The sequence below is a fragment of the Spermophilus citellus genome (genome assembly GCF_964194105.1).
Source record: "Spermophilus citellus genome assembly, chromosome: 16".
Classification (NCBI taxonomy): domain Eukaryota; kingdom Metazoa; phylum Chordata; class Mammalia; order Rodentia; family Sciuridae; genus Spermophilus; species Spermophilus citellus.
Genome location: NC_138196.1, coordinates 70,514,137 through 70,586,225, shown reverse-complemented (window position 1 = coordinate 70,586,225; position 72,089 = coordinate 70,514,137). Strand labels below are relative to the sequence as shown.

General features: G+C 34.7%; 1 protein-coding gene across 1 annotated transcript; it reads right to left on the bottom strand.

Moving 5' to 3' along the window:
• Positions 1 to 36,337: 36,337 nt before the first annotated feature.
• NAF1 (nuclear assembly factor 1 ribonucleoprotein) lies at positions 36,338 to 70,670 on the bottom strand. The gene is made up of 8 exons (XM_081269300.1): positions 70,117 to 70,670; positions 66,764 to 66,938; positions 56,393 to 56,486; positions 53,491 to 53,573; positions 47,245 to 47,405; positions 44,271 to 44,322; positions 41,258 to 41,360; positions 36,338 to 37,182 (listed from the first exon to the last, which is right to left on the bottom strand). The coding sequence occupies exons 1-8, from the start codon at positions 70,479 to 70,481 to the stop codon at positions 36,740 to 36,742; spliced, it is 1,476 nt and encodes a 491-aa protein (XP_081125426.1). The 5' UTR covers positions 70,482 to 70,670; the 3' UTR covers positions 36,338 to 36,739.
• Between the last annotated feature and the right edge of the window lie 1,419 nt (positions 70,671 to 72,089).

The window sequence follows — 72,089 nt, the reverse complement described above, 5'->3', positions numbered from 1 at the left end:
AAGAAACTCACTTAACTAGCAAAGATACACATACACTGAAAATGAAGGGCTGGAAAAAATATTCCATGAAAATAGAAAGCTGCAAATGCCATGATTTTATTCTCTTTTATTGCTGAGTAAAATGTATATATGTTGCATTTTTTTTTATCCATTCATCCACTGAAGGGCATCTAGTTTGGCTCCACAGTTTACCTATTTTGAATTGTGCTGCTACAAACATTGATGTGGCTGAGGGCATTTGCAGGTAAATGGATGGCATTGGAGAAGATAATGCTAAGTGAAGTTAGCCAATCCCAAAAAACCAAATGCCAAATGTTGTCTCTGATATAAGAAGGCTGACTCATAGTGGGGTGGGGCCGTGAGAGGGGGGGAGCATGGGGGTACAGCATGGGAGGAATAGATGAATTCTAGATAGGGAAGAGGGATGGGAGGGGAAGGGAGGGGCGGGAGATTAGCAAGGGTGGTGGAATGTGATGGTTGGACATCATTATCCAAAGTACACGTATGAAGACTTGAATTGGTTGTCAACATACTTTATATATAAACAGAGACATGAAAAATCGTGGTATATATGTGTAAAAAGAATTGTAATGCAAAAAAAAAAGTACATGGTTGAAGGCATGAATTGGTGTGAACATACTTTATATACAAAGATATGAAAAAGTATGCTCTATATGTGTAATAAGAATTGTAATGCATTCCACTGTCATGTATTTAAAGAAATAAAATCAATTTTAAAAAAAAAGAAAATAGAAAGCTGTTTTAGTCAGCTTTTTCGTGACTGTGACTAAAGGGCCCAACCAGAACAACTGTAAAGGAAGAACGGGGCTCACTGTTACAGAGGTTTTACTCCATAGAAAGCTGGCTCCATTCCTCGGGGATCACTAAAGATGAGGCAGAACATCATGGTGGAAGAGTGTAGCAGAGGGAAGCAGCTCACATGATGATCAGAGAGCAGAAAGAGTGAGACTCCACTGTCCAGATACAAAACATATACCCCACAGCCACGCCCCAGTGAACCACTTTCTCCAGCCACACCCCACCTGCCTCTAGCTACCACCCAGTTAATCCCATCAGGAAGTAATTCACTGATTAGGTTAAGGCTACAACACAATCATTTCTCCTCCAAACCTTCTTGCATTGTCTCACATGTGAGCTTCTGGGGGACACCTCACATCCAAACCATAACAAAAGCAAAAGTGAGTAGGAATGACAGTACTCACATCAGACAACACAGACTTTAAATTTCAAAAATTTGTAAAAATAGATAAAGTCAATAAACATTTATTTAAAGACCAACTCATCAAGAAGATATAACAATTTCAAACATATATGTAGCCCACATTAAAATACTCAAAAATATAAAGCAAATATTATTATTTTTAAAGGGACAGATAGACTTTAATACAGTAATAGTTTGGAACTTTAAAATCTCACTTTCCTCAATGGACCAATTATCCATAGAAAAAATCAACAAAGATACTTAAGGGTTAAACAAATGGCCCCAACACTTAATCCAACAGCTGCAGTATACATATTCTTCTCATTGGCACATAGATACAACACATATTAGGGCACAAAGAAAGTCTCAATAAGTGTAAAAAAATTAAAACCATATTATACATCTTCTTTGAACACAGTGGAATAAAACTAGAAATCAACAATAAGAACAACAAAAATATAAATATATGGAATTTGACCAACATGCTCCTCAATAAACAATGAATTATTGAACAAATTAAAAGGGAAATTAAAAGATTTTTTGAAACAAATGAAAATAAAAACACAACACACTAAAACCTATATATACAGTTAGTACTGTAAGCTTCTCCCTAATGCAAAAGCAGCACTAAGTGAGAAGCTTACAGTAATAACTGTATACATAAAAATAGAAACATTTCAAATAAACACATAATCATGCTCCTCAAGGACTTAAATAAGCAAGAACAATCCCAGAATTAGTAGAAAGAAATAAACAAACAACATCAGGAAATTGAATCTAAAAGAAAATATTTAAAAAATCAAAAAAGAAGAGAGTTGGGTTTAATTAAAAAAAAAAAAAGATAAACAAAATAGACAAAATTTTAGCCATGCTAACAAAGACAAAAAGAGTGTAAATTCATTGTTGGGCAGTGCTGGGGATTGAACCCAGGGCTTTGTACTTGCTGAGCAAGCACTGTTCTACTGAGCTACAAAAGAAAAAAAAATTAAATAAATAAAATTAAAGGTAGAAAAAGAAGGCATTACAACTGATACCACAGAAATTCAAAACATCATAAGAAACTTCTATAAACAATCATACTAACAAACTAGAAAACATAGAACAAAAGAATAAATTTCTGGATACATAGTACCTGTTGAGATTGAATTTAAAAGAAACAAAAAATATAAACAGACCAATAATAAGTAGCAAGATTTTAAACAGTAACCTAAAGTTTTCATTAAAGAAAAATCCTGGCCCTGATAGTTTTATAGCTAAATTTTATAAAACTATTTAAAGAAAAGTGAATTCCAATTTTTGAAAACTATTCCAAAACACTGAAAAGAAAGGAACTCTGCCAAATTCTTTTTACAAGACCAGCATTACCTTAATATCAAAAATAGACAAAGATCAAGAAAGAAAAGACAGGAAGAAAGAAAGGGAGGGAAGGGGGGAGGGGAAAACTATAGACCAATAATCTTAATGAACTTAGATGCAAATATTTTCAGCAAAATACTAGCAAACCAAATCCAACAGCAAACCACAAAGATTATACATGATGACCAAGTGGAATTCATCCCAGGATGCAAGGATGATTCAACACTTGCAAATCAATAAGCAAAGTACATCACATAAATGAAATAAATAACAGAAACCATATAATCAGTAGATTCAGATGATTATTATTAGCCAAAGTACATGTATGAGGATACGAATGGGTGTGAGTATTCTATGTATACAACCAGAGATATGAAAATCTGAGATCTATATATGTAATAAGAGTTGTAAAGCATTCTGGTGTTATATATAAATAAAAAATAAAAATAATAGTAAAAAAAAATCATTGTTCTTCCATGGTAAAAACTCTCAAGGAATTAGGCATAGAGTGAACATACCTCTCTATGACAAATATCACACTAAGAGGACAAACTGAATATGTTTCCTCTAAGACCTGGAATAAAACAAGATGACTATCTTCACCACTCTCATTCAACATAGTATTGGATGTCTTCAGAGCAATGAAGCAAGGGAAATAAATAAAGGATATCCAAATCAGAAAAGAGGAAGACAAATTATCCATGTTTGCAGATGACGTGATTTTGTAAATAGAAGAACCTAAAGAAGCCCATCAGAAAGCTATTAGAACTGATAAAGTAATTTGGTAAAGTCAGAGGATACAAAATAAACATTCAAAAAATAGTCACATTTCTAAGTGCCAATAATGAACCTGCTTAAAAAGAAAATCAATAAAGTAACCCCACTTGTAATAACTCTGAATAATAAAATACCTGTGAATAAATACAATCAAAGAAATGAATGATATTTGCAATGGAAATCATAAAATACTGATGAAAAAAAGTCAAGAGGGCACAAAAAAATGGAAAGGCACACATGCTCATGGACTGGAAAAATTAATATTATTAAAACATCCATACTACTCAGAGTGATCTACAGAGTCGAGGCATCCCCATCAAAATACTAATTAATTACTTTCTTTACAGAAATAGAAAAAACATCTTAAAATTAAAATAAAATCACAAAAAATACAGAATAGCCAAAATAATGCTGCGGAAAAAAGGAGAAAGCGGGAAGCCCCATAATACCTACCTTCAAAATATACTACAGAGTTATACAGTAAAATACCAGCATGGTCCTCGCATAAACACTGACATATAGACCAATGGAACACAATAGAAACCTCAGAAATTAACCCAAGTGTATCCGCCAACTGATTTCTACAAATGTGTCAAGAAGATACACTGGAGAAAGGACAGTTTCTTCAATAAATGTTGCCTAGAAAGCATGATATCTATAAGCAGAAGAAAAGAAACTAGAACCTTACCTCTCACCACACACACAAACACACACACACACAATCACTCAAATCATATTAAAGACCTAACTATCAAGCTGGGTGCCCTGGTACATGCCTGTAATCCCAGAGGCTGAGGAGGCTGAGGCAGGAGGATGGTGAGTCCAAAGCCAGCCTCAGCAAAAGCAAGGCATTAAGCAACTCAGTGAGACCCTGTCTCAAAATAAAACATAAAATAGGGCTGGGGATGTGGCTCAGTGCTCTAGTGACTCTGAGTTCAATACCCAGTACAAAAAAAAAAAAAAAAGACCTAAATGTCAGACCTGGATCTATGAAATTACTAGAAGAAAACACAGTAGAAACACTTTAAGATATTAGTATTAGACAAAGATTTTTTTGGATAAGATCCCAAAAGCACAAAAGTAAAAATAGACAAATGGGATTATAACAAACTTGATCTTCTGAACAGCAAAGAAAACAATCAGCAGAACAAAGAGACAACCATAGGAGAAAATATTTGCAAACTATTAATTTGTCAAAAGATAAATACAAAGAACAAAGGTAGGATGATCTTAAAATGTGCAAATGATTTAAGTAGATAAGTCTCAAAAGAAGATATACAAATGAAAAAAAATGATGCACATTCCAAATTATCAGGGAAGTGCAAATCAAAACTACAATGAGATATCATCTCACCCCAGTTAGAATAGCTATTATCAAAAGATAAAAAATAACATTCTGGCAAGAATGCAGAGAAAGGGGAACTCTAATACACTGTTGAAAGGAATACACACACACACACACACACACACACACACACGCACACTATAAAAAGTAGTTTGGAAATTCCTTTAAAGTCAAAAGACTAAAATTAGAACTGTCATATAACCCAGCAATCCCACAACTGGGTATATAACCAAAGGAAATGAAAGCATTCTATAAAGAGATACCTGAACTGTCCAGCTTATTACAGCAGTATACACATAATCCAGTGAAATTAACGAAGGTGCCCATTAATTGATAAATAGGTAGTATATATACAAAATGGAATATTACTCATCCATAAAAAGAAATGAATTGCTATCATTTGTGTCAAAGTAGATGGAGATGAAAGTCATCATGTTAAGTGAAATAACCCCAGCACAGAAAGACAAGTACCACATGGACTCACACACATGTGATAAATAAAAGCATTGATCTAAAAAAAAAAAAAAAAGACTAGATTAGTGGTCACTAGAGACTGGGAAGTGAAGGGGTAGAGGAGATACAAAGATGTTAGATAAGGATCATCAAAACAGATTAGATAAGAAGAATTAGTTCAGGTGTTCTGCTGAGAGCCATTGCCAAGTAGGAATGATGCATGGCATGACCCAGGTCATTTGCAGTGACATTGCATGTAAGGTGACCTTGCTCAAGGACCAGGGCGGATGCGGGTTTAGGGCGGATCAGGGTTTAGGGCGCTCCTTGGGTTTAGGGCGGTTCCAGGTTTAAGGTGTATCCTGCTGGGAATAGGGCATATCCTGCTGCCTCCAGGCACCCGCTCCTTGAGTTCCCATTGAGTTCTCGCGGGATTCAGAGAGTATTTGGGATTCAGAGCCCAGTGGAGAGCATGGATTTTGGCCAGAACATGGGTTTCCCCAGAACGTGTGTAAAGTGCCGGTGACAGTTCGAGAATAAAGAGTTGCTGTTTGAATCTACTAGGTGTGTGGTGGCTTGTGATTTTGTGCCCAGCCAGACTGCAGCATTTGGTGGCCTGTACTCAGAACGTCTGAAACTTGGAGGTAAGTGAAATTGCTTGCCCCTGAGGGAAGGCGAGAGAATGGGTGACCATTTCAAAAAACAATGTGTTCTTGTTTTGATTTATTTTGTTTTTGTTTCAAGCTGCCTATCCCTAGAAATTTCTCAGGCAAACTGGGAAAAATGGTTGGCTCAAGGTTTGAAGTTTGTCGGCCCTGAGGATGAGAAAATTGATACAACTATTTTTTATTCCGTTTTTGTTTCATTCAGTTTCGGTTTTGTTTTGTGTTATCTTATTGGGTTGAGTTATCTTTATAGTAGATTAGAAATTAGTAAAAAACAAACCGAAAAAGTGTTAAGTAAATTGTTAGAGGTTCAGACCATGGAGAAAGACATTTTAGATCAAGCAAAAGAGAAGGTCTCTCGAGCTAGTCAGACAGAGGAAGAAAATTTAAAGGAAAAGGGGTTATTAGGAAAAAGGCTACAACAGGAGGCTGTTACTAACTCTGTTTTATCACCAGAGGGCGTAATTCAACCAACAGCCCCACCTATGGAGACAGCTGAGTGGCCCTCAAACCCCGTAGTTGATAAATGGGATCCTGAGACAGGACCTCAAAGATTAGCATGCCCTGTATTTGAACAGGTAGGAGGGCAGCGAATTCACTGTGCTTCAGATTTTAAAACAGTGAAGCAGTTAAAGGAGGCTGTAACAACCTATGGTCCACAAGCACCCTTCACGGTAAGCATGGTTGAGTCCATTACTAACTTGGACATGACGCCAGAAGACTGGCCTAGCATGTGTAAATCTGTGCTAAATGGAGGACAATATTTGTTATGGAAGGTTGCCAATGAGGAATTTTGCACAGAGGCAGCTAGGCGAAATGCAGCAGCCGGTTACCCTCAAAGAAATCTAGATATGTTATTAGGAAAAGGACCTTATGAGGGTCAACGGCAACAAATTGAATATGATCCTGCTATATATGCACAAATTGCTGCAGACGCAGTTAGGGCATGGAAGACTTTACAAGGACATGGAGATTTACAAGGTCAATTATCTAAGGTAATACAGAGAACTAATGAACCTTACGCTGAATTTGTAGATAGGCTTATTCAAACAGCTTCCAGAATTTTGGGGCATACAGAACAGGCAATGCCATTAATAAAACAACTGGCTTATGACCAAGCAAATCCTTGCTGCAGAGAGGTCATTAGACCATGGAGACATGAAGATTTAAACACATATATTAAATTATGTAGAGACATTAATGAACAAGGGCAAGTCTTGGCAGCTGCAGTACAACAGGCTTTAGATGCCAGGCCAAAAACATGCTATAATTGTGAACAAACAGGACATTTTAAAAGGAATTGCCCCATAGGAGGAGGGTTTAACAAAACTAGGTATCAAAGGAGTAGAATACTGGGTATTTGCCCACGATGCCGTAGAGGGAGACATTGGGCTAATGAATGCCGTTCTCAAACCACCATAGAGGGTACTCCCTTATCAAAAAACGGACAAGGACCAGGTATTTACCCACGATATCATGGAGAAAGGCATCAGGCTCCATTGCCAAAAAACGGACTGGGGGCCCAATGCTCCGGGGCCCACAACCACAAATTTACGGGGCAGTGGAGGAACCCAGCAACACCATCAGGGTAGTGCCCAGGACACATTGTCCATTAAATCCCTCATCAGACAAACTAGAGGGAGTGCAGGGTTGGACATCTGCGCCTCTGCCAGAGCAGTACTAACTCCAGAGATGGGAGTTCAAATCATTCCCACAGGAGTAAAAGGACCTCTTCCCCAAGGAACAGTAGGTTTATTATTGGGACGTAGTTCATCTACACTAAAAGGACTTATGATAAGTCCTGGGGTAATTGATCCCGATTATGTAGGTGAAATAAAAATTATAGCTAGTTCTCCAAGAGGTAAATCAGTAATTTCACCAGGAGATAGAATAGCACAGTTGTTAATAATACCCAGCCTACATGATAAATTCTCCAGCCGTAGTGTAGAAAGAGGTTCCAGGGGATTAGGCTCCACAGGTGTAGATTGGGCTATGCTGTCTTTAAATTTAGATTCTCGTCCAATGCTAAAACTAAATATTCAAGGACATGAGTTTAATGGGCTACTGGACACAGGTGCTGACCTTAGCATCATATCTCGTCAAGAATGGCCAAAACTTTGGCCATTACAACAAGCTACTCAAACACTTAGAGGCCTAGGAGTGGCGGCTAATCCCCATAGAAGTGCAATGATATTAGATTGGAAGGATCCTGAAGGATGTGAAGGAACTATACAGCCATATGTATTGGATCATCTTCCCATAAATTTATGGGGATGAGATGTCCTAGATCAATTAGGTTTGACGTTAACAAATAACATCAATCCTAATGCGCCCACTACCAGGGCTAGACAAGGTTTTAGGAAAGAAAAAAGATTAGGAGAACAAGAACAAGGTATAGCAGCACCAATTCACATAGATCAAGGAACAGACAGACATGGGTCAGATTTTCAGAAAGGGCCACTGAGACAATCAAAATTACTTGGAAATCAGAAAGACCAGTGTGGGTTCCTCAGTGGCCCCTGACTAAAGAAAAGATACAAGCAGCCCATGATCTGGTCAAACAACAATTAGCGGAGGGACATATACAACCTTCTGTATCTCCCCATAATACTCCCATTTTTGTCATTAAAAAGAAATCTGGTAAATGGAGATTATTGCAAGATTTAAGAGCCATTAATAATGAGATGGTTATTGTGGGACCTGCTCAATCAGGGATTCCTCAATTGTCTGCTTTGCCAAAAACCTGGCATGTTTTAGCTATAGATATTAAAGATTGTTTTTTTTTCGATTCCAATTCATCCCAAGGATAGTCCACGTTTTGCATTTACTAACCCTGCATTAAATCATGAAGGTCCTGATCAGAGATATGAATGGAAAGTACTCCCTCAAGGGATGGCTAACAGTCCAACTATGTGTCAAATCTATGTTAACAAAGCAATCCAGCCACTTAGAAATCAAAATCCTGAACTACAAATATTTCACTGTATGGATGATGCACATAAAGATAGCACATAAAGATAAAAACATATTGCTGGAATGTTATGCCACACTTACAAACTTATTAAAAATTATAATCTAGAGATAGGAATAGATAAAGTACAATTAAATTTTCCAATTAATTATTTAGGAGTTCTATTATCCTCAACCATGGTCCATCCACCAAAAATTCAAATACGAGTAGATCAACTCAAATCACTTAACGACTTTCAAAAGTTATTAGGAGACATAAATTGGATAAGGCCTTATCTAGGCATACCAACAGGAGATTTGGGACCTTTATTTGATATTCTAAAAGGTCCATCAGATCCAAATTCACCCCGTATGTTAACTCCTAAAGCAAGAAAGGCATTAAAAATTATTGAAACATATATGGAAAATATGCATTTGGATAGAATTGATATAAGTTTGCCTTTACTATTTATTGTACTTCCAACAAAAAATATTCCTACAGGAGTATTTTGGCAAGAAGGTCCATTATTGTGGATACATTTATCTTATTCTCCTAACACTATTCTTACTAGGTATCCTGAGGCTGTAGGACAATTAATACTCAAAGGAATAAAAGCAGCAAAGGGAGTGTTTGGAATTTCTCCCAATAAAATTATTACTCCATATACTATGGATCAAATTGATGAGTTAGCTAATGAGTTAAATACTTGGGCAATAATCATGTGCAAATCTAATGTTTCATTTGATAACCACTTACCATCTAATCCTTTATTGTCTTTTTGGTCATTGCATCCTGTAATTTTTCCAAAAATGACAAGAAAAACACCTATCATGAATGCTCCATATATATTCACTAATGGGTCAAATAATGGTACAGCAGCAATAGTTACACCTGATCAAACTTTTACAGTTTTAGTACCCAAACAATCAGCTCAAAAGGTAGAGCTTAATGCAGTATTGCAAGCTTTTGTGTTTAAAGATTCTGTATTTAATTTATTTTTCAATAGTCAGTATATAGTTAATGCTATAGTATCCCTTGAAGATGCTGGTAGGATTTCCCCTTCCTCTACTGTTTTCTCTTTGCTTTCCACTATACAAAGTCTAATCTGGGACAGAAAAGATCCATTTGTCCATATGTACAAATATTATTTGTCAACAAAAATAAACAACAAATAAAAACAAACTGTGGTTCACACAAAGAATGGAATATTATTCAGTGTTAAAAATAAATGAGCTATCCAGTTATTAAGAGATACAGAGCAACCTTATCTGAATATTTCTAAGCAGAACAAACCTATCTCAAAAGTCTGTGTACTGTGTGATTATAACCATCTGACGTTCTGAAAAGGAAAAACTATGGAGGCTAGAAAGACAAGTGGTTCTCAGGAGTTAGTAGGCAGGCAGGGACAAACAGGAGGATCTTAGAGAGTTTTTAGGGTGATAGAAATACTCTTTAATATACTATATTGGTGGGTACATGTCATTATCTCTTTGTCCAAATTCATTTCTTGGTCTTTTGGGTCTAATATAACAAAAATACCTTAAATTACTTAAATTACTGTATCACTCACAGTTCTGCAGCCTGGTTTGTCCAAGTTCAAGGTGCAGCTGATTCCATGTCTGAAGAGGGCCCTTCTGCTTCATGGGTGGTGCAGGGACAGACTCTCTGACCCCTTTTAGAAAGACACAAATTCCATTCATGAGGCCTCTGCCCTTGTGACCTGGGTTTGTTGTCAAATTCTCTAAACCAGCCACATAAAATACAGAAAAGAGAGAGGAGAATATTTCTGGACTAATGTGAATTTCTGACTTAAAACCACCTCACTCTTGCTGAAACGAAGTGCATTCAACGTCTTGAAGTCTGATGCATCAATGCAGCATCTCAGGTGCACGTTCAGAGGCAGGTGAAACCAAGAGTAGAAATGCCCTTCTACAGGTGTTAAATCATGACCTAAAGGAACAGCCAGCTTATGCCAGACTAAATACCTTCCCTTGAAACTGTCTGTTAGAATAAAGTAGTCACATAAAGATTACTTATAAATACTCCTCCTTTTGGCCCATTTCAATCATTTAACTGTTGCTTATCTTTAACAGAAATAAAGGAAAACAGATTGCACATTATTTGGATGAAACTTTGTCAACTTTGTTCTGAATTTAAGGATGAATTTCACCCTTCATGTTTCATACTAATATATGAAAATGCTAAATATGTCCTCCATTCCACATTTTTAAAGAATAATTATCAAATAAATAGATTGCATTTTTTTTTTCCCTAGAGTCAAGCAGAATGTAACCAAGGAAGGACATTATTTCATAGTCCTGCATTGGCCCTGCTCTGTCATGGCATAGGTTTTAGCCTGTTTTGAGGGATATTCCCTCATTTTGTCCCTCAGAAACTCCTGCTCATCCTTCAAGACACAGCCTAAGTGTCACCTCCCATGTGGCCTTGTTTCTCGGTTCTCTCCTGGATCATCTTGCTGTGCTCCACAATTATCTCTATGAAGGGTCCTGTACCCCTGAATGGAAACCATTTATCCCTTTCTCCTTTCATTTTTTGCTAGACTGTGGGATCCTTAAGGATAGAGAGTTCATGGCTAAGCTATTTGTGTGTCTCCAGAACTTGAAACAATGCCTGGAAAATGCATAGTCAATAAAGAAAAATGTTAAGTATCCTTCTTATGCTTCTGGCTCATTAAGTTTGAACCAGAATAGAAAAGTAGTTAAAGTATGCGTCAGGGATATCTTCTCTGTTAAGGAGCCACTTGGGGAAAAAAAATTCCAATATCAAGAAGGTCATATTGTGTAAAAAGATAATGAAATGTGAAAATTGATGCTACAATACAAATTTAAGGAATAAGTGGCTTCTCAACCCGTGGAGTGAACTTAGGAGGGAAACAATGAGCCTTCTTTCTGGATTCATCTGAGCACTGTATCAGCTTCAACAACTTGCCAACAAGGCACAGAAGTATACTGAGGATACTTGCCTCTTTCTTTTCTCTTAAGCATCTCTAAACCTTACTGGCAATCAGACGATTATATACAAAGAAAATCAGCACTTAAAAGAGTTTTTCTGTGGCTCATTCAACTTGATCTTTTCAGTTTAACTTCTCCATGTATGCTGATAAGTACCTGCATTTACTTAACAACATCAACAAAAAAAGGCCAAGAACCTAAGTGAAGAACATTTCTCTTCTTGATTCAGTAAAATAGAACTTGTTACTTCACAAACATAGAGTGTTTTAGTTCTTGTTAAGACTGTTTCTCTTTTTTCCCCCAGTTATACATATAAAGTGAATTCCACAAATGTTTTATTTTTATTCACCTAACAAAACTTAAAAAGTATTATCTCCAAATAGGATTATGTAGGAAGATAAGGCCAGTCTTAAGAGAATACTTTAAAAATAATTTTTCTTCCCCCTAGTATGTCAACATCAATTGTAAATAACTTTAGTTCATAGAAATTTTTATATTGTTACTGCATATCATTAAAGTTTAGCTAGAATCAGAAGAAAGAAAGAAAGAAGAAAAGCTATAGAGTCAATGTTTTCCTGCGGATTGGGAGAGGGAAGAGAACAGTAAAGTGGTCAGCTCTGGGTACAAATTTCAAGTTCTCTAGCCTGCATGTGTTTGTGTGTGCACATAGTTGTGTATAAGACAGAAACTTTGTTAAGACCAAGGGGTGTTGGGTGGGGGTAGGCTATTCTAGGAAAAAATTACTTCCTTTTCTCCTTATGTACCTGGGTGCGGCCACTTGAAAATAAACTTGGCAACTTGAAATAGAACTTTTTGAGTCCATTGGTACCAGCTTTTCAGAGGTCTTTTGCTTAAGGAAAAAAAAAAGTGATCTGAAGAAACTTGGTTTATATAAGGAATGCTAACCATCAGCTAGCAGAGGTATATTGGCTCTAGCCCCCAGAAATAGGACAAAATCTATTTATGTTACTGTCCTGAGTGAAAAATAGCAGGCTCTCTGCATTTTTTTAAATTGTAAATTCACAGTGTATAATTTAAATGCATGGGGTTAAAAATGATGCTGCAATCTACTAATACAATGTGGAATAATGCAATCAAATTAAGTAACGTGCCCTTCAGCTCAAATATGAACAACATTTTTGTGATAAGAACATTTGAAACCTACTCTTAGTAATTCTGAAATGTACAATATCATTAGCTATGTTCACCAGGCTGTGTAATAGAACTAAAAGAAAAGAGTGTTCCTGCTGACAGATTTTCAACTCTTGAAAATCTCCCCATTCCCTGCCCACTGTCCTCTTCTGTGACCATCAGTCTATTCTCTGCTCCTGGTAGTTTGGTTTGGGATTTGAAAATTTCACATTTCAAGACCTGTGTACTGAAACTATAAAATATTGATGAAAGAAACAAAAAACACATGGAAGTGAGAATATACAATGTTTGTCTTTCTGTACCTCGCTTATTTCACTTAGGATAACATTCTTCAATCCCATCCATGTTGTTACAAGTGACAGGAAGTCCTTCTTTCATAAGGCTGAATATGATTCCACGAGGCATATATGCCACATTTTCTTTATCCATTCAGATATTTATGAACACTTCAGTAGATTCTATAAATTGGTTAACATGAATGGTTCTGAAATGAAGATGGGCATTCAAACATTTCAACAAATTGATTTTAAGTCTTTGGGGTAAACATCCAGAAGTCGGATTGTTGGATTATATAATTCCACTTTAATTTTTTAAGGAGGCCATCTGCTTACCTATAATAACTGTACTAATTCACCTCCCCACCCACAGTGTACAAAGCTTTCCTTTTCTCCACATTAATGCCTACTATCTTTTATATTCTCAATAATGGCCATTCTGAAAGGCATGAGACAATGACTAACTACATCCATAATTTTAATTTGCTGTTCCCAAATAATGAGTGAAATAGAGAAATTCTCATATGCCTACTGGTCATTTGTATGTCTTCTTTTGAATAATGTCCATTCAGGTTACTATTTTTTTCTTTTGTATTGAGTAGTTGGGGCTCCTTATATATTTTGGATATGAATACTAACTCCTTACTGGGCATATAGCTTGCAAGTATATTCTCCCAATACATAGGGTGTCTCTACACATTATTCATTGTCATGTAGAAGCTTTTTTTGGTTTGACGTAATCACATTTATCTATTTGTGTTGCTGTTGCCTCCACGTTTGTAGTCAAATCCAAAAACCATTTCCGAGAGCAATGCCAATGTAGTATTTTCACAATGTTTTCTTCTATTAGTTTTGCAGTGTCTTGTCACATGTTTAAGTCTTTAATTCATTTGGGGTTGATTTTTTTTATATGGTACAATATAGAAGTCTAGATTCATTTTTCGGCATGTGGGCATTGGGTTTTCCCAATATCTTTTATTGAAGGAACTATCCATTGCATATTGTTGGCACCTTAGTCGATACATATAGGAGTCCATTTCTGGGCTCTTGATTTTATTCCATGGGTTGATATATCTGTTGTTACTGTTTTTGTTTTGTTTTGTTTTGTTTTTGACAGTACTCTGCTACTTTAATTACTATGGTTTTTCAGTACAGTTGGAAATCAGGTGGTGTGATTTCCAACTTTGTTCTTTTTGCTCATGAAGGCTTTGACTCTTTAAAGTTTTTATGTGGTTTCATATAAATTTTAGGATTGCTTTCTATTTCTATAAAAATTGCATTGGAATTTAGACAGAGATGGCATTAAATCTGTAGATCATTTTGAGTAGTATGGACACTTTTCATGAACATGGGATGTCTTTCCATTTGCCTTTTGTTTCTTTCATTAATATTTTATAGTTTCAGTGCACAGATTTTTTGTGTATTTGGTCAAATTTATTCCTAAGCATTTTATATTTTCTTTACCTATTCTCTTGATTTCTTTTCTGGATAGTGTCTTGCTATTGTATTGAAATGATAGTAATTTGAGGTTTATTTTGTGTACTGCAAATTTACTGTATTCATTTATTAGTTACAACAGATTTCTGGTGGACTCTTGTAATGATTTTTTATATATAAGAAAAAATGGAGACAATTTTGCTTTTTTGTTTTTCTATTGGGATAACTTTCATTTCTTTCTCTTGCCTGGTTGCTCAAATAAAGACTTCCAATACACTTGAGCACTGCCTAGCAATGTTTCTGTCAGTAACAGACTGTATATAGGGATGCTAGCTCCCTAAGATTATATTTTCTAGTGACATTGTATCTATCCTATCTTGTATAAGTACAAGCTATATTATTAACATAATGATGAAATCACCTAATAATGCATTTCTCATAATGTATCCCCATTATTGACACATGACTGTACTATTTTGAATAAAAGTGGTAAGAAGGGCATCCTTATTTTATTCCGAATCTGAAAGAATCACCATTGATTATGAAATCAGCTATGGGATTTTCATACATACTCTGTATTATGTTGAGTATGATAAGAATTTCTATCATGAAAGGATGTTGAAATTTGCCAAATGATTTTTAGGTATGTAATGAGATATTCATATTTTTAATTTCCATTTTACTAAAGTGATAATCACATTTATTGATTTGCCTGTGTTGAACCATCCTTGCATTTCAGGGATGACTCCTACTTGGTCATATTGAATGATCATTTTAATGTGCTGTTGAATTCAGTTTTTCAGTATTTTGTTGAGGATTTTGTATTTATGTTCATCAGGAATAATGCCCTGTAATTTCCTTTTCTTGCAAAGTCCTTGTATGGCTTTATCAGATTAATGTTGGTCTCACAGAGTTTGGAAGTGTTTCCTCCTTGCTTTTATTTTTCCCCAGAAGTCGAAGAAGGACTATTAGTTCTTTAAAATGTTTGATAGAATTCAGCAGTGAAGCTATCAGGATTTAGGCTTTCCTTTGATGAAAGATTTTCTATTACTGATTCCTTCTGTTCAGATTTTCTACTTCTTCATGCCTTATTTTTGGTAGGTTGTAAATGTCTAAGAATTCACCCATTTTTTTTCTAGGTTATCCAATTTGATGATGTACAGTTGTTTCTAGTAGTCTCATAATCTTTTGTATTTCCATAATATTAATTGTAATGTTTTCCTTTTCATTTCTTAATTTTATTTAAATCATCACTCTTTTTTTTTTCTGTCTAGCTAAAAGTTCATAAATTGTTTCTTTTCAAAAACGTAGCCCTTCATAGTGTTGATCTACCCTATTGCTTTTCATATTGCTTGCTTTTGTTGTTATTATTTACTTCCTTCTGCTACCTTTGGGCTTGGCCTTTTCTTCTTTGCCTAGTTCCTTCTAGTGTAACACTAGGCTGCTTACTTGAGATCCTTCTTCTTTATTATTATTATTTTTATTTTTATATGACAGTGGAATGCATTACAATTCTTATTACACATATAGAGCACAATTTTTCATATCTCTGGTTATATACATAGTATATTCACACCAATTCATGTCTTTATACCTGTACTTTGGATAATAATGTCATCACATTCCACCATCATTTATAACCCTCTGTCCCCTCCCTTCCCTTCCCACCCCTCTGCCCTATCTAGAATTTATCTATTCCTCCCATGCTCCCCCTCCCTACCCCACTATGAATCAGCTTCCTTATATCAGAGAAAACATTTGGCATTTGGCTTTTTGGGATTGGCTAACTTCACTTAGCATTATCGTCTCTTAACTCCATCCATTTACCTGCACATGCCATGATTTTATTCTCTTTTATTGCTGAGTAATATCCCATTGTGTATATATGCCATTTTTTTTTATCCACTCATCTACTGAAGACCATCTAGGTTGGTTCCACAGTTTAGCTATTGTGAATTGTGCTGCTATAAACATTAATGTGGCTGTGTCCCTGTAGTATGCTGTTTTTAAGTCCTTTGGGTATAGAGGAGAGGGATAGCTAGGTCAAATGGTGGTTCCATTCTCAGTTTTCCAAGGAATCTCCATACTGCACCAATCTGCAGTCCCACCAGCAGTGTATGAGTGTAACTTTTCCCCCACATCTTCCAACACTTCTTTTTGATGCAGCTGTTTATTGCTGTGAACTTTCCTCTTAGAACTGCTTTTGTGTATACCCTTAGTTATTATGTTTCTATTTTCAAATCCTTTCCATCTGGGGTTTTGCCAACACAGGGCAGAGAGAGAACAGCAACACAAGCAGGGTGAGAGTCTTTCTCTTACCCTTTTAATTTAAATTTCATTCAGTTCTGCAGCCCACAAGGGGGTCTGAGGCTTTTCTTGGGAGTACTTTGGTTTTGAAGAGGATGGTCTCCTCAGTGGGTAGCTGAAAACTGAACTTTCTGTTGCGAGGGAACAGGAGCTGGAGAATTCCTACTCCACCACCTTGTTGAGGTTAGCTTAAACATTCAGCAGTTAAGTATATTATCTTACAGAAAAACACCTCTAAGTTGAACAACAACAACAACAAAAAAAAACTAAATTAAAAAATCGGTGCCATTCTGATTTAACTTTTCTTCTTATTTGCCACTTTTCTTTCAAGCTTCAAAGAAACACTTCTTTTCAAATGCTTCAGTTCTGATATATCAAGAGCTGACGAGCACTGATCTCTGCAATTTCTTTCCGAATAAACTCCTCAAGGTTTTATTTCATGCTGTAGGCTGTGATTTCAAACTCGGTTTATTCCTCTTTCATCTATCATAGCGTGAACTGCCAAAGAAAATAACTTCTCTCTTTTCTGATTGTAACTTCCTTTGACTTGACTTCCAATTTACGATTCAAAAAGAAGGACAGAAGGAAAAGAGAAAATAAGCTACAGCAATGTTTCAGCAGTAAAATGTCAAAAACCACTTAGGCCTAATCGCCTACAATTTAAAATGAGGCAATCATTCACAGGGAATTTATGTTTTTTTTCTTGTCAGTATTTCAGCTCACTTGAGTCCTTGTCAACCATTACATAAAAAGTGACAGCAGTTCTGCTTCATTTTGATTGAACTACATAAGTTGTGATTGCTAGAGTAGTTATGTATTTATTTGAAATGTTTGTTTCTTAACTATTTGTTTACAACTAAATTGTCGCTTGATGCAGATAAAGAATATACTTTCTGGGCTGGGGATGTGGCTCAAGCGGTAGCATGCTCGCCTGGCATGCGTGCGGCCAGGGTTCGATCCTCAGCACCACATACCAACAAAGATGTTGTGTCCGCCGAGAACTAAAAAATAAATATTAAAAATTCTCTCTCTCTCTCTCACTCTCCTCTCTCACTCTCTCTTTAAAAAAAATATATACTTTCTGTCAAACTACTTTACATGCAACAATAGGGGTACACATTGGGTGATTTCGAGTGATCCTTGGACAACATATAAATAAACATGTAGTTTAGGCTGCAGTTTCTACTAATGCAAACTCTGGTGCACTTAGCATCTCGAAAAAGTGAGTTTTCAAAAAAAACTGAATATACTTACTCAATGAAAAAAGGTCCTACTGTAAAAGTGTCCATGAGCATAGCTAATATTTTACTGTTTGCTGTTATATTTCATACATGTGATCTGATTTTTGTTCCTCTTACTGATTTTATAACACAAACAAAACAGACATAAGATGCTGATTTTCTTTCCTCCTCCTCCTCCTCTACCCCCCCTTTCTTCCTGTGTGTGTGTGTGTGTGTGTGTGTGTGTGTGAGATTGGAACCCTGGGATACTCTACCACTGAACTATATCCCCAGCTCTTTTAATTTACAGGGTCTTGCTAAGTTGCCAAGGCTGGCCTCAAATATGAGATCCTCCTGCTTCAGCCTCCAGAGTGGCTGGGATTACAGAAATTTGCCACTGCACCCAGAAGGATGTGGATATTTTTATTTCTAAATTTACTCAGCTGTGTTCCATTAACAAGGAGAGACACTTATATTTAAGGAGACTTACTCACCTCAGACTCTGAGCTCATGAATTTATTTGCCAGAGTTGTAATAAATGATAACTAAGAAATAATTTACAACATGATGGAAATGCAATATTTCATTTTCTAAATAACCTCAGAGTAAGTGCTTCCCCTAAGAAGGCTGGCCGAGTCAAGCTTCAGCTTCAGGCCTTGTTGGTGGTGGTGGCAGGGTCCTTCAGGCTACATTTCCAAGATTCCCTTGCTAGCTGGTGTTTTATCCACGGGAGAATGAAAACAGGAGGGAGAGGCTGCTTCTTCTTCCGTTTCCCACTCCAGTCCTTTGTATTCAGAAACAATCTGTATGCAATTCCCTACACTGAATCCCTTTCTGCTTGAAATATCTAGAGCTGTTTCTGTTTCCAAGAGAGACACATTGAGTCATCATTAAAGACAGGGAATGACAAGTCATATTTAAAACAGTATCGATAATTTCCATTTCAGAACAGCCAATCTCTGGTTGGATCTGATGCCTTTATCCTTCTTGCTACCTCATAGAGTGACTGACAAAGAGATCATTTTTGAAGCAAGAAAAGTATCAGTTCTTCCACCTGTTATTCATATATATATCTGATTTATTGGTATTATCTATGGTTTCTTTGTGAAACTCTTTTAAAGACATTTGCTCATTTTTGAGACTGAGTCTAGTTAATAAAAGGTATTATAACCTGTATATCTCAGAATTTAGTACCAAACACAAAAAGCTGACAACAAATAAAAATGTATGGGCAACACAGTTGAAAAAAAAAAAAAAGAAGAATACTGGCAGAATGGATTTTCCAGTTTGAACAGTGAGCACTTATGTTTTGTGAAATTCTGGATGTCTTAGTATAAATGACCAGGAAAGCTATTTAAGTCCAACTTAATTATATCCTCAGCTTAACAATTTGTTCTGTGCTTAGTCATGTGCTGGGAAATTACACATCTCAAAAAACAAAACACCCCCCCCCCAAAAAAAAAAAAACAGTAGCTGAGATTTTCATCTTTCTCCATCCCTGATATTAAAAGTTACTCTTGCAATATTATACCAAGACATTAGCATCCCGTCCTTTCTAATTGCTAGCTTTCAGGGTCCCTATTGTCCCTGACATGTGCTGTTATATGTCGGAAAATCCTTCAGAGGTAGTTGGTACAAAAGTCTCATGGGCTTGGGAATGAGTACAGCCTGATGCAGATGGTAACTCTTGCAATTTGCTGACTGTGTGAGCTTTGGTAAGCTTTGGTCAGTTGATCACTGTGAGCTATCATGTATCATGTATGCTATCATGTAGAAAATAATAGCTCATATAACAGTCTTCTAACAAGCAATAAGTGATATAAAATCTATCAAATTAGCACTTAATACTGTCTGATGTGTAGTTTTAAATGCTTAACTAGATGTGACCTACAACTAGATCACAAAGTAAAAATCGGAAGAAAACATGGAATTGATCATTTTCATCTACTATATATAATCTATATATCTCACATATAATCATATCATCTATGATTCTTAACAATGTACTAGCTATTTAATATTAAACCAATTAATATTCTCATGTTGTCTCTAAAATTGAGAAGATATGCTGTTAGATTCTTTTGAAAATGATAATTTATTTATATATATATATTTTTAATTTGTTCTAATTAGTTATATCTGACAGTAAAATGCATTTTGACACATCATACATAAATGGAGTATAACTTCTCATTCATCTGGTAGTATATGATGAAGAGTTACACAGGTCTTTTAATCATATATACACATAGGGTCATAATGTCCAATTCATTTTACTATCATTCCTGCCCCCATTCCCCCTCCCCTCCCTTCACTCCCCTCTGTCTAATCCAAAGTACCTCTATTCTTCCCCCACACCCTTATTGTGAATTAGCATATGCATATCTGAGAAAACATTCGGCCTTTGGTTTTTTGGTATTGGCTTATTTCGCTTAGCGTAATATTCTCCAGCTCCATCCATTTACTGGCAAATGCCATAATTTCATTCTTCTTTATGGCTGAGTAATATTCCATTGTATGTATATGTGTGTGTGTATATATATGAAAACAGGAGGGAGGGCGATGTATTTATACACACACACACACACACACACACACACAAACACACACCACATTTTCTTTATCCATTCATCTACTGAAGGACACCTAGGTTGGTTCCATAGTTTAACTATTATGAATTGAGATGCTATAAACATTGATGTGGCTGAGTCACTATACTATACTGATTTTAACTCCTTTGGGCATAAACAAGGAGTGGGATGACTGGGTAAAATGGTGGTTCCATTCCAAGTTTTCTTAGGAATCTCCATACTGCTTGGAAATGATAATTTCTTAAGATAACAAATAAACTGGATTACATTTCACTTTTGTTATCAGCAAAATTTTATCCCACAAATAAAACACCTACTTCGCATTTCCCAAAAGTGAAGTAACATAAAGTCTCTTTCCTTTGCAAGAGCTGGAGACGGCTAGGCCCCTGCTCACTCGTCGAGGCCGTCTCAGCCCATGCCTGCCCCTTTCCTTTGTGGGTGCAGGAACGCTGTGTTCTCCGTGTGCAATTTTCTCCCTGGGACAGAGCTTTCCCTGTTTCTGTTTCAGGTTCAGATGGTCTTGCAGGAACGACTGGACTTCAATTCCAATGAGAGTGACCTCACTTCAGCCTCAGATCTCAGCACATTCCATAAACAAGCTTTTACCTGAGAGTCCTGCTTTGGTTCAACCCTTTAAAAACTGGTCCCCACAGAGCTATTAGTTCTCTACAATTTGTTCCACTAGTCAGAACCTGGGAGAGGATGAAAATCTTCTATAAACTAAAAGCCAAATGTACAACAGTGTTTCCTAGCCCCCTTTGACATTGCTACTGCCCCTCCCAAGAGTCTTTATAGACTTTTTAAAAAATTCCCTCACCATAAAATTTAAATATTCTATGTATGCCGTATATCTCCGCTTAAAAAGAGTAAGAATTTTTCAGGAAGAATTAAAAATTATAAAACTTTATAACCCTGGGAGTAGTACTGCCTCCTTTGATAATGATTACCATATAGTAATTGAAAGATTAGATACTATTTTCAAGACCCTTTGCTAGATGTCTAGAAGATATCTAGATAAATAGTACATGGTACGTTTTTAGTTTTCCAGTAGCCATTTTTAAAAACATATTAGTCAATTGTTTATACATATCTCTTTTGAAATCGCCTTTTTTGATAGTTGGCACCTGCAAAGTATCTTTATTCCCTCAACCTCAATTATTAAAATCTCCCATCATTTCCTAAAAAGAAATTATTATTCAAATATTGAAGCACTGAATTCAATATGAGACAGTCAGTCATACTTTCAAGTAATAATTGTTAAAAGATTTATACTAACCTGTGTTTTTTTCATTTAGTTGAACTTTTCTTCCTTCATATTAGTTGATCAAGAAATCCTTATCCTATGCAGGGGTAGGCACATGCTTGTAATCTTAGTGACTCAGGAGGCTGAGACAGGAAGATCTCTCAAGTTGGAGGCCAGTCTCAGCAATTTAGCAAGACCCTCACTCAGTAACTTAGAGAAACCTGTCTCCAAAAAAAAAAAAAAAAAAAGAAAAGAAAAAAAAAAGGGACTAGAGATGTATAACTCAGTGGTGAAACACCCTTGGATTCAATCTCTAATACTAGAACAAAAAAAGGAAAAGAAAAAAGTAATCTTTTAATTAAAGCAACTTATTTCATTATGCTCCATACAAGTAGTAAAAAAAAAAGGGGGGGGGGACTTAAAAGTGTCAAATAAAATATTACTAAGATAAATTCAATTAAATTAGCACAGGCAACAATACACCCTTGCCGCAGCCCGGCTAGCTGGGCAAAATAACCGTGGGGTGACGAACAACTTGTGTACATTGATACAGCAGGAGTGGAAGCCGTTTATTGTAGGACAACAGAGGTATTTATACATTCCACACAGCTTATCTAATTAACATAAACTAAATACATCAGTCAACCAATAAGGAATCTCCACACTTAATGGCTCGCTGGCTTACTTTACAAACCACTCCTTCTGGCATTTTGCCAGGCGCCATCCAGACTTGTTTACACACCCTCTAATTTATTCTATCATTCATTCATTCATTCATTCATTCATTCATTCATTCATTCAACAAATGCTCAATACTTAGACTCCCACATGCCAGACATTATGAGCCAGAGAAGTTGGTGCTAAGTGATCATTTCTGCCCATCTTTGTGTCCCCTCCTTTTCAGGTTAGCTCCTTACAAGAAAAGCCTTGGTATTTTTTTTCTTTGATAAACTCCTTACTGAAAGACAGAAGACACGGCATTCCCTCCTTCCTCTCCCCAAATCTTTGCTATTATTGACAACAAACTATTAAAAACTCTCCATCTGTACCTTTTGCATTCCAAAGCATTTCTGTTTGGAGCACAAAGCTTCTCCTTGAAACAACTCTAGCCACATAAGATTTTGGGGGCTTTCCTTCCCACATTTTTTCTTTTTTAAGTAGAGGCTTGATCTTGCCAGGGATGAGAGAATACAGCTAGATTCAATTAGTTTGCTTCATATACCACTCAAGAATGTTTCTTTCTTCTCTCTCCTCAATACCTTCTACTTGACACTGGTTATCATAACATAAAATTCATGAAGAATTTATAATATGAATTTCCTCACGATGAGGTGCCTAAAAGCTAATGTACTTGAGCTAGAAGAAATCTAAAATCTTGGCCTACAATTGTTATTTGGGAAAGCAAGGAAAAATGTCTAACTTCCTAGCTTTCTAGTGTCTACACCATTGTGTCTAGAAAGAAAAAAAAATCCTCTTATTATTATGAGGTTAATAATTGCTTAAAGTATTTCTCTATGAATTAGTGAATAAAATACAGAAAGAGCCCAGGTGGGAACAAGAGACGGTGATGTCACCCTAGGTCAGAGTCCAGAAGAAAGCCTAACACAACTGGCCCCCAGGAGCTCTCCTGCTGGACGGGGGGAATTCCACTGGGTGGGCAGCCAAACCTGACATCCTTGTGCATAGAAAAGTGTTTCTCAGAATCAGCTCACACTCTGCAAGCTCTTGCCATCAAGAGGGGCCCCAAATAGCATCAGGGGAGGTCTGAAATAGCAACTAAATGTATCTGATCTTCTGATCCCAGAGGAAATGGAAACAAAATTCCTTACCACACCTGCACGCTCTTAGACTGCAGAGAGCAATCCTTACATTATTTTTGCCTGTACTGCAAATGGCATGTGAGATGGCATCCTGCCTAGGTAGCAGGAACACAAGAAGATTACTAATTTCATAGGTAAGAATTCTTGTTTGCAAATACCAATATGTCAGCTTTAAAAGTAATTCGAATGTAAATGGATTTTGTCTACAATCCTCACTGCTCTGGAAACCTAAGGTTGAGCAAAAGTGGAACCTACATATTTTCAGCGCATTTCTATGGGGGCGGGAGGGGGTGGGGAGGGTGGAAAGAATGTCAAGACAGATCTGCAGCTGCCTTGTATTTTGCCACCACCATGTTAAGACCTAGTATAGACTTTTGAAACCCAGAGTTGCTGCTCTTTAGCCACTTTATAACATAGATGTCTATATTTTTAGTCCCAGGAATCAAGAACCACAATCTAAAGGGATTTATTCACAGTTAGAAGAACAGATTAAAGGCCTACATAAAAACTGATAGGGCTGCTTGAATTTGCTTTTCTCTCTACGATTAATAGGAGTTGAATTCCTTTAATATTAATTAAAAGAATTCCACATATTAAACCCAAGAAAAAAATTTTAAAGACATAAACCTCATTAATTATTTTTTGACAGTTCCTCAATAAACTCCTTACCTAAATGTATCTATCTGGCAAAAATTCCTTTTTTAAAAAATAGATTTCTGGACATGACTCGCCGGTTGTATACCTACTCCTTGTTTTTTCAAAGTGTCTTGTTGAGTATATTCTACTTATAAAGTTAAGAAATTGATTTGATATTTAACAAAGAGACAAGTATTGGTCAAGTGAGGAAGAAAGGAATATCAGGGGAGAGAAGGTAGATAAGTTTGCAGGAACTTGGTAGATTTCTGAGTTTGAAGTCTGGAAGAGATCTGTGCACAGAAATTACAGTTAGAGAAACACAAAGCCCTACAGCAACTCTTGCATTAAAAGACAGGGAAAGGAGACTGAGAAGTCGAGCCGCCTCACTGCATAATTCCGGGGACATCATCTGTACTTTGGTGTAGGAAAGTGGTATCTCTTGGAATTGTGCCATTGGTGGCCCATCTGAGAAAGAGCAATCAGTGAAAATGAAAAAAAAAAAAAAAAAAAAGACAGTTTGATATAATAGAAACCAAGTGGGGAAAAAAATTCAGAAATTAGAAAATTTTATCAACCATGCAAAATACTGAGTGTGATGAAGACTGAGTTCAGATCACCACAGTTGATTTGCAAGTCACTGATGACATTGAAGAGAGCAGTATCCATGAATCAGAGGGGGAAAAGGATGGGTTAGAATAAGCTAAAGAGAAAATGGTAGAGGAGAAAGTGGAGACACAGTACAAATATTGTGAAAGTAAGCGTTTTTTGTGTGTTTTTGTTTGTTTTCAAAAGAAAGCTGAGGAACAAGGCAGTAGTAGCTGGTGAAGTGGTCCCAAAAAATGATTAAAAAATTATTAGAGAAATTTTCCAATAAGGGGAAATGATGATGTAGAAAGGAAGAAGGGGGAATTGCTAGAGTGACTCATTAAACCAACCTTGAATTCCTGAAATAAACCCTACTTTTGGCAATATTGTTGCACCTTTTCTTAAATATTTCCTGGATTTGTGTTGTTAATTCACTTCCTTTTCTTTTTTTTTTTTAAGAGGGAGGGAGGGAGGGAGGGAGGGAGGGAGGGAGGGAGAGAGAGAGAGAGAATTTATAATATTTATTTTTTTAGTTATTGGCGGACACAACATCTTTGTATGTGGCGCTGAGGATCGAACCCGGGCCGCACTTCCTGAGGAGTATTTTTGTATCTATATTTGCAAGTGAGATCTTCCTGTAGTTTTTCTGTTTTATAATTTCCTCGTCAGATTCAGGTATCACGTTTATTCATGTCAGTCTGAGAAATAAGTGACCTTGTTTTTTCTTTGCCATTTTATGGAAAAGTTTGTAAGAAACTGCATATTTCTTCCTAAAATATTTAATAGAATTCACTGGTAAAGCTACCTAAACCTGGGGTATTCTCTGTTGATTTTTTTCCCCCATTTGATTTCTATTTAATAGTTAAGGGTCTTCTCTGTTATTTGTTTTTTCTTATGTCAATTTTCATGTTTATTTTTCTAGAAGACTTTTAAGTTGGCATGAAATCATTTGTAATATCCTCTTATTTCCATATACATAGCATTATGCTCATTTGAACTACAAGAAAATATTTATCAAGTAGTTTTCCTTCATAATATCATCATAATATATAGCAAAAAGTAGAATTTCTAGGACCAAAGGTATGAAAAACTATACATTTTGCTGTTACTCTCCATAAAAGTTAATACTAATAGTAGTGGAGAACAATGATAATTTTTGTAATTTCTGCCATACAAATGATATTTGTCTTTTTTTTTTTTTGGCCAATTTAACATATTGAAAACTACTTAATTTTAATAGCATTTAAACATTTATTTGGAAGGCTAAACATTTTTTTTTTAATTTTTAGTTTGCCTACATTTTGGTGAATTGACAGACACATCCTATGGGTTGCATTTGATTTACATGCTTAAACACATAAAATTGTTTTTTCATTTGTTTTTTTTAAAGATATACATGACTGGTATATTTTGACATATTATACATACATGGCGTATAACTTACTCTAATTAGGATCCCATTTTTGTGGACTGATTGTAAATGATGTGGTTTCACAGGTTGTGTATTCATATATGAACATATGAAAGCTATGTCTGATATGTTCTTTTTCCTATTCCCATCCTCCACCCTTCCCTTCATTCTCTTTTGTCTAATTTGATGAACTTCTATTCTCTGCACCCTTATTGTGTGTTATCATCCACATATTAGAGAGAACATTCAGCTTTTGTTTTTTGGGGGATTGGCTTACTTCACTTAGCAGGATAAATCTCCAGTTCCATCCATTTACTGGAAAATACATTGTCCATATATGCTACATTTTCTTTATCCATTCATCTACTGAAAGGCACCTAGATTGATTCCAAAGCTTAGTTATGGTGAATTAACTTCCCAAAACATTGCTGTGGGTGAGTCACTGTAGTATGCTGATTTTAACTCCTTTGGATATGTATGGAGCAGTGGGATAACTGAGTCAAATGGTGGCTCCATTCCAAGTGTTCTGAGGAATCTCCATACTGCTTTCCAGAGTTTTTGTACCAATTTGCAGTCACAACAGCAATGTATGAGTGAATATTTCCCCTGCATCCTCGCCAACGTTTATTGTTACTTATATTCTTGGTAACTGCCATTCTGACTGCAGTGAGATGAAATCTCAGTATGGTTTTAATTTGCATTTCTCTAATTGCTAGAGATTTTGAACATTTTTTCATATATTTGTTGATCATTTATATCTCCTCTTCTGTGAATTGCCTTGAAGAGGTAAAAATCTGAAAAAAGGAAAAATGTCAAGTTCTTCAAATATGGCCACTGACCAAATAATGTTATTAATAGTGTGTGATATTCATTCTTATTTAAAACACTAAGTTGTACATTTTTAAATATGCATGAGTACAACAAAATTTTGCCATTGACTATTTTACATAACTCTTCCCTATCAACTTATTTGTAGAGATCTAATTGTATGAATATTTTTTAAAACAAAACAAAACACTACATGTAAATGTTTACCAAATCAAAAGTAAAAATTGCCTCTTAAAGCAAAAATATCAAAATGCCTCTTAAAGCAAAATAGACAAAATGAAGATGCAATAGAAGCATATTACTAAGTTTTTGCTGAAAAAAATCAAATAAATTCCTTAGAAGTCTAAGTTTTTGCTGAAAATTTTCAAAATACATTCCTACAAAAATTCAACACACCAACAACAACATCGTTAACAGTATGTGACTAATATTGGCATTTGATCATTAACAACCTGTACATGAATTTGAAAAATAATTTATAATTTTTTATTAATTACATCTATTTTTGAAACCAGTAATTTACAAATTATTTTAAAAACCATTCTTCCCAACTAATTAATGGGTACCAGAATATGGAATTTTAACTCAATGGAGCATAGAAGAATGAAACACTTAATGATGAAATTAAACACTCAATGATGAAACTGCTATCATAGGGATCTTTATTATGGAATTTTGAGAGCAACACGTAAGTGGATGAATAGAAAATTGTATACTGAACTGGCCTTGAACTATTTAGTGTCTAATCTACACTAAGGCATGTAGGTATTGAATATGTCTCATAGAATTTCTTAGCACTAGTGACTCTTTTTAATATATATACTTAATAATTTTTATTTTCCTGATCTTTTTGGTAACACTTCTTTTTCTATTACACAATTCAAACTTTTCAAAATTTTGTAACTGATCATTGTCTTGTGAGGCAAATGGTGGTTTAGGAGCTCAGATCCCAGAGTCAGACAACTCTGTGTTCAATATCATTTCATCAATTACTAGCTGTAAAAAAAAAAAAAAAAAAAAAAAAAAACAAGGAGCAAAATTTCTTTTTCCTTCATTGTAAAATGGTAATAATTATTTCCTATCTGACAAATTGTGGTTTAGGCTAAAATATTTAAAAGTGCAAAATAACATCCCCTTTTCCTAAACTGACACCTACCATAAACCTACTCAAACCTGAGCCATTTCACATCTTTCTTTCTTTTCTTCCCCATACTTACCATTGCAAATCCTTTCAACTCCTGTTCCTTAACTCCCATCATCCACACTCAGTTCCCCATCTTAACCACTCATACATCCTCATCATCACCCCCTGTCCTACTTTTATCAATAATTTCCAAATCTGCCTTCCTCCACCTTTTCCCCTCTAATTCATTTTCCAGGAAAGTAACATTTTCAAAATATAAAATAAAACATGTCAGTTAAAAAAAAATCTTTAACAAAATTAAAAAAAAAAACATTTAAAATAAGAAAAAGTACATAAGTGGTGCTATGCTTGTGGCTCAGTGGTAGAGCACTTGCATAGCACATGTGAGGCACTGGGTTTGATTCTCAGCACCACATATAAATTAATAAAATACAGATCCCTTGACAATTAAAAAGTATTTTTTTAAAAAAAGAAGTACATAAGTAATGAGATTCTCAAACCTGTATCTCTACCAATTGTGACAATTACAATGTAGTCGGATATAATTATGTTGATTCAAGTATCAAGGATGACGTTCTCAATTGCATAATTTTCCAAAATGATGATCAGCACCTGGTAAATTTCCAGACATTAACAGCGCAATTATTAATTAATTGGGTTATTACATTGTTAGAAAAAAATTAATGTATATTTAAATTGAAAAATCATCTGTTTACATATAAAATTAAATCTAAATTCAGATAATTGTAAATAAATTTTTATCTACATGAGTATATAGCATGATAGTTTATGTGCAAGGATAATTCCTTATTGTACAGAAATGTCCCTTCATTGTAGGATATGAAATGCCAACATCATTTTCATCATTTTAATTAAAAAAAAAAAAACAAAAAAAAAAAACGCCCTCCTTTGAAGCAAAAAAAAAAAAAGAAAATGTCAGTAAACAGTGTGGGACCTTGTGGGTAGGGTCCTCCACTACTTCTAGAACAAAATACACTCTTTAGTAAAGTCCCTAAAGAGGTCATCTGGCTTTCAGTACCTTTCAAGTTTCAGGGACTATTTTCTTCCATTCCATCTCCAAACTCCCTTCAGTCATACTTAACTATCTGCTGGTTTCAAAACTTACTGAGCCGTTTCACAGTTCTAAACCTGTCCTCAAGTTTAATCTCAAAATTTTCTGTAATTCAGCCCAAGACATGTTCTTTGTGAATTATTTCCCTATCTTCTTTGTCTTCTCCTCCCTACCCAAGGCAGGATTGACTTCTCTCACTTCTGTTCCCACAGTAGCCTAGACAAATGTATGTCTGTATGGTAGCACCTGGCATCTTTGTGTGTGTATTCCCTGCTGTTGAACTCTAAGGACTGTATCATCTTTAACAAAGAGTCTGGTAGCCATATCTTGGAATCATCTAAAATCTGACTTCTTAAGAAATTTTATTATCCTGGGAAAAGCCATTAATACTACTGTTCTAAAATGCTATGACTTCAAAATCAGAGTCGAAAAGGTCCTCCTACAACCTCTCCAGGAGGTCATCATATTAAATGGAATAAGCCAGGCACAGAAAGACAAATAGTGCATGATATTACTCAAGTGTGCAATATAAAAAATGTTCATCTCATAGAAGTTGAGAGTGCAATGGTGGTCATCAGGGCCTGAGGAGAATAGAAGATGAAGTGGGGAAAGGCTGATCAGTGGGTGCTAAGCTACAGTGAAATAGTGTCAAGAAGCTCTGGTGTGCATTGCAGAGTCGGGTGACTATAGATAATAATCATGTACTACGTATTTCAAAAAGCTAGAAGAAAGAATTCTGATATTTTTACTATAAAAATGATGTTTCAGGAGATATATTTAATCTGATTTAAATATTACACAAAGCATACATATATTGAAACATCACATGGTACCCCATAAGCATGAACAATTTTTTATATTTTTGTGTCAGTCAAAAAATGAATTTTTAAAAATAAAGTTAAAAAAATTCTGCCAAAATACATTCTACTGTCATACATGTATAACTAAAAATATTGTTTTTAAAAAAGTACATCTATTTTCTACTGATCATTCTAAGTCATTTTTGAGAAACAAATGACCTGGATTTCTGTTGTAAAATAAGATTATGATACCCTAGAAATACTTTCAAGTCATTAACTGGAAAGACTTGTCTGTCACCAATGCTTGCAGCAACCAAATGATATCAGTAGACATAAACCATTCTACATAGGCTCAAGAGGCTGAGGCATGAAGATCTGAAGTTCAAAGCCAGCCTCAGCAACGACCAGATGCTAAGCAACTTGGTGAGACCCAGTCTCTAAATAAAATACAAAATAGGGGTGGGGAGGTGGCTCAGTGATTGAGTGTCCCTGAGTTCAATCCCCACGCAAGAAAAAAAAGAAACCCCCCAGTTTGGCAAATTAGTATCTAGAAACAAGGTTTCAATGACTGTGTTTCTGATCTGATAGTGCTAGCCCATGACAGAATATTCTTAATAAGGAAGACCAACATAAAGCAACCAATTATTATCAAGTGTTAGGACAATGATTGGAAGGAGAACACTTTATGAGAACTATCTTCTGTTCTTATATCACATGCTGCATTCAGATAGAAATTAAGACTTTTTAAATGAGCTTTTGCAACAGGCACAGGTGCTTATCCACACTGGGAATAACCATGAAAGTCTTGGTGTTATTGACGGAGCTACATGTAAAAGTATCTGAAGATGTTGTCTAGAACTTTAGATAAATTAATAAAAGTATTAACTGGCATGATTGAATCCACTTTTTTTGTAAGGGCTATCTATTACTTTTGCTTTTCTATATAACTAACAAACATAATTTATGCAACTGTGGGAGTTGTATCTGCCAGGGCCTCTACCCAAGGACAGGAAAGGGAGAGCAGTGATAGCCAGTTAGGCTGAAGGGCCTGATGGCATTCTGGTCTTGCCTACATTTCTCTTCTAAACCTTTTCTGAATTATTTTCTGCATTTCCCTACCTTTTTTCTTTTTTGTATTTGTAGAATGTCCTTAGATTTTGTGAACTTGTTGAAATTTCATTTTTTTTTTTTTTGTCACAATGTGGCTAGAATAAGTTCTGGAAAATGGAGACAATTCAATTTATTAAGATGAAGTTAGTGCCTCTTTCTATTAGTATAAGAATTTATCTTCTACAGTCTGAACCTTAAATTTCCTTTTGGGCAGAAAAGGTATGCTAGAGATTGTCTAGATGTCTAAGACCACTAATTATTTATCCTACTTATGGCTACCATCATTTGGAAGGTTTTCCTACAAAGCTATTGGAAACCTAACATTGTTTAGGCCAAGTTCTTTGAAGGTGTTCACACATAGGTTCTTACAGTTATGAAAATTCTACAAGAAATTGAAAAGACGAATTTATAGAATGAAATTTTGGTTTATTAACTTGATGTTTCCCAAACTGTGGTTTGTAGACATATTCTTGTGTGTCCATAATAATCATTAAGAAAAAAGATCTGTGTATCATCAAATTGGGAATATTTATATATGCTACCCCTGCTCCAAAAGGGGGAAACCTTGAGAGGGATCCTCTGTGCATTTCAGCCCCTTTCTTTCTCTCCCTTCTGATATTACTGGAGACAAAATGAAAGCCAGACCCTTTCTGCCAGAAAAAAATGTGTATCTCAGAGATTCGGGAACCAAAAACTTCAGGTATGGAACCACAGACGTCACACTAAAGGACACAGGTTTCCCAATCTAAAACAAAAGACTGAGTATTTCTTCTGGGCCCCTGAGCCAATAATCGTCTTCTCAGCAAGATGAGGTATGTTTGAGATATGTATGCTACCATGAATTTCAGCCTGCTCCCCTCTATGAAAGCATTTCCCCAAGTGTGAGCTGTGGAATTATGGTACAGGAAGATGTTCCATTTGGAAAGTAATATATCATAGTCTATACATTAGATTAAGCCATAAAAAATAGTCCTTAATTCAAAAAAACAATATTCAAAAGCATTAATTAAAGTAATGCCTAAAACTATTTTCTTCTCCCCTTAAATACTTTTCTGCCCATAATCTGATGAATGGATTTGAACTTACATTGTTGCCAACAAATATAGCAGCAATTACAGTCAAAAAACCAAACTGTTGAAGAAAATTAATCCTTTACTTTGAATGAATCAGACACTACGACAGCTTCCATAATTGTGTCTGACAGTACCAAATCATGTCTGAGATAAAACACTGCATGACACATAATCAAACAAATAATTTGCAAGAGTTGTGGGAGGGGAGAGAACAAATGCTCCCCAGCACTCTTGTACGTCATGGGAGCACATGACAAAGGGTGTTAAAGAGGTACAATAGGCTACTGGTACTGAGATCATTTTAGACCATCTTATCACTGGAATACTACAGAACACCATCGTCTATTTATCACATAGTAAAAAGGATTCTATGCTGATAGGATTTGTTTGTATTTGTTCTATTTTATTATTATTTGACTAACATCCTCTGTTAGAAACAATATTTAGCCCATCTAGCCTCAATATAGAAAGCTTTTACCACATGAACAAAATCAATTTGTTCTGTTTGAAGGACAGAGTAATTTGATTAACTACAAAGTACTATAATGCAAAGTTTATTCCCATTTCATCAATCTAATATATGCAGAAATGAAATGTAGTCAACAAGTAAAATATGCACAACAACAAGGCTTTTTTATACTAGCCTTCAAATGTATGTACATACAGATAGATATCATACATATAATGGTATACATATAATTTTGCAGAATATCCATTCAACATTTTTCTTCATTGTTGATTTTTTTTATTAAGTGTTTTACCATTTGATAAACAAATTTATACCTCATTTCCAGGATACTAAGTAATTGTACATGTCTAACCCAGCAATAACAATTTAGGTACCTAGTGCACAAGATCAAAAATAAGATGTCGTTGCTGGTAGTAGCTCAAAACAAGTACTTTGGTCCAATAGATAACATTATGAAAATGTTTTCAACTTTAATTTCAACTACAGTACAGAAAATGTTTTGTTTTTTTCTAGAACATAATTCATATAATCCATATCCATAAGATATTTTTAACATTCATGATGTATTTTTCATATCCTAATTTGCATCCATATACATTCCAGATCAGACTAGGTGAAGAGTGAAAACAGACAGTAGAATATTTGCAATTTATCTGAAGAACACAAATGTGTAGGGTTTTTTTTACACTGAATGTATTAAATTATGAATAATGCAGCATTATCTGACAAGAATTCTCACAAATAACTACTTTTAAATTTCCCAGCTTGCATTCTACCAAAATTATTTTTCATATTTAGACCTCACAGCTTATCAATGCTGACAAATATGCAATGTCAAAATAAATCTTTTATAAACACATTGTATGAACACATAAATAATTCTATAAAATATTAATTTATCTTTTTGCCTCTTATTTAAAGACTGTAATACTATATGAACTTACTTTCCCTATACTTATGGAAGCATATGACTACAGATTTTTGAAAAATTCTAAAAACCCTGAGTAAATAAGGATAGTGTCCTAAGTAAACAATCTTCTCAAGCCTTCCTTAGGTGCATTAGATTAACAGATTAAGAAAGAATGAAAAGTAGACATGTTTTTAAGGATTTTTTCTCTTTTGCTCATATTCCCTGACTTGAGGCATCCAGTTGAGAGGGACTGCCATTTCTGTAACAGAAGCCAATAAAGGGAAATTGTGTAAAAGAACTAAAGACATTAAAATTAGTTTGTCTTAAATTTATAAAATCAAATAGAAATTCCAGCCATTATTATTGAAAGGAAATAAATAAAAATGACATTATGTCTGAGATGTTCCCTCAACAGTATCATTGCCATTTTAAGAAACCCTCCTTAAACATGCTAACATTTTTAGTGCCTGAAGATTTTAATATCACCTCTTTATAATTATTACATACCTTAAAGTTCCAGTGAATTGGAACTCAGAATTCTACTCATTTCTTACTCACCAAAATGACATTAGTTTTTAAAAATATATGTCATCACCAGCTCTAACTAAGCTACATAAAGTAGTAGCACAGGAAGAAGTAGGTGTGTGTGTAGAGGGTAAAAATCACAACGTGGATGGGAAAAGTGAAAGAGAATGAGAAAGCGAGCTATACTTCTCATTGCCCCAAACAAGACTTCCATACAGACAACCTGCTGGGGCTTATGATTCACATTACTCCCATGTCCCTTTAGTACTGATAACTTAACAGTTATCACTACACAGACACATGGCAATTTGACATAACCATACAAAATATTGCTTTTATAAAATGTACATGTTAGTCCCCTCCAAAGCTCACATTGAAATTGCCATTGTGGGAATGTTAAGAGGTGGGACTTAGCCTAAGAGTTCTTAGCCTAAGAGGGTGTGCTCCACTTTCTGAATAAGATTGAAGATGTTATAGATCAGCTTGTTTTTGCCACATGCTTATGTAGCAGTTAGCAGTAAGACCCTGGCTAGTTGTGAGCACCTTGATATGTTTCCCAGGCTCTGTAAATGTGAGCCAATACACTTCAACTCATTGTAAATTACTCAGTCTGGGGTATTCGGTTACAGCAGCACAGAATGAAGTAAGATATGTCCTGTGGCTAAGTTCTAAAACTGCCTTATTATTTCTAGTAAGTTACTATGGGCCCATCTTTTCTAGAAAAAGGAAGGGAAGAAACAGTTATTCTTCTTAATTTAAAAAAGAGGACCAAGGATACAAATCCCCCCACCTACTGTGGTTTAACTTCTTCTTCTTTTTTTTTTTTTTTTTTTTTTTTTTGCTGCCACAAACCCCACATCTCTACTACTAGCCAAACAGAACTCAATGAAGTTCCAGAATGAATGGGCACGAAGTTGAAGAAATTTATTTATCCTAAAATATTTGCAGACTAAGAACAAATTCAGGAGATAAAGTATAAGAATGTTATCTTTAACAAACTATTCAGGTATTTCTAGGCACCTCAAAGTTGCAAAAGCCCTGAATCAACTACAGGAAGAGAGGCATATTGGGCCTAAGTGGCTAAAGGTACCAAACTAAATGAAAACATGGGTTAATCTCATTTATTTCTATAACCAGACACATCTACCAACCAGAAAAAGGCAATGTCATAAATTAAAAAGCAAACTTCTAAAGAGAAGCTACAAAAACATTTTAAGAAGGAAAAATGAAGAAAATACAAATAGGATCAAGTCCAAGTATACCAAGGTGGCACTTCTCAACTTGTGTACTAAAAAATCCTGCAGAGTTCCCTAGTTTACAGGGAAAGGTGGGATCTCAATGCAAGGTAAGTCCATGGGTTTGGGATAAGTGGCTTTCAGATCATGTGCCACACAAATATAGACAAATATTTTCTAAGTATGTTAAGGAATGAAAATATTGTGAAGTATCAATGTAATGAAAGTGCTAGCCTGAGGGAAAAAACCTAGGTTCAACTTCTTGCTATCTCAGTAGCTAAATGACCTTAAATTACTGAGCCTTTTGAAACCCTTAGTAAGGCTCATTTATTAAATGAGAAATAGTTTAGACTAATTTAGCTCTAAAATTCCATCATTTCCCATACATATACACTTGATGTAAAGTAACAGCCACACTTATTTAATTAAAAACTCTCAACTCCTTCAGTCATTCAATAAATATTTATCAAGCACCTAATCTGTGCCAGGTGTGTGAAAATCTGGGAAAACATGGAAGACATAATTCCTCAATACATCTTAATGTGAAAGTGGTTAAATAGTAAATGCTTCTAAATAGAAATCTGCATATATAATGAAAGCTTACCTATGCATAATTAATAAATATTAACTTTAGTTATAGTCAGAGCTTCTGCCAGGATGATTTTCCTCCTCTACATACTCAATTGCTTTTAAAAAATTATTTATGTAAACAATTACTGCTAAACTGCATTTAAAATCAAAATCAATTCCAAAAGTATAAGTTTATAAAAATAGTTTATTTTTAAAGACTCAATAGGACTTCAACATCTTATTTTCAGATTATACCAAAAAAGGCAATTGAGTGTTCAGTATATTTTAATTCATGATGGAATCTGTTCCATATCGAAGACTGTATATATATATATGGTGGGGGAAAGCATGATTCAAAGTTTTAATTAAATATTACATAATTGGATTTCACCCCAAATATTTAAGCTGAAATTTTCAAATGAATACAATTTTAAAAGTTACAAATATATATATCAACTTACAACTGAAACATTTAGTATTTTTACAGTGTTTTTAAAAATCTAGTTCCATAATCACTTTCTTTTCCTTAAAAAAAAAAAATCCTCAGCATATGAGAAGTTTACATTTTGCTGGAAATGCATACATGCACCTAATAGTAAGATCCAAAATGAGAAGAATTACTATCTCCAGGAGTGGGTGGGGGAGGCAGTGGTGGAGGAGGGGGAGGTGGGGGCAAGGAGTATGGTAAGTTAAGCATTGGATGAGGTGCCATGTTAGGTGCAGCCCAACCCATGTTTACAGATGGAGGTGGTGGAGGGAGTGGAAAGTTATGCATGTCAAACACAGGCGGAGGAAAGGGGTATTGTGGCATAACAGGATTATCTTGTCTCTGAGGTGGAAATCCCAAAGTCTCTTGAGATACCATATGTTCTGAATTATAAAACTGCTGAGCTGGAGGCCTGATGTGGCAAGATCGAGGGTATCTACCCCTAGAATATCCTCGTGTGAATTCCCTGTTGCGATATCCTTTTGAATGTTCTGAAGAAGGGCTATAAGCATTCCAATTCTGATGAACTTCAGCAAAATCTTCACCTTTGAGTGGGGAAAAAAAATATATACATAAAACCAAAATTAAAATACCAAAAAGCACGGTTTGAAATTTTAATAATGCCTTTTTTAAAATTACCAAAATACGGCAGTTAAAACAATGTTAAATTTGAAGTTGTCAATTTTAAATAAATTGAAAAAGTAAAACTTAAAGCCCAAGGATTGGGAGAAAGCAAGACAGAAAACACTGAAGACAGTGACTCCAGCCAAACACCACAGAAACAACTACAGCACCATCCCACTTACACTCTCAAAGGTGAGCAGACAGCCCGGACTTCTACCCTTGACCACCTGTAATGAAACACCCAATCATCCTGCCAGGACAGTGTCAGGGTCAGAGTGAGCATGGCCCTAGTAACAAAACCTCCTCAGAGTGATGGTGGAGAGCACACAGAGCCAAAACTTCCACCTCCACCAGCAGCAGCACTGTGTTCTTCCCTTTGTGCACTGAGGTGGTGCAGGAAAAGACTCAGCAGAGTCAGGACTTTCCCTCAGCCCAGTGGGAAAAGGTTATCCTTTACTGGTGTCAGTGACAACATAACTCCCTACTCCTACCAGGCACTGGAGAAGATCTAGTGGGGTGTCAGAACTTCACCCCTGTCTTACAGTAATGAGGCACCCTTTCTACTTGAGTGTCAACAAAGGCTAAGAGGAAAACCTAGGCTCTGCTCTACTTCCTTTCCCTACTAGAACAGTATCTGAAAAACAGACAAATGTGAGCTAAACATACGATTTACATAAGATCCAAGTCTCATAAATACCCAATATACCCAAGCTTTAATAAAACATTAACTCACCATAAAAAAAAGGAAAATTTCAAACTCAAGAAAAAAGGCAAAACCAGCCAGAGCAATACAAAGATATAAGAATTAAGAAAGATAATGCCTTCACAGAAATGCTTCAGCAAGAAATGTTATGCACACCTTTAAAAAATGAAAGTAAGAAAATCTCAGATAAAAAATAGAATAGAAATTTTAGATATGAACATTATAATAATCAAAATAAATAAAAGTGAACAATATTGAAGGAGAAGAACAATACTAGAGGATTAACACTACCCAACTTCAAGAGTTACTATGAACCTACAGTAGACACAACAATGTGCTATGGAGAAAGAACAAACAGATCAACAAAAGAGAGAGCCCAGAAATAGACCTATACAAATATTTATAGTATATGAATTTATATACTCAGCTAATATTTGACAAAAGGTACTTTAATGGCCCAAAGGCGATTTTCAACAAATGGTGTTGAAACAACTAGACATCTGTGAATGAAATAGAATCTGTGAAAGAAAGAAAAGACAGAAACCTTAACTCTTCATAAGATTTAATTCAACATGTACCACAGACCTAAATGTAAAAAATCACTGATAAGCTGAATTTCATTACAATTAAATTTTTCTGCTCTCTGAAAGACAATGTCAAGAAAATGATGTTAAAAAAAAACTTATAGACACAGCTGATTTAAAAAAACTATTATTAAAAATAGATAAAGAATTCTTAAAACTCAACAATAAGAATCTGATTAAAAAATAGGCCAAAGACCTTAACAGACACCAGACACCTAACCAAAGAAGATATATAGTTGGCAAATAAGCATACGAAAAGACACCTAACCAAAGAAGATATATAGTTGGCAAATAAGCATACGAAAAGACGCTGTTATACATCAACAGAGAAGTGCAAATTAAAACAATGAGATACCACTACACACTTATTAGAATTGTCAAAATCCAGAGAACATCAAATGTTGGCAAGGTTATGGAGTAACAGGAACTCCTATCCATTGCTGACAGGAAAGCAAAATGGTACAGTCACTATGGAAGACAATTTGTAAGTTTTTCTCATAACTAAGCTTACTTTTAACATATGGCACAGCAATCTTGCCTCTTGGTACAGCAATCTTGTTTCTTGGTATTTATTCAAATTAGTTGAAAACATATCCATCCACGCACAAACAACAACAACAAAAAACTTGCACATGAATGTGTCTTTAGTCTTATTCACAAATCAATTTTATAATGAACCTAATACTGATATGTAAAAAAAAAGAAAGTCTTAAAAAATTGATGGATGAGTTCAAAAACAGAATACAGGGAACAAGGAAATATCAGAGAACTTGAAGATAGAAAATCAACTGGAAAAACGTATTAGGGTTGTGTTCTGAAAACTACAAAATGCTAATGAAAAGAAATCAAACACCGTCTAAATAAACAAAACTGTGTACCATGTTCATGGAATGTCAGCGGAGCTTGGATGACAATTCTTTCAAAAATAATCAATATGTTTACTGCAATTGCTATTACAATTTCAGCAAGATTTTTTGTCAATACAGAGAAGATTATTTTAAAATTTGTAAGGATAGGCAAATAACCTAGAATAGCTAAAAATCATTCTAAAAAAGAGAAAGAAAGTAGAAGGTGTCACTAGAGCCAATTTCAAGACTTAGTATTAAGTACAATAATAAAGACTGTGGTATAGACACATAACAATGGAATAGAACAGAGAAGCCAGAAACAGATCAACACAATATAGCCAAATAATTTCTGATGAACCTCAAAAGGAATTCACTGGAGTAATCATAGCTTTTCAACAAATAGTAAAGAAACAATTCGACATCTATAAGCAAAAGAATCAACATCAATCAAATCACTTATCCTATTCAAAATTTAACTCAAAATGGATCATGAATATAAAATGTGAAGCAGATGACTACAAAACTTTAGAGAAAAAAAGAAAAAATCTTTACTATGATTAGGCAAGAAGTTATTAGACTTTATAAAATGAAATCTGATATATTTGTCTTTCATAAAACTAAAAACTTTTGTTCTGTAAAAGACCCTTTTAAGAGGATGAAATGACAAGCTACAAACTGAAGAAATTCTATATAAAGTACATATTTGCCAAAGGACTCAAATACAAAAATTTATTTTTAAAAACTTCAAATAATTCAAAAGGAAAATAACAGAAATACAATTAGAAAATAGAGAAAAACATGAATAAACATTACCACCAAAGAGGGTAAATAGTTAAAAATGACCACATGAAAAGATGGTCAATGTTATTAGCCATTAGGAAAGTGCAAATTAAAACCACAATTAAAGATCACTTACACCTAAAATTAAAAATGACAACACTAAATGTTGGTGAGAATGCAGAGAAGCTGAGTCACCAGTGTTACTACTGATGACAATATAAAATAGTACCTCCAAAACAAAAAAAAAAAAGGGCATGACAGTTTAAGAAACTAAGCCTGTAATGCAACTATCATATAACTTAGCAATTACATTTTTGTGTATATGTCCCAGAAGAACGGAAATTTGTTTTCACACAAAAATCTATATACAAATATTTATAGCAGCTTTGCCCAAATGAACAAAAAATGCAAACAACTCAGATATCCTCTAATAGATGAATGTTTAAACAACCTATGGTATAGTCCCAACATGGAATAGTACTATTCAATGAAAAGGAAAAATCTATTAAGTGTATCTATAATAATAAATATAACAACCTGGATGGATGCCAAGAAAATTACAGTCACTGGCAAAATCAAATCCCTAATTTTAACATGCTATATAGCTCCATTTACATAACATTCTTCACATGACACTGTATTTTAGAGAAATGAATAACAGATAAGTGGTATGAGCTGAGGAAGCAAGATAGCAGGAAATGGATATGACTATAAAAAGGAAACCTAGGGAGCTTGCTGATGATAGAAATGTTATGTATGTTGACTGCATGTCAAAAATCCTGGCTGTGATATTGTACTACCAAATTTTACAAGATGTCACAACTGGAGGAAACTGGGTAAAAGGTATGCAGCATGTCTCCTATTATTTCTTATATCACAAAAAATTTAATTTTAAAAAGCTATCACTAACTATTCCCTTGTGACTCTCACCCACCCCTATCCCATGTTGCACAATTTCTCCAATAGTTCCTGGATGCCAGAAAGTAACACAGAACATAGAAATGTCTTTCAGCTTTATTACAGATAAACCTATATAGATCTAAATGAATGTAAATAAAGACTACATATTATATTCACTCACCTGGCTCATTAAATTCAGATTTGAGTTTTTTCCGGCCTTGAATCTGAGATTTTTTTCTCTGTTTGGCTTCTTTTTCTTTTTCATCATCACTGAAGTCTAAGGCCTTGCAGATGAAAGTAGATTTAAATCACACAGATTTGTCAATTCATACTTAGAGACTTAGAACAAACCTGTAAGACCTACTATTTAGCAACTGACCTTGACAAGTTTCTCCTTTCAGTACTTAATATTTTCCAGTAATATCTCAACTAATTAGAAATCTTAAAAAGTCAAGTTTCTTTGTTTTTGACAATTGCCTAAAGACTTCATTAATACAGGCCATTAATAAAGCTGTTTAATCATTAATCAAGCTGTTAAACCATCAATCAAGGTTTATTAATTCCTAGAAAGTTTTGGGTAGGTAACTTTACATCATCAGGTGTGGGCACTGCCTGGCCAGAAGTCTGACCTCCAGCTTACACTTAAGATTGATCATAATGCCAGTTGCCAAAGGATGCCAAAATAATGATTGATTAGTTAAGATTAAGCAAATTTCACACACCATCAGATCCAATATAAAAATAAAACATTGCTTTGTGACTCATTTATTTAAAAACATTAATATAACCATTATATGCCAGTCTCATTCTACACTCTTAACAGGTTACAGTAAAACCAATAAATATAAAATAAGACAAAGTAAGGGCATAAAAAATCATGGGGATGTTATGTAGATCCACTCCCACCAGAAGCAGCACTGTGTTCTTTCCCTTCCCTGGCTTTCAAAACCAGACAGAGAACTATATGATCTAAATTCTAAGAGAAAATTATTTCAAATTACTAGCGTAAAATTCACATTTTACAGGGAATTGGAATTCACCATTCTACACCTGTCAGAAAATCAAGATTTATGTATGATATCTTTAGTTCAGGTATATTGTTTTTCTACTACCACTAGAAAACATATTACCTTTCATATGTAGGCGTATGTGCACACTTAAAAGGAAGAAATATAATAGATGTAAATGTCTCTGTATGGCATTTTCAGTATGCTCTTGCTGAAATAATATAATATTTTCCAGATAAAATCCTCCATGAACCACTAAGACCATATACCTACCATTATCATTCTCAAACACATCAACTAAATTTTAGTACCTTCAAATATAAGATACATTTTTTTTATTACTGATCTTAATGTATTAAGATTTTTAAACTCAGGTTGAATCTGGCATCCACCAGACACCAGAAAGTACTAAGATCAGATGGAAGATGTTTATTTCTTTGAAACTATTTAGTCAAATGAGAAAACAAATAAACCAGCAATACAATGAGTAAGTATTATGGGGTTGGATAAAGAGGAAAAAAAGAAAGAAAGCCTTCTTGGTAAAAATAACCCAAGATAAACATCTCATGAGTTAGCTGTGAAAATAAGAGAAAGGAAATCTTCAGGAAGTGGGAATGATATGTGCAGAGGCACTGAAGTATATGGTGTGTAAAAAAAGTCAAAAGGATTCTGTAAGGCAAAGTGAAAGCTTCTTATACAGCAAAATCAAAGAGACAAGGTTGGAGAAGTTAATAAGAACATTATTGTGCCATTTTAAATACCCATGCATCATCTCAAAGCAAGAGGGAAGAAATAAAGAATTTTAATTTGGAATAGTTTATTTTAGAGAGATTACGTTGGTAAAATTTTGCTAAGATTTACTTTTCCTTGTTTTCAAATTTGCATTCATTAAACATTTATTCAGTTATAAATTCATATGTTTATGTTAGAAATGGATATTAAAATAAGATGTATTCCTGAGTGATTTTGAGGACCTTAATGCATCTCCAACATTTTCATAGTACATTATCTCTCAAATTTTCTTTTATATGTTAAAGCTTCCTATTTTCAGGGCACATAATTTATTTTAGGCCTCACAAATTCTAATCAACCATCAATATCAGGCAATAATTCGGAACTACAAAATATCATCAACAAATATTACAAAATCCAATCCCAACACAGTTCATGATCCAGTCTGCCATCTGGAAAAAATAAACATCATGAAGCATGTGGGATTTCATTTTGTCATTAATCTTTTATGAAACCAATTTCATAAACACTTTACATTATCACAATTAGTAACTTCCATGTTTAGTCTGGAAATAATAGGCATGTATTAGAATATCTGAATTTCACAAGAGAGATATTTCAAGATCTGATTCAATCTCCAAAACACTTTTGAAACAGAATTTGAGAAACAAAATGCTCTAAACCTACCAGAGAATGTTATGTGAGTGTACAGAGCATTACATGTGTACATGTTAACTAGAAAACATAATCCCATTTCAATGTGGATAATAAGCTAAGATCCCTCCCTGGTCAAGTGACTCATACCTGTATAAAATTCTCTATGTGGGTATAAAACTACCTCAACAAAATTAGAAGTTAATACACACCATGAGCTTGGCATTGCTTGAGAATATCTAAAATGATTATCTGAATCTGCAAATACCAAAAATCAATAATACTGAAAAAAATTTTACAGAACTGAGTACAAGAAAATCTGCTTTAACATCTCCATGGAGAGTTAAACCAAATAATTCTACTAAATAATTAATTCATTTACATATTACCCCCAAATTAATTTCACATCTCTAAACAGACTAGATTATCAACCCATCATTCCATGCCTTGTTGGAATAGATATAAAAATATAAATCAAGGAGATCTTGTTTCAGAAAGGTAATTATGCTGTAAAAAATGGGGAGGTAGGTAAGTCTCTAATGATTTTATATGAAGGGTGCATATTATCAAAAGCTTCACAATAATGTTTTCATGACCCATTTGAAGAATTTACTAAAACAATTAAAAACTTACTAAAAATAAAAACTTTCAAAATAAAATAAAGTAATGCCTTTACCAGTTACCAACAAAGTTAATACAACAGGAAACACAAGGTAAATGAGGGGATTATTTTTTTTTAAATGTATTAGACTTAAGTCATGCCTACTTTATAAAACATTCAGTAAGAAGCTTAATACTTACATCTGGTGGTGGTTCCTGATCATTCTTCCATGATGCATCTGATCCCCTATCCCTGAAAAAAGAATTTTAATAAACAAATTTAAAAAGTACTTATCAAAAATATGCTGTTAACAGTGCTTATATAACATTAATAGTATGGAAAATAAAGAAGATGAGCGCAACTGGAAATTTTGCAATACATGAAAATAGCAAAAAACAAAAGACCATTTATGTGTCCTTTACCTTATTTCAGATAATATGAGAATCTCATAAGAAAACCACAAAATTTGGACCCATTTAAGTATTACAATTAGGGAATTAAGAAGAGAAACCCATTTAAGTATTACAATTAGGGAATTAAGATTGTGGTGTGCAGATAAACATGGTTTTACTTTTGTGATACCTGAAGTTTGCATAAACTCTGTTCAGGAAATGTTTGTTCAACATCAATTACAAATCAGAAGTCACTCAAGCAGCTACAGATGCAAAGATATGAAGTGTTCCCTTTTCTGGGATTTTACAGATCTGATGCTAGAGCTATTGATTTAAATCCTTCTCTCCTCATTCTGACTGACTGTAAGTAGCCCAGACTTATTTCAACAATTATTAAGTGGCCCAGACTTATTTCAACAGGGATTCTCAAAGCACGGAAAGTGAAAGAAAGACTAATTTGAGGAGGATGAGAAGAAACACTGAAAATTCAGAAGGACAGAATAATCAGAGGTGTATGTGGAAGGAGTAAAGGGAGCTGAAACTTAATTACTCCTGGTGGAAAAGTTTCACATTCTATAAAACCAAGAAAAGTACATATAATGAATATGATTATAATTTCTTAAACCTCACTTTTAAATCTTACCTTTTTAATCTTATTAATTCCATGACTTCAGGCAATACAGTTATTCAAATGCACTAAAATATTATAAAGTACTGTGACCGGATGTTTTTTCTCATTGCTTTAAACTAGATAATGAGTGAGGGTCTCAGGAATTAATGCCACTAAAATCAATGCACAGATGTCAGTATGGTGGCACAAAATGAACATCAAGTTTGCTTTAAATATTTGACTTGGATCTTTGACATTATATATGATGTATTTTTTTTATCAGTTAAATAAGGTACTTATTTATTCAATTGTCATTTTACAATCTGTGCATTTAACACAGCTCCAATATTCCTTTTGGAATATATGACATCTCATGACCTGAAATGGCTTAGCCTGGAGTTCAAATATATAATTGGGAAAAATTCCCCAACTAGTACATCTACCACAGGAAATCAAAAAGCCACTAAAGGAAAAATCAGACAACATTTCTGAAAGCACTTTTAACAGACAGTATAAGGAAAGCTAAAATTAAATTAGCCTTGTTAGGCTGGTAAGTTAAGTAGTGCACAGAGTTCCCATGAGAGACACCAAAGTGCACCATCAATGGGGTTTATGCAGGACGATCTAATTCCCAATTCTATAGTTTATTCCTATTTAATAAACATTTTCAGAAAACATTCCAACTACCTGTGTTAAGCTAAAATATTTATTGTTAAAGGCTAAGAATATCATATAAACACAGCAGCATCTTGATATCCGTAGCAAATGGAAATGTTAATTATTTAAAGCATTATTTTAAAACATATTAAAACCTTTATGACTTAATGTCTATTTAATTCATCTTTCCTGCTAGCAGTTATTTAGGGAAATTAACCTTACACAATCTGAAGAGATTGAACAAAATTATCTTTCAGATAATTATGATCTTTTTAAACATGAGTTTAATCAATTAAAGACTACAAATTTCACCTCTGAAATAACTAAAGAAATTCAGTGACTTAATTTAACTTGGAAGTGGAATAGAGACCTTAAGCTTTGCAGCATGGACTAATACTTTGGAGGAAGACCCAAGGTTACCCACTGACTAAATTTCCTTGAAAAAGTACATCTAAAAATACATAGCCTGTATTTCAGATTTCCTATAACAAGAGAGCTAAAACTTAAACAAATCTGTGTCAAAGAGCAAAGTCTTTTTGGATTTAAGACCCCCTCTGCCTCCCTCTTCTGTGGTCTTCTTCCATTCCTAATTTGACTATATTTTTGTAGTTAACTACAGCTTTCTCAAAGCACTCAACTTATTTTTATAGAAAAACCTATCCTACTTGAACTCATATACCATGTTTAGATAAAAAATTAAATTATGGGCTGGGCTTGCTGGCACATGCTGTAATCATAGACACGTAGGAAGCTGAGGCAGGAGGATTTCAATTTGACATGGGCATGGGCAACTTAGTGAGATCTTTTCTCAAAATAAAAATTAAAATAGGGTGGGCACAGTGGGAACCCCCTGAAGTTCAATCCTTAGTACCACCACCCTTCCAAAAAAAAGAGAAAGTAAAAGAAGAGATTAAATTATATAATTATCACAGTAAGTTCTACTGATATAAATCAGCTGTACAGCTAACACTTGCCAACACAATACTTGCAAAATAGACAATAAACCAGAAAGAGTACAATTAGACTCACATACTACAGGAATCATTCTGTATATATATAGACAAAATGGAGGCCACTAATTTGTTGGAGAGGTCAACCTTTTTACCACAGCTTTACATTCAACTTCGCAGTGACATATTTTAATTGTCTCTCTCCATAAATTTACAAATTATAAGCAATCTAAAATTTAGTCACTTCTTTTCTTGGTGAATATTTTAGTTTTATTAAATAGTTAACCCTATGAATGTAAACCAAACAGAATTTTATTTAAAATCTAAAGGAACATTTTAAAATCAAAATATCAATGTTGAAGTAGTTACATACAGAACATAATGAAAAAAACAATGAACTAGAATTCATAAAATTTACACGATACAAATGTTCTCCCAGTGGGCTATCATTACATCTGGAACAAAAGATACAAATGATTTCTACCTATAAAATGTGATAACAAATCGTAGAATTATTCTTAAATGTTAGATAAATAAAGAATTAATATGTCAATAAAGTACTTACTGTTTTAGTTTTTCTGTGAATATATATTGGGTGAAGTCTTTCATTGATGGAGCAAAATACATAGTCTCCCTGATTTTAATACCTTTACTTTCAATGTGATCTGAAGAATTAAACCGTAACACATAAAACGGATGTGCAACAGGTCCAAATATTTCAAATATCTACAAAATAGAAGAAGCATAAAGGTCTATTTTAACATGGAAAATGATTTGAAATGTTAGCAATATTTCTTTTGAAAATGCCACTTGTAGCTGCTAAAATAAGATAATTTTGTCAATGTTAGAGCAATGAACTTATGCTTGTCCTGTTTATATACTCAGTCTTCATATTTTGATTATAAATGCAGCTTATCCCAAATTTCCTTATAAAAAATTTTTCTAAGCTTGTTTCTTAACAAATTAAAATCATTATAGTGGTTACCTTATAGATGCAAATAACGAAATTTAAAAAGTATTGTCCATTTAAGTTGTAAGGTACAAATATTATAACTGATAACTTTTGAATTTAAGATGCTATCTGCATTTGTACTTTTATAATTGGGAAACTAAAGTAAGCTTCTGCAGATCAACTCTTCTGTTTCCATAGAGTGTTAGACATTTTAAAAAATTAAACCATGACTTTTTAAAAAGCAGTTAAGTATATAATTTTAATGGCTATATAGCACAATTTATTAATTTGTCTCGTTACTGTATATTCAGGCAGCTTCCAAGTTGTCCAATAGAAGACATGATGCCATGGTGGACGTCTTCATATGTACATCTCTCTCTAATTTTGAAAACTTCTAAAAACTGATTTGGAAGAAGCTGAATTATCAGAACCAAATATGATAATTATTAAAGCTATTGATGTAAATTACTAAATCCTTGAACCAAATATGATAATTATTAAAACACTGATGTGAATTACTAAATCCTTGGACAATTTATACCAACTGGAAAGTGTCTATTTTATCAAATCTTTGATTCTGATATTAAGTCTTCTCATTTTGTAATACACAGTATAGTATTCCAGCTTTTGTTCATTTTCATTAAGGCATAAAACATCTAACACAGCAAGGTACACCATTCTGAAGGTTATTATACCCTAAAAACAAGTAGTAGCATTAAAAGCAATTAAAATGCCAATGTATTCTGAATTAACATCAATAATTTAGAACTGATAAAAAATTTTAAAAGTAAAACAAATGATCTAATAAAACAACAAAAAATCATCTTTGAGAGGTTTATATAAACACAACATACCTCTAGCTGACACAGTGGCACATGCCTATCTATAAAAAAAAATATGTCAACAGGGTTATAAAGAGTCTGGTTTGAACTAAAATGTAAATGACATTCAAATTCTTAGACAATGAAGTGCTTATGAGCCACAACTATAGTGGAATCATCATAAAGTTTTTAAGTGAAATAATACCACATTCAAGAGGAAACAGAAAGTTGAACTGTGAAATTGATATGTGTGGCATGCACCAATATTGACCTGTACCCCTACCTCAATCAGTCACAGGAAATTTGGCCAAGTCTACTTAAGCAATTTAGCAAACAGTTATTAAAAAAAAAAAAGAATTTGATAATATTTTAAGTAACTGTCAACTGCAAAATATAGATATATCTGATTGCTAAACTATGAGGAGAAAGTTTAAACACAGCAGAGCTCAGGCCAGCCCATGTCTTCTCATACAGTTCTACAATGAGTAATTTGTATCCCTCCTTAGTAATTCCACTCAACTTTGGGAACTTTGTAATTTCCAAAAAACTTAACTTGAAATAAAAGCAAAACAAATAACAGACTGCAAGGAGAGTGTGAAAAGAAAAATTTAGGATAGTAACAATGGAGACATTTACTTTGAGGTGGTTGAGCAGCTTTATACCTTAATCAATAGTACATATTCTGTAGTAGAAGTGCTCATACAAAGGATTTCTGTCACACAGAGGTTAACATATACCACTACCACAACATGGTACAGATATAACATGGAATCTGTTGGGAAAAAACTGAGGGACACAGTATTAATGAAGTGTATGCAGTCCCTCAAATTCTCATTCCACAGGATAGACTGGGCTTAGACATTTTGTATACAGCATGGCCAAAGTCCCAGCAAGTGTATGTGCTGGGCCTTCCTGAGCCAGCAGACTGACAGGCACAGAAAACACTCTAGTAGGGAGAATGAGCACCACCCTATTCTCCCTCTCTACAAACACACCATGTCACACACATAAAAGTCAGTCTAAGAGGGACTAGTAAGTCACAGATTCTCTAAGTAACAAGAAATACATCCAGGAATCTCCAGGAACAGGAATAGCACTGGAAGACTGTGCATGTAGAAGGCCAAGCCTTCTAATATGCTGCTGGCCTGTTCTACTGAGCCAATTTTTTACTACACTACGAGAAGGTAAATGAAAGTGAGGAAAATTAATCTCCACACCCTTTCAGGATTGTCTTATATCAATCATTTTGTGATTTTTTTAAACATTAACAAAAATGAAAGAATGTAGACAGGCAGGGTATCCCAAGTCACTGGTCAAATCAAGTGATTACTTCAATCGCTGTGTGTATCATATCACAAGTTAACATGAAGTATCCATGAGAACTGAGAGAGGCAAAAAAAAAACAACACTGCATCCATATAACATGGAGACCTTCAGGAACCCATCATATCCTACCTAAAAAGACTGTCAATATAAACTGATCTTTAAAAAAAAAAAAATCAGTAAAAGTTCCTTAGCCAATGGTATTTGAGAGGGAAATAGATCCCAATACTTACCAAAGAGAATCAATCATTACGGGAATCAAAGGGCAAATCTAGAAATAGTAATCTGAGATTGTCCTCCTGACATTAGTGGGGATGGAAGTGGGAGGTGGGAAGGAAATGAAACTGAGTTCTCAGGTCAATTTTGCTCAATTTTATCAAGTTTTCTCTCAGTTTTAAAATGTACTGAAGGAAAAAATATCCTTGCTTCTGAACTGCAATGCAATGGATGGATTAATTCTGATAATTCCTGTGACTTTTTTGGTAAATACCCAAAAGGTCTGGTTAAGAAATATTTCAATGATCAGGGAACTTGATAATTATCAAAATACAAAATTCTTTCTGGGAACAAAAAAGATCCCAGACAAGCTAAATACAAAAAATAAATATTTATGATGTGGGTGTCAGTGAATTTTAAAAAGATAAAGCTGGGTATAGTGGCACATGCCTGTAATCCTAGGGACTTAGGAGGATGAGTCAGGAGAATCTCAGATTTAAGGCCAGTCTGGGCAAGTTAGTGAGACCCTGTCTCAAAATAAAAAAATAAGGAGGGCTGGGGATGTGTTCAGTGATAGAGCACTTGCCTAGTATGCACAAAGTTATGGGTTCAATCTCCAATACGGGGTGGGGATGGGCTACAAAGAACATAAAATATCACTGTGGCTGATTAAGTTTGTTGTTATTGAAGAGCAGAGGACAAAGATATCTAGATAAGATAGCTAACAAGATTAAAGCACATCCATTTCATATCTTGGTCACTGGTTTGTTTTATATTCTAACCCTTCCTATCACCACCACTACTTTGGGGAATCATTTCAAGGTGCTCAGATTTATAATTGAATATTTTTTAATGATTTGTCATTTCTCAAATTTACAAAGCTTCCTGGGTATATTTAAAGATAGATTGAATTTTTGCTTGAAGCCTTATGCCATCTAACTAAAGTTAGTGACCTAACTATTATATTTTTATACTGCTCCTTTCAAAGACAAATGACACAAGCTGATTATTATTAATCACACTTAAAGGTCTGAAAATTCAAATATATCGGGGATATAAAATGTCAGTTTAGAGGGTTTAATTAGCAAAGTGTTTGGGTATTTTGAAATTAAAATTAGCTAGTAAGAGAGAAAGGCAACCATCATGAATATCATAATAAAAGAAATTAAGAAGTGCTCAGCTTCAATATTGTCCTATTCAGAAAATCAAGAAATGTTTCCCTTGCCTCTTCTCCCCTCTTTTTACGGCTCTTCTTTTCCCTTTTCCTCCTCTCTAGAGCAGAAAGAAAACTTTGATTTTTGCCAGGGAAGAAAACAGGTTTCTCCTACAAAAGGGGACCAATGGGCATGGATAGCCTTTCCCATCATGATCATCTGTCAGGGGCTAGAAGGAAATTCTCCTTCAAAGAATAGCCTGACAGCCCCCTGGGAGACATCCTGCCTGGGAGACATCCTGCAGCTACCTATCTCCCTGGAACATCCTGCGGTTATCAGCATCATCAGACATCTTGCAGCTGGCAGTTTTACCAGCCACATCCAGCAATTGCTGATTAGAGAGCTTCCCCATCCCCAGCATATAAATACCCCTGTGTGAACAATAAAAGTTTGCAGCTTGATCAGAATTCCTGTCTTGCTGTCATCCTTCGCGTCTCTTGTCCCTTCATTCCTCCCCATCTAGGTTCGTTGCCCACCGTTGATGTGTCCTGCCAGGCCAGTCGGGACAATCATCTGCTCATTTCCCATTCCTTTTCTCTCTCAATCCACCCAGAGGTCAGTCTATCTCCAATCTTTTACAAAGGCATTGGCAGTAAGCAGAGTTTGTACTATATACTTCAGTACTTCTTTCTAAATTTGAAAATTCTGAGACCCACTTTCAAAAATAAAAAGCCACACCACCAACCTTTAGACACTAACAAGTCCTCTTTCCCCTCACAAACTTTCTCAAAAAATGCCAGAAATATTAGTTCCTCACTCCAATTAATTCTTCTACCAACTGCTTTGCAATTGAGTGACTCACTGCTTTGGTTAACTGGCCAGTCAACCTAAAAAACACATTTAGGTGGTGAAAGGCAGCAGGACACTGATAAAAACCTGACCACTTTCTAAGTTGTGTTAGAATGGACAACAGAAAAAGTTACTGAAAACAAAAATGCTGTGTAAGTTAAAAGCTTAAAATATTTGGTTTTTCTTGATTTAAAGTAAATTAAGTATAACTCCGGGAACAGAAAAAAAAAAGAAGCCGCCGCCATTTATTGTGCATTTGGGAAACCCCAATAAGTTATTTCACCAGAAAACAGCTGGTTACTTATCCCCCTCCCTCCCAAGTCAATACACATTTACTTATTAGCATATACACTTAGATCAAGAACTATTATATTCATTGAAATATTGAGGTGAATAAAAAACTCTGTCCCTATTGTCACATAAAAAATGAACACTTGGTTAGTACTTACATTTTTCTTCCCGGTGCTGGGAACTGATCTCAGGGGTACATTCCCAGCCATTCTATAATTTTGAAACAGGATTTCAGTAAGTTAGTGAGGCTAGCAATGAACTTTGGATGCTCCTGCCTCAGCTTTCTGGACCACTGGGATTATAAGCATGTGCCACTATGCCTGATAGTACTTATATGCTTGATTTTATTAGATTTTATGTCTTATGCTTATTGTCAAAACTGCCTATGTGCTTAGTGAAGTATGTGGTTTTTCACATTAAGGATGAACATGCAGGTTGTTCCACTACTTAGATGTTAAAAGGCCTGGGCGTGATGGCACATGCCTGTAATCCTAGTGACTAGGAAGCCGAGATGGGAAGATCCCAAGTCAAGACCAGCTTCAGCAACTTAGAAAGGCCCTAAGCAACTTAGTTGGAACCTGTCTCAAAATAAAAAATAAAAAGAGCTGGGAACATACTTCATTGGTAAAATGCCCTGGGTTACATACTCAGTTCAAAAAAAGAAAAATGTTAAAAGGGACCGAACCTTATGGTGGCATTGAAAATACACATATTCATAGTTCCCTAGAGGGTACTTACAGTAACACTTCACTGCTGTCCCTGAAATCTTTTCCACTTGAAAAAGACTCTGCTCTTGGCTTCTACCTGAGAAGGCCAAAATCTAAAAACTTTAAAAGAGTCACAAACTCACTGGGACTCACAAACCAAAATTGATTGAGAACTAATACCCTAAGGAAAGTCTTCCTCACTCAGCTCTGCAAACTAGGAGGGCAGGGAACTGTGTCTTATTCAGTATGTATACCTATAGCCTAGCAAAGTACCTGGTAAGAATGCTATGTGTGTGTATTCTGTGACTCATGGAGCAAAGATAGCAGTATGAAACCAATTTACAGATTTATAAAGGACTGAAGGAAATCAAGAATATATTAAACATGAGAGCTCTAGATTGCTCATCTACTAAAATTAATAAACTCTTCTTAGCACCAATAGGGGAAGTAAAAAAAAAAAAGACACAGAATAATTTGTAGGAATTGAATTTTACAAACCTTTCCTGCTGCTTGTCGATCACTTTTAAAAATTACAGTTTCCTCATTAACTGGAGGTAGGTTATTCATAGACTCAATTATTACTGAAAAACATAAAAAAAAATTATTTCAAGATTTAATCCAAAGATAATGTAGAATTTTGGTGAGAATTTATGCTTTAATTACAATATAATTTAAAATAAAACTTAAGGTGGGGGTAACATACACCTTAGCAACTATTTCTCTTCAGTAAACAAAATATAATCACAAAACACAGGCAGCTAACCTGTGATATTTAACACAAAAACTTATAATTCCAAAAAGAAAAATATAAAATATAATGGAAAATTCGAATAACTCATTAAGAAGTCAAAAAATCCAAGAGTAAATTTTGTCAATTTTTGCCAAAAATAGTAAAATCACATGTAGTAACAGAAGAAATCAGTCAGGTTTCTCACTCTGGAATTATTTCCTACAAAGCATTGATTATTTACTGATAAATAAAAATAAAAATGTTAAATTAAGTGCTTAACAAAACATTTTCCCTTGAACAGATGAAAAAAGGGCAAAAGAGTTCACAGTAATTTTTATCATTACATTTAAGTTCCCTTATCAAAAAAAAAAGCATTATCCCATTGGCCTATTTTTACTTGTTGCTCTAATCTTTTGTCTCGTGTTTATTTTTCTTTTTGTGGTTGTATGTCAGTTATTTAACATTTTTGACAGTGACATTTCTCTGCTTCTATCTAGATGGATAATATCTAATTAGTCCCTATTTTTAAAATTCAAACAGAAAAATCCAGTATGGCTTTTAGAACTACACCGTACAATGTCAAATCCTTTCTTTTCATCTAAGGTCTTACTTGAATTCATAGATTAATTTGCCTAATGTATTAATAGTTTTCCTTTTTTAAATTTGGTCAAAATTATGTTAGATATTTTAGGCTTTCAAAACAGGTTGGTATACAATAATAGCATGTGTTGATTTTGATTTATTCACTCTTTATTACCCAGTAAAGTTGAAAAATTTATTAGTATATTTCATTGTGTTGGTCATAATACATTAACAAAGCATTATTCCATGCACATCATACAGTTGACTTTTCCTTGAGGATCAATGCTATGACCTATAATTTGTCTGCAAACATACTACTGATACTACAAGAAATTAATTATCTATTTGATTTATCTATATCTATCTATATATATATATATATATATATATATATATATATATATATATATCTATTTATCTATATATATTATTAAGAACCACAAGGTAAACTTAAAAACTAGTACATGTGATGGCGTGGGAACAATGAATAGAGTTTTAGTAACCCAAATTTTGATTAATAAATTGAAAACTATAAAATTAATTTTTAAAAACACTGACTGATACGGACACTGTCAGAAAGGTCAAAAGATGGAGTCCTATTTCAACCAATGACTTAAGACAACTGATCTTAAGAGTAAGTGACTTGAATATATCTGTGTTCCTTAGATTCTCTAAACTAAGAGGGCTCTTGGGCAATTTACTACCTTCTCACAATTCAAAAATTCTATGATTTCATTAGCGCTGCATTCTACTCTCAGGTGTGTCTCATCATGAGAATTAATGGTACCCACATGAACCTCAAGACTCTTACACGCCTTCCTCACATCTTTGAGCCAAACATATCTAAACTATCCCATTCTTTTCATATTTCATGTCATAAATATCCATTTTTTTAAAAGAGAGAGTGAGAGAGAGTGAGAGAGAGAGAGAGAGAGACAGAATTTTTTAATATTTATTTTTTAGTTTTCGGCGGACACAACATCTTTGTATGTGGTGCTGAGGATCGAACCCGGGCTGCATGCATGCCAGGCGAGTGCACTACCGCTTGAGCCACATCCCCAGCCCCATAAATATCCATTTTAAATCATAGAATTTCAAATTTACATGTTTGTGAGATAAAAATTTTGAGGTACTAGAAAGAATGGCTCCCCAAAAGATATCCCCATGTTCCAATTTCTGAACTTAGAAATATGCTCCTTAAATTTAAAACAGAGACTTTGCAGATGTCATTAAATTTAAGGACCTTGTGATGGAGGTAGAATGCCATGGATTACAAAGGTAGGCCCAATCCAAGGAGTCCTTAAAAGAAGATAACCTTACTGGAGTGTGGTCAGAAAGAGAGGTAATGATGGAAGAAGGGTCAAAAAAGGATGCTACATTAATTACTTTAAGCATGATGGAAGATAGCCCATGGGCTAAGAAATGTGGCCTGCACTAGTCCAAAAGAAACAAAGAAATGGATTTTCCCAAGAGCCTACAGAAAGCAGCTCAGTCCTGCTGGACAATCTGATTTTAGCCCATTAAGACACAAAGTCTCATAATAGATGTGTGGTCATGAGTGGTCTACAAGAACTATAAGATAATAAATCTGAGCCGGGCATGGCAGCACACACCTGTAATTCCAGCTATTCTAGAGGCGAAGGCAGGAGGATAGCAAGTTTGAGACCAGCCTAAACAACTTAGCAAGACCCTGCTCAAAATAAAAGAATAAAAAGAACTGAATGTAGCTCAGTGATAGAGTTTGCGGAGCAAGCTTGGGGACCCAGAGTTCAACCCCCAGTTCTTTGAAAAACATATATAATTAATAACAATAAAAAAATGTATATGGTTTTAAGTCACTACATTTGTAGCAATGTTAGAATGGCAATATAAAACTAATAGAGGAAATTCTGAAGAGAGTATGTCAGTAAATGCAGACTTTAAATTTTTACAGAAAAAATGTACTTCTCTATCATTTAAGTAAAAACTGAATTTTGTACCTCAAACTTAATATAAACACAAAAGTTTATTAATTACAAAGCCCTTGATTTAATTATTAGTATATGCTTGTGGACACAAGTAATTTTGTTAATAAAATTACTTACATACCCAATTGTTCAATTATACTTGAAACCATCCCAAGAGGTTTTAATTCAATATCTTCAGGCAGAATAATAGTGAGTTCTTCAACAGAAGGCAGCTCCTATAATAATATTTAAAGAGAGCATTAATCTTACTCCAACTTCAACAACTTAAACATTTTCCATTTAAAATGTTATACACATTTCTGAAGATGTAACATTAAGCACTTAAAACATCTCTATTGTGTTATCCTTTTTACTGGCTGCATGGACTTCTGATAGCACTTCTCCAATTTAAGTGACAAAAGTATCTCCACAGGTCTACAATATACTCTCTACATCCAATCCAGTTAGAGTATAGAAATAAATATTCCAGACTTTCTCCAATCACATTTCAACAAGAGACACACAAACAAAGCCATTATCATTAAGGACCCCCAAGACATTCCATTAGAAGAGAAATAACTCTACTAGCAACTATAATTGCTCCAAAAAGAGTTCTCTCTGAGTTGTCTTATCAACTTGATTAATTAACCTAGTGGTGACTAAACAGCAGACTATACAGCAGTCTTTTGGGGGCTGTATGGAGAAGAGGTGAACATCTGGCCTCTTCAGGAAAAAAGCAATGAAAACTGTCAGGCAAACATAGAATTCCTGGAAACAGAATGTAGCCTGAGAAAGCTGTGAAGGTGTTACCTGGTATTTTCTCTAAATTACAAAATAAATTACTTATTTTTAAAAAATAAAATAAATTTTTAAAATTTCTCTTCTTTGATCAGCTAAAACCTACAAAAATTCAGTTGCTAACCGAATAGAGATAAAGTTGAAGAGAAATCTACGAATAAAACTGACATTAGCCATTAAATTAAAAAAACAGAGCTTTTTGGTCTTGACCCTTGCCAAATTATATTAACTCTTAGAAGGAAGTTGTTCCTAAAGAAGTCTTGTTTGTTTGTTTTTTTGTGTATCAGGGATTGAACTCAGAGACACTCAACCACTGAGCCACATCCCCAGCCCTGTTTGATATTTTATTTTGAGATAAAGGTACAAAAATGAACTAAATATTGTACAAAAAACACTTCAGAGACAAGTAAATAAAACCAGCTTTGTACAATTTCAAGTTGCGAGTTTGCCTTTGAAAGTCCTAGTAAGTCAAGTAGTATGTATCTGCTTTGAAAACGGCAGATATTTTGGGAACTGAATTAAAGGAAAACAGATCTATTTGTTTACTATAAATGAGCATGCTAGGAGAGGAGAAGTAGAGAAAAATATTCCAAGTTCCATCAATAGGAATTCAATCAACAGAGATACTTTCATGGAGATTTTTGGCAGATCCAAACATATAAAGCTTTAGAAGATGCAGAGGGTTCAAATCTCTCTGCAAAATTCGCTTGGATTACCACATCAGATAATGTGTCAATGCCTGGATGCTAAATGTCACCATCTCTTTCCTAACTATTAAATTTACAATAACTGGACTACCTACAAGCCTAGTTACTATTTACCAAATTATCCTGCTGCTTTTCTTCTATCAAAATATCTTATTGTTTAACATTTCATTTGTTTACATACTTATTGTCCATTTTCCTAACTAGACAATAAATTCAACAATAACTAGGACCCAGTCACTCATACTTGTTGCAATAGCACCAAAAAGATAATTGGCACATAGTAGTAGGTGTTCCTTATACATCTATTAAATGAACTGACTGACTTCATCAGACTAAGCTAATCAATTTCAGAAGTCAGTCTTTTTTTGACAGAGAAACCAGAAAATAGAAATATAATTCAATGCAGACTTTTCAAGGAATGAAAAAAAGACCTAAACCCTACCTTTTCAAAAATAAAATTAAAAAGGCAGATCTTCCAAGGAACATTAACTACCTAGGATGTATGCATAGATACCTCTGGTTTGCAGTAGCAAATATTACTATAATTATTAGATTAACACGTGGCTCCCTGATAACACAGCAGCTTCCCCTGGTACAATGTCAAGTAAATCTCTCAGCCATATAATCTCCTTTAATGGAAATAAAACTCAATCACTTTGCTTTTCCATGTGTCAGAAAAGAAGGTGTATATGTGACAGAGAAGAGAGCCACAGATACAATAAGAAGAAAAATTGGCCAGAACACATACGGAGGGGTACTATGATTTTGACATTGCAGAGATGATGAGGGAACCCTGGGATAGAAAGACCTTCATTATTTAATAAGCAAAAAACCAAGTATGCTCAAAATGAGAGATAAGAAAGCTATGTCCCTAATGAAGGTCAGGGAGATTAAAGTATTTACCTAGATTACCCTACTAGCCTTGTGAAAAGAAGGATAAATGGATGGAAAAGTCCCCTTTTATTTTACATATACAATTCTAGACACTTAACTACATTTGTAAATTTAATTAATTAAAATTCAGTCTCCAGTCACACTTGCCACATTTAAAGTGCTCAATAGCGCTAGTATTAATATAATAGAACATGGACATAAAACATTTCCATCTCTGCAGAAAGATCTATTAGCACTGCTACACACTCTCACACAACAAGAATCCTTCATTACAAAACATGTAGCAAAGTATCAACAGCATCAATATATTTCCTGCCATTAATACAGGTATAATTTTAAGATAACACTATAACAGCATGTATCCTAAGTCTTAATGCTAATCTAAATACTCCATTTGGGAAATAAAGATTTGTGATAAATCTGCATTATCATCTTGTTTTTGAAAATTAAAATACAACTAAACACTTGTCTTACATGTTCATTATCTGCAATTAGAATAAATGTTAATACTATCATTTAAAATTAGTATTATAAGTTGTTTACTGGCTCAATGTCAAATAACAGTAAAAAATTTTTTCTGGACATAATCATCCACTACTTTTACATGTAATAACAAAAAGTAGTCATGGAAAGGAAGAAAAATATTCCATTGACATTGTCAACAAAAAGAAAAGACAATAAAAATTGCCAGACATACCACATCACTTGGTAACTGATATACCAAAATTATACATACTAAAGAAATTCATTTATTTCCTATACAGTCCAAATCAAAAGGTATTTTAAGAGGCAATCTAATCCACGCAAATAAAATTTAAGAAAGCTGACATTAGATGATAAATGCATCCTTCATCTTGACAAAATATGCTACATTATTGTTATTCAAAAACTAAATAATCAGAAAGTTCAAGCGAACAGAATCCAATGTTGGTATAAACATTGCTACTAAAACCATGGAAATCTTTAGTATTATTCCCTATGAATCTGCTCCTCCCAACTGCTGTGTCCTCAGGCAAGTGACTTAATTTCTGATACCAGTTTTCTTATCCAAAAATAATGAAGAAATTCAGTAAAAGTTCTACATAGTACAAATGCTGATACAATATTTAAAATGTTGAAGTGCAGGAATAGAAAAGACAGTACAATTAATAAATTATATACCAGACTTGAACAAAATAATTACTACAATCCTGTGATAAGACACCATAACTATGGCAGTCAAAAAAAAAAAAAGCAAGATCTTAAACCACACTTTTGAAACACACATGAAAGCAATCATTGTCTGTGTCGTAAGAATATTATTAAATTCTCATTCTCTAAATATTTGTATGAGCTACAAGGTCACTCTGTGAAGTAAAATATTCAAATAAGTAGTATACAACATTAAAAATCCATCCCATTGAAAAGTAAATTATAGACATGCCAGTCAAAAATGAGTGTCTAAAACTTCCAGCACAAAAATGGAAGGAGCTATTATGTACAAAAAGGCCCTCTGAGAAAATGACATTCATGCTTTATAATTTGGCCTTGACTTCCCTAGCTCTTCTGAAGGCTTACCAATTGGGCAGGGGGTTGGGGGGGAATCAGTAATTTGGGTATCTTCTAAAGCAAAATTATCTAAAGAACATGAATTTATATTTTTACTCATGAAAGCAGAATAAGGGCAGCACAGGGTGGTGTGTAAAGGAATCAAAATTCGAAATGGAAACTAATTCTTTTTGGTATTCATTTGGGAAGAATTGAGAAAAGTGGGGAAGATAGAATAAAATTATTTGACCACTTTTTCTCCTATTACCCAAGAATAGAGGACATGCACATGGCAGCCAATTACCTGATGCTACTGGGTGAGCCTTCACTTTTCAGATATGGTTGGAAAGTAGGATCCCATCCCTGGAGTATTGAGAGCCATGATTGGATTTTTTCCCTATAGCTGGTAAGACATATTGGAAAAAAGAATGGATTAGGTCTGTATACTTTGTACAAAGTCTGACCACATTTAATATTTAATTTCTAACTAAGCAACTTCTCCAGGGAAGAGTAATTTTACAAGTTTCCATGGATTGCAGCTATTTCTGTAGCTATCACCAACAGCATTAATTTTGCCCTCATTTATTACCTATTGTTTCTGACACTAACTGTAAGCTGGTCCATTAAATATTATCACCTAAAAAATTAAAATCAACAATTCTTTGAAACGTCTTTATATTTTTCATTTAATGAATATGTTTCCACCCTGTTCTTCTCCAAAATTACAGTCATAGAAACAAAGTTTATAAAAATATCTTCAAAAAGCTGAAATAAAATTATAGTCCATTTCAATAAGAAAAAAAAAAAAAGATCCAACTGTAAATGTAACTCAAAGTCTATCTTTTATGTTAAGTGAGGAGTCTACATTTCATGAACTGCAAAATTCCATAGTCCAAATTTCTTAAAAAGGTGAAAGGTGAAAAAAGTGCTTGTTTAGAACTAAAAATATTAATTGTATGGATGATAAATGAATGAACAATAAACATTTCCTGGCTCCTACAATGTTAAATGACATTGAGAATAAAACTGTCATGTAACACACTTGTTCTTTTCCTTTTAAGTCCACATGCTCTTCATTGTCACTTTCCCAACCAGAGTCATCTTTCAATCTCGCTCATGCCTTCCTTAATCACTGCAGTGCAAATCATCTCCCCTTCCACTCGATCCTATGGCTTCTTCCACCCTTCTGACATTCTGCATTAACTCTGGTGTTACGTTTCTCTCAGCCTAATTATGGAGGCTCACCCTCCAGCTACATTCTCTTTTAATTTACATTTGTCTTTATCCAGTACAGTAATCAGGAGAACTCACTTATTAAAATCTACTGGGGAATGGAGGAATCTAAAATATAGAATGTTTTTGTATAGTAATAATCCCATATGTATATACACAGGACATATATGGACACTACAGTGAATAAAACAGTATGTATTTGAGACTTAAAGACATCATCCATGCTTCCCATAAACTCTTTAGAAAGTGTTGTACAGTGAAAAACAAATTTTGTAAAAAATATGAATATTGAAGAACACAAAGTATTAATAAAAAATAATCTCAAGTATATATGCAATTCCCTAAATATCAGGCATTTTGAGAAGAATATTAGTAAGTACCATCACATTCTAGGATAGAATGTAAATTCCTAATTTATCTAAAGTCATAAAAAGCTTAAATTTAAAGAGGCCTGCATTTAGAACAAAACTTACAAAAAAGATATCTGTCCTTGAAAACAACACATTCAATTAATCTTAGATGCAGAGCGAAGTATAATACAATTTCATAGCACTGGGAGATCAAGTAGATACAAAATATTTCAATAAAACTTCTAACCACGTAAGGTGACCCAAGACATTTCCTAATATCCATTATCAGGATGTTTTAGAATGTGTGTCTATGCTGCAGCATCAGCAAGAGAATATATTATATAAGTAATATAAATTATATAAATAATATATAAATATATAAAATGTACTTTTTTGATATAACACAAGTAATCTATAAATTACGAAAATAAAATTTCTCACAAATTGTTTATCAGGATTAAATTTTTTCTTCACTATACTACATTATATGCATAAATATACATTATCATCATTATTATCCTTTTTTTAAACTCCCATAAGCACTGGGTCATAATTTTAAAATATTAGGTACAGGTTTTCAGGTTTTCAGAAAAGAAAACAACAGACATGATTTATAAAATTCATTTCTGGTTAAGACTTCAGAAAAAAACAAACCCAAATGCTTTTATGATTCAAAATTTTCAGTTACATTTGATATATTTGAATAAAGAGTTCAGGGCATAAACTGCTGAGAAAAACTTGAAAAAGGACCTAATTTTCTAATTCATCAAAACATCAATAAATTCTATGTAGTTTAATATAAGTCCAAAGCTATAGTATGTGCTGCCTTACAGTTACACTGTGAGTTATATATAAACCTAAGTATTAAAGAAAAGTTTATGTTTAAAAGAATAGTTCCACTTGGTTAAATTAAGACCACATTACATAATTGAAGAAAGCCAATTAAGACTCCATTTTCAAGGTCTTTGTGGCTCACCAATCCCTTTCCCAGCCCCCATTCCCCTCACCACTTCCTCACACTGTTTTTTATTTGTTTGTTTGTTTGTTTTAATTGGTTTACAATCAGATCTTCTTGAGAAGACAAGATTTAGTTATAAGCCAATACGGGGTGAGGGATTATATTTGTAAGGTTTAATCTTAAAAGAACAATCTTAACGTTACTTCACTGTAACTCCTATGCATCTATAACTAAAGATCTGCACAGTTAGTACAGAATAAGTACCTCTTATCTGAAATGACTGGTACCAGAAACGTTTCAGATTTTTCTTTTCAGATTTTGGAATATTTGCATATACATAATAAGATATCTTGGGGATGGAAACTAAGCCCAAAGATTAAATTCATTTGTTTCATACATACCTTATACATGTAGCTTAAAGAAAATTTTCTACGATATTTTCAATAATTTTGTATGTGAACCAAAGTTTCATGATGTAGAATTTTGACATTCAAAGTCTCATTACGGTGGTGTGTCTCGTTGACATTCAAAAAGTCTCAGACTGACTATCTATCTATCTATACCTTCAAATTAAGGATAATTAATTCTAAGTGCAATCAGATTGCTAGACTCTAACTTTCTAAGAATGAAAAAGCTTTAAAGAGACAGGCCCTCAAAGGCAATTCCTGCTGGATGAGCAGACTAAACAAAGGTAAAAATGAGGCTCAGCATCTCTAAATAACTACAGAAAATGCCTAGAACACTTCAGAAAGACATGGCATGAAACAGTTAAATTGGGCATGTCAAAGTTCTAAAGATCCCTGAAGGTCTAACACAAACTCTAAAATTGCTATTAAACTATTTGGAGCATTTTAATTCATGTGTACCTTTTTGCAAAAACAACACGGCTAGGAGAGTTCATTAATTTTCTTCAGAATTTCATAAGGTTATTAAATTAATAAGACTGTACAGAGCAAGCAGCTCCCAAAAGCCAAGTGCTACATCAAGAGTTCTGAACACAACAGCACACACTACACTAAGTAGAGCTAGTTGTAGCAAAAGAGGGGGTTGTCATTTTTCTATAAGAACAAATCTAAGTTGGAGCTGGGGATGTGGCTCAAGCAGCAGCGCGCTCGCCTGGCATGCGAGGGGCGCTGGGTTTGATCCTCAGCACCACATAAAATAAAATAAAGATGTTGTGTCCACCGAAAACTGAAAAATAAATATTAAAAAATTCTCTCTCTCTCTCTAAAAAAAAAAAAAAAAAAAAAAAGAACAAATCTAAGTATAGGACTGTACCAAAGCAGGCAAAGAAATATAAAACTAATCAGTTCATGGGAAAGTTGAAAGTAAAATATGCCTTATTTAGAACCAGGGACACTGAAATCCAGAAAGCTAATATTAAAAAAAGTCAACCTACAGGTAAATATAGGAAGCTTGTCAATAAAAAAAGAATAACATTGAACAAGAATGTTCAAGAGGCACTGAAAAGAAACAGCGTGGCCAGCACTAATAGCTGCCTTAGTTCTCAGGGCTTTCTCACCCAAGCAAGTTTGCTATAAATCTTTCTGTTCTCTTGAAGTAATTTGAGTCTCTTCCTCACAAATATAAACATTTCTAAGTATTCCCTCTATAGAGTAGAACTAATATGCTGACTACCCAGCTTCCCCTAAAATGGATATAAGCCTTCCTTTTCCTGCGAGAAAGAAACCATTCCATATGGTTTATATGGGGCTGGTAACACGCACCCCCATCCTCCTCAAAATACACACATTCACACTCCCTTCCTGTCAACTGGCTCTTAGACATTCCCACCCTCTCTCACTAGCCCATGAGTTCTTTTAATCTTCTACTCTCCTACACAGGCTCTCACACTCTCTCCTACACACTAACCTACACAAACAGATTTATGCTCAAGCAATCCAAATACTCATTCCACTGGCCTCAATGCTTTGTTCAAGGCTGTGTACCAGGTCCCCGGGAAGCTAGAAAAAGTCCTCCCCATGACTTGCCCATACTAACATTACTGGCCAAACTGCCAGCCCTACAGAGCAACACAAAAAGAGGTAGTAGAGTCCTAAAGACCCCGAGAACTTGTAGGCATACATACCACTCTTGGTATTCAGGACCAAATCCTCTTCCCTTGAACTTTGGAGCTGAAATCCTGAAGGAGTCCTGATACATCCTTTCAGGGCTCTAAGTCAGAGATTTTACAGCATCCCCAGGAACTCATCATACCTCTACCTGTTTCTACCAGCAGAATGGTAAAAGGACTAAAACTTTGTAGTAAGTGTTCTTCCTAATCACTTTTTGTAAACATGAAGTGAACAGCTAATTAAGAATTCAACATTAAAAACTGAAATTGTTTCTTCCATCCTACTCAAAGATTCCCTGAGTAGCACAAAAAGGAACAGACCAGTTCACTGTTCCAAGTTTTAAAATCTAACAATACATTTTCTTAGTAAAGATGGAATTTTCTGATGAGGTGAACACATACACACAAAATTCAACAGCACTCTGGCAATTAAAATTTGTCTGTGTCAGAATCCATTAGATATTACAAAAGTAGAAATTGAACTAGTCTTATTTACAGCCTCTGGCATATGGCAGGTGTGCTACAATTTCTTAAACAAATGAATAAATGTACCATGCCTATTCAGACACTCATTCTATAATCATTGCTACTTTTCACTTAGATACCATTATCTGTAAAGCACTCTACTGGGCACAGAGAAAATGCAAAGATCAGATAGAAACTCAGTTCTCAAAGAACATCCAAGCATTTTTGTGGCCAAAGACCCTTTATGAATTTTGGTGAAAATATGAGCACTCTATTCAGCAAAATACCTAAGCAGATACGATAAGATTCTGCATAAATTTCTAGGGATTCCCACAGTAAGAATTCCAGACTTAGTAAGATAAATAACACAATGATATAAATGCATTCACAAAACACTGTGGTTTTTTTATTTGTTGGTTTTTATACACTAAGAAGAAACTTCTGAAAGATGAAACAATACTTTCAGAAATTAATTATATAAATTGGGAGCCTTTGTATAAGAAATATTAACATGCTGTGTGTAGCATGAAAATATAAACAACTATATACAAATGCAAAGGTTTTCTTTCAACCCATAAAGCATAAATGAGATTAGAAACTTTTTATTATGAGAAAAAAATAACAAATATTGGCAGAATCCAGTCATGAGAAAGACACTGACTGCCCTTAGGTTTTACAGTTTTTGAAGTCTAACATTTAACTATCTTTATTGATTTAAGTATTACATAATCAGGACTAGTGATCATTAAACTTTTAAATAGCATCAATAATAACTAAAATATATGGATGAATGGAGTAAGAACATGCAGCAATGTAATCTACATTTTGAAATTCTGAGACGAAATTTCCTCTTGGGTTACAGGTTTCAATCAGATGACTAGCATACTCCTCAGCTTAAGAGGACATAATCTCACAAGACTAACTTTGCCACCCAAATTTATCAAGCACCAAAATATACCATTCTACAATAAACAAGTTTTCTCTAACTATAATTTTAGAAAAACTTTACAATTTCAAGTGAATAGAAATTCTAAAAAGCTTAAGCTATTGAATTTTGCTTACTACCTCTCTAAAAACAACCAATTAAAAAGAAGTCAATTACTATTAAGAAAAATTTTCAGACTTGTGGACAAAACACAAAGCAAGCCTATAAACCTGCATCAGTAATAACTTTTTTTTCCTTTTTCTTAAGTGCTTTACCACTGAGTTATACTCTCACACAGAAATATTTTCCAAAGCAATTGAAAAAAACAAAAAACCCCAGAATGAAGTTGATGTCCCAACAAGATCAATCGACAAATGTCAAAGTTAGAGGCAACCTCAGAAATTACCCAAACCATTCCTCTCTTTTATGTATGAAAGTCAAAGCACAGCAAAAGCATGCTCAATAAATTAAGAACAGATTCCAAATTTATGGAAAAGACATAGGCCAAACATAACCAATATAAGTACCACAATAATGTATTTTAAAACATGAAAATTAAATTTAACAAATCTAAGTACTTACATTAAGAAGTAATTCATCTTTTGTTTTAAGAGGAAAATTCTTATTTTCTTTCTCAACTTGTAAATCATCATCTCCATCTGACAACACTGGAGGAAGTGATATATGAGAGGAAGAGGAAGATGAGGAAGAAGATGATGAGGAAGAAGAGGAGCTTGAACTATCTGAATCTGTTTCACTGTTGGAGGAAAAAAGTTGAAAATTTGGTCAGTATTATTATAATACTATTAAAATAAGATCATTCATCTACTTTACCCTGCTTACTACTCCAAGTCTAATTCAAAAGCTAGCATTTCAAAGCTTATTATAATATTGAGAAAGTAGTCTTTATTCTACCAATAACATTTTCAAAATCTCTGCTATAATTCAGACCCTTACTGCCATAGTTTCACACATTACATGTCTATCTAAGTATAGTTAAGTAAGTGACAATCACTGCCTAAAGGATGCTCTATGCAGGGCACCTTTCTTGGTCACCAATGAAAGAGTTTCTTCTGTCTTTAGACTACTGGGGAACCTTGTCTTCTCTAGTAGCTGAACAGCCTCTCCCCACAGTAATCACCCCTTCATCCCACTGCTGTTATTTTCAGAATTTTATGACCCTCCATCCTAATCAGTTCATGCTCTTGCTTTTAAAGAATTGTTTGAGTACACATTAGATAAGAGGGAATTATTAATTTTATATAAACAGTATTTATGTATTAGTATTTTAAAACAGTATTGTGTTTATGAGACTGTTTCCCTTCAAGAACATATGCTGAAATATTTAAAATCTCATGTCGTCTATTAGTAACTTTAAAATGGTTCAGCGACATATTAAACAGTTAAAAAATGTTACAACTGTTAAATCAAGGTGATGGCTATACTGGTTTTTACTAGTGTATATGTGTGTGTGTTTGTGTATACACGCATGCACACATGTGCGTATTGGGGATTAAACCCATGGGCAGTGAATTGCATCCCCATCCCTTATTTTGAGACAGGGTGTTAAGTGGCCCATACTGGCCTTGAACTTGTGATCAGGACTCCTGTCTCAGTCTTCCAAGTAACTGGGATTATAAGCATGCATCACTGTGCCCAGCTTCTTCCACTTTTCACTAGAAAATATTCAATCATATAGAAAAGTTTTAAAAGTTTTTCTATAAATTTATACTACATCCAAGATAAAAATCAATGACATTCTTCACAGGACAGTCCTAAAATTCATTTGGAAGAATAAAAGACAGAGAATAGCCAAAATCAATTCTAAGCCAAAAAAGCAATACTAGAGACATCATAATACCTGACTTCAAATTACACTGCAGAGCTATGGTAACAAATGCATGATACTGGCATAAAAAGACACATAGACCAATGGTACAGAATAGAAGACACACAGACCATTGGTACAGAATAAAAGACACAGAAACAAACCCACATATCTATAGCCCAAAACATACACTGGGAGAAAAGATAGTCTTTTTTCCAAATGATGCTGGGAAAACTGATTATCCATATGTTAAAAAAAAAAAAAAAAAAAAGGAAGAGAGAGAGAAAAAAGAAACTATATCCTTATCTCTCACCCTGCACAAAAATCAACTCAAAATGGATCAGACCTAGGAATTAGACCAGAAACTAAGCAACTCCTAGAAGAAAGCACAGGGTCAACACTCCAGCAAATAGGCACAGGCAACTATTTTCTCAATAGGACCCCTAAAGCACAGGAAATAATTCCAAGGATTAATAAGTGGATGGCATCAAATTTAAAAGCTTCTGCACACCAAGGGACACAATTAGGAATATGATGAGAGAACCTACAGAATTGGAGAAAATCTTTGTACTCTTCTGACAGAGGATTAATATCTAGAATACATAAAGGAGCTCAAAAAACTTCACAGCAAAAAAGCAAATAACCCAATTAATAAATGACAGACTCAAATTAAAAACAGACAGTTCTCAAAAGAAATACAAATGGCCAACAAATACATGAAAAAAATGTTCAACATTGTTAGTCATTAGGGAAATGCAAATCAAAATGAGATTTTATCTTATACTAGTCAGAATGATAGTCACCAAGTACACAAATAATAATAAATGGTGGAGAAGATGTGGAGAAAAAAGGAACACTTTCACACTGTTGGTGTGATACTGTAAAATAGTACAAACATCAGTATGGAGGTTCCTCAAAAGACTAGGCATGGAACCACCATATGACCCAGTTGTAACATTTCTCATTATTTATCCTTAAGAATTAAAGTCATCATACTAGCATAATACATGCATACCCATGTTTATAGCAGCATAATTTATAACAACGAATCTATGGAACCAGCCTAGGTGTCCATCAACAATGAATAGATAAAGAAAATGTTGTATATATACACAATGGAGTTTTATTCAGCCATAATGAAAAATGAAATTATGTCACTTGCAGGAAAATGGATAGAACTAAAGACCATTATGATAAGCGAAATAAATCAAAACTCAGAAGGTTGTTTTCTCTCATATGTGGAAGCTAGAGAGGAAAAAGGGGTGGGGGATCTCATGAAAAGGAAAGGGAAATCAGTAGAGGAAAGGGACCAAGGGGTGGGTGATGGGGTGGGATGGGCAAAGTGCTTGGGAGTGATATTGGACAAATTATAGTGTATTATGTGCATGTACAAATATAAAAAACAAATTCTATCAGTATGTACAACTATAACGTGCCAAAAAAAAAGTAGGAAAAAAAAGTTTTCCTGTAAATTTATACTGTATCCAATATGAAAGTCATGCATGCTCCTTAGCATGAGATCTTAAGAGTCTTAACAATCAGGTTCCTGGTAAACTCCACAATCCCATCTCCCACCACTTCTCACATGGATCCCATATCTAGCAGACAAACTCATATAACTTTCCATAGCCATAGTTAGTTTCCATAACTAACTTCAGAACACACAAAATAATACTTATGATCCTCATTTCATCTGATTAAAAAAACAAAACCCAGGACTACACTCTAGACTTAACACACACACAAATAATAATAATTAATAATAATAATAATAATACCTGTAACTCAGATCTGACCCAAAAAGTTATAGCCACAAGGGTATATGCCAAACTGAATAGTTACAAGAAAAAAAAAAACAGACTTCTAATTGAAAATTACACTCCCCATACATAAAACCACTTTGGCTATCAAATTTAGAAAAGTAGCGCGCAGGGCAAGAGCTAAGCAATGGGCAGGGCAAACTCGAGGTCAACACGTGCGCCCCGAGTACCAGCTACCTCACCGCCCTCTAAGCCCACCCCGGCACCTTCTGGGCTCATAGGTGCCGCTCCCCGCGCGGGTCACACAAGCCCCATCCCCGCAGCTCCGGGGCTCCTAGGCACTCCACCTGTCAGAGTCCGAGTCCGAGTCCGAGTCCGAGGTCTCCGAGGAGTGCGGGGTCTGCGCCAGCCCGGTGGCGGCCGGGCCGGTGATGCAGGCCCCGCAGCGCTGCAGTTCTGGCGCAGGCTGGGGCGCAGGGCTCCCGCCCGCCTCGGCGCTCGGGGAAGGCGGTGGTGGTTGCTCCCCTGCAGGATGAGCCTCCACGGCCTGCTCACCGTCTGGGCAACCCTCTTCCGACTGCAGCGGCGGCTGCGACCCCGGCGCGGGAATTGAGTCCGGAGACGGCACCTCTGCACCACGGTCAACCCCAGAGCCAGGGCCACTGAATTTCAGGGTTTCCAGCTGAGCGGCGGCAGCCTCCACTACCTCCATCGCGCCGCGCCAGACACCCCGAGACGGCCTCACGTTCCGGACCTGCAGACAATCTCTTGTCTCGCGGCAAAGAAAGTAAAATTCCCTCTGCAAGGGACACAACCGCGCCAGACGCAAAGGTCCCGCGTTCCACAGGTAACTACACGCGGAAAAGCCTGAAGACACGCCCCCGGCGTTATTCAGCGGCACTTCCGGGAGAGCGTGTGACGTAACGTGACGCGACGGCGCGACGCCGTTCACTGGAGGCGGGCCTACCAGGGCCCTTGGGAAGTAGGCCACAATCCATGGATTGCTTTGCTGCTTGTGAACTGTCTCACACCTGAAAGGCCGGAAAGCAGGGCTTTCTGTACCTGAGTCTCGGCGACTTTTACTCGGAGCGCCGATTTGAAGCCTGATTAGGGAACAGGAGAGGTGCCCGAGGAGTGCTAGGTTCTGTACAGCAGAATCTTAAGCCAGTTGTTTTCGTATTTGTCCCCTCCACTCCCACCCCAACTCCGGGAACTAGGCATTTAACACAGGCACATTAAGCCACATCCTCAGCCTTTTTTTGAGATGGGATTTCGCCAAATTTTTAGGGCCTCGCTAAATTGCTGAGTCTGGCCTGGAACTTTGGACCCTCCTGCCTCAGCCTCCCCAGTCGCTTTGATTACAGGTAGTTGTCATCATGTCCGATTTAAAGCAGAACATCTTGAAAAGATCTTTCTGGTAATTTAATTGAAGTTACATTGGTGGACCTACAGATAGAAAGCACATTAATCAAACATCTCAAAAAAAAAAAAAAAAAAAAAAAAGCTGGGCGCAGTGATGCATGCTTGTAATGGCAGGGACTGAGGCCAGAGGATCACAATTTCAAATTCAGCCTCAGCAATTTAGCAAGACCCTGTCTCAAAAAAAAAAAAAAAAAAAAAAAAAAGACTGGGGATGTGGGTTAGCGTTGAAGTGTCTCTGGATTCAACTCCCAGTGCTGGAAACAAACAAAACACCAAACCTACAATTATTCCATTTCTCTTTTCCCCAAAGTACTCCCAAAATAGCAGTAACAGCGAGATTTTGCTGCTTGATGTTATGTGGATGTCCGTATTGTAGTTGAATCTGCTTCTTAGGAAGGATGGGATGACCCTAACCTGGGAAACTTTTTGGTTCCTGCGTTTCCTGAGAAACCTTTAGTTTGGATTGTAAAGAGGGTAAGAAAAAGTTCTTATCACAGAGGAAGATAGACTTCTCTGTTTTCCTATTAGATCTTCATTGTGATGTATCAGTTACTCGAGTAATAATCATTAGTACAATTTGCTAAGCATGCATATATTATCAAGGACTGTGCTAAAGATTTTATAAATTATTCATTGAGAATTTATTATAGACCGTCCATAGAAGTAGAACCTTCACACAAATTTAAGGCAAATATAATCAATCACTCTTCAGTATCCAAGGGGAATTGGTCCCCAGGGCCCTGCAAATATCAAATATCAAATTTTAAGGATTTTGATGTAATAGTTAAAATGATCTAATAGTTATATATAATCTATACACATCTTCCTGTCTGTATACTTTAAATATCTTTAGATTATTTAGATATTTACAATATCAAAAACAATATAAACAGTATGT

What these genes read in the sequence shown, in the direction of transcription:
- NAF1 (XM_081269300.1), bottom strand. Translation starts at nt 70,481, where the DNA reads ATGGAGGTAGTGGAGGCTGCCGCCGCTCAGCTGGAAACCCTGAAATTC. An exon ending in TCGGACTCGGACTCTGACAG is followed by an intron (nt 66,939 to 70,116) that starts GTGGAGTGCCTA and finishes TTCCTCCAACAG; the next exon opens with TGAAACAGATTCAGATAGTT. An exon ending in ATCTGAATTTAATGAGCCAG is followed by an intron (nt 37,183 to 41,257) that starts GTGAGTGAATAT and finishes CCCCACTCAAAG; the next exon opens with GTGAAGATTTTGCTGAAGTT.